The following is a 72,089-nucleotide window of genomic DNA, read 5'->3' on the forward strand; positions in this document are numbered from 1 at the left end:
CAAAATTCGGCATTTCAACACGGCAATCTGCCAGATAAATGGATTTTGGTGCTTCAAATATTCATAATTCTTAAGTATTAATTCAAAATATATATCGATTTTCTTAGTGTGGTTAACAAAACAGAGCTGCCAGGCTTATTTATATCAATAATAATTCAAGTTTAGAGATTTGCTAATGAATTGCTAGTGTCAATGTTTCTTCAAAACCCTGTTTGACTGAAGAAATTTACCAAAATTTGGCATTTCAACACGGCAATCTGCCAGATAAATGGATTTTGGTGCTTGAAATATTCATAATTCTTAAGAATTAATTCAAAATATATATCGATTTTCTTAGTGTGGTTAATAAAACAGAGCTGCCAGGCTTATTTATATCAAAAATTATTCAAGTTTAGAGATTTGTTAATGAATTGCTAGTGTCAATGTTTCTTCAAAACCCTGTTTGACTGAAGAAATTTACCAAAATTCGGCATTTCAACACGGCAATCTGCCAGATAAATGGATTTTGGAGTTGGAAATATTCATCATTCTTAAAAATTAATTCAAAATTTATATCGATTTTCTTAGTGTGGTTAATAAAACAGAGCTGCCAGGCTTATTTATATCAATAATTATTCAAGTTTATTGATTTGTTAATCAATTGCTAGTGTCAATGTTTCTTCAAAACCCTGATTGACTGCAGAAATTTACCAAAATTCGGCATTTAAACACGGCAATCTGCCAGATAAATGGATTTTGGTGCTGGAAATATTCATAATTCTTAAAAATTAATTCAAAATTTATATTTATTTTCTTAGTGTGGTTAACAAAACAGAGCTGCCAGGCTTATTTATATCAATAATTATTCAAGTTTATTGATTTGTTATTCAATTGCTAGTGTCAATGTTTCTTCAAAACTCTGATTGACTGAAGAAATTTACCAATATTCGGCATTTTAACAAGGCAATCTGCCAGATAAATGGATTTTGGAGCTGGAAATATTCATAATTCTTAAAAATTAATTCAAAATTTACATTTATTTTCTTAGTGTGGTTAACAAAACAGAGCTGCCAGGCTTTTTTATATCAATAATTATTCAAGTTTAGAGATTTGCTAATGAATTGCTAGTGTCAATGTTTCTTCAAAACCCTGTTTGACTGTAGAAATTTACCAAAATTCGGCATTTCAACACGGCAATCTGCCAGATAAATGGATTTTGGTGCTTGAAATATTCATAATTCTTAAGAATTAATTCAAAATATATATCGATTTTCTTAGTGTGGTTAATAAAACAGAGCTGCCAGGCTTATTTATATCAAAAATTATTCAAGTTTAGAGATTTGTTAATGAATTGCTAGTGTCAATGTTTCTTCAAAACCCTGTTTGACTGAAGAAATTTACCAAAATTCGGCATTTCAACACGGCAATCTGCCAGATAAATGGATTTTGGAGCTGGAAATATTCATATATCTTAAGAATTAATTCAAAATTTATATTTCTTTTCTTAGTGTGGTTAACAAAACATAGCTGCCAGGCTTATTTCTATCAATAATTATTCAAATTTATAGATTTGTTAGTGAATTGCTTGTGTCGACTTTTCTTCTAAACCCTGTTAAACTATAGCAATTTACCAAAATTTGGTATTTCAAAACGGCAATCTGCCAGATAAAGGGATTTTGGAACTGAAATTATTCTTCATTCTTAAGAATTAATTCAACATTTATATTTATTTTCTTAGTATGGTTAACAAAACAGAGCAGCCAGGCTTATTTATATCAATAATTATTCAAGTTTAAAGATTTGTTAATGAATTGCTAGTGTCAATGTTTCTTCAAAACCCTGATTGACTGAAGAAATTACCAAAATTTGGCATTTCAATACCGTAATCTGCCAGATAAATGGATTTTGGAGCTGGAAATATTCATTAATTCTTAAGAATTAATTCAGAATTTATATTTATTTTCTTAGTGTGTTTAACAAAACAGAGCTGCCAGGCTTATTTATATCAATAATTATTCAAGTTTCTTGATTTGTTAATCAATTGCTAGTGTCAATGTTTCTTCAAAACCCTGATTGACTGAAGAAATTTACCAAAATTTGGCATTTCAACACGGCAATCTGCCAGCTAAATGGATTTTGGAGCTGGAAATATTCATTAATTCTTAAGAATTAATTCAAAATTTATATATCTTTTCTTAGTGTGATTAGATTAACAGAGCTGCCAGGCTTATTTTTATCAATAATTATTCAAGCTTATTGATTTGTTAAACAATTGCTAGTGTCAATGTTTCTTCAAAACCCTGATTGACTTAAGAAATTTACCAAAATTCGGCATTTCAACACGAAAATCTGCCAGATAAATGGATTTTGGAGCTGGAAATATTCATTAATTCTTAAGAATTAATTCAAAATTTATATTTCTTTTCTTAGTGTGGTTAGCATAACAGAGCTGCCAGGCTTATTTTTATCAATAATTATTCAAGTTTATTGATTTGTCAATCAATTGCTAGTGTCAATGTTTCTTCAAAACCCTGATTGACTGAAGAAATTTACCAAAATTCGGCATTTCAACACGGCAATCTGCCAGATAAATGGATTTTGGTGCTTCAAATATTCATAATTCTTAAGTATTAATTCAAAATATATATCGATTTTCTTAGTGTGGTTAACAAAACATAGCTGCCAGGCTTATTTCTATCAATAATTATTCAAATTTATAGATTTGTTAGTGAATTGCTTGTGTCGACTTTTCTTCAAAACCCTGTTAAACTATAGCAATTTACCAAAATTTGGTATTTCAAAACGGCAATCTGCCAGATAAAGGGATTTTGGAACTGGAAATATTCATAATTCTTAAAAATTAATTCAAAATTTATATTTATTTTCTTAGTGTGGTTAACAAAACAGAGCTGCCAGGCTTATTTATATCAAAAATTATTCAAGTTTAGAGATTGGTTAATCAATTGCTAGTGTCAATGTTTCTTCAAAACCCTGATTGACTGAAGAAATTTACCAAAATTAGGCTTTTCAACACGGCAATCTGCCAGATAAATGGATTTTGGAACTGAAATGATTCTTCATTCTTAAGAATTAATTCAACATTTATATTTATTTTCTTAGTATGGTTAACAAAACAGAGCAGCCAGGCTTATTTATATCAATAATTATTCAAGTTTAAAGATTTGTTAATGAATTGCTAGTGTCAATGTTTCTTCAAAACCCTGATTGACTGAAGAAATTTACCAAAATTCGGCTTTTCAACACGGCAATCTGCCAGATAAATGGATTTTGGAGCTGGAAATATTCATAATTCTTAAAAATTAATTCAAAATTTATATTTATTTTCTTAGTGTGGTTAACAAAACAGAGCTGCCAGGCTTATTTATATCAAAAATTATTCAAGTTTAGAGATTTGTTATTCAATTGCTAGTGTCAATATTTGTCCAAAACCCTGTTTGACTGAAGAAATTTACCAAAATTCGCCATTTCAACAAGGCAATCTGCAAGATAAAGGGATTTTGGAACTGAAATTATTCTTCATTCTTAAGAATTAATTCAACATTTATATTTATTTTCTTAGTGTGGTTAACAAAACATAGCTGCCAGGCTTATTTCTATCAATAATTATTCAAATTTATAGATTTGTTAGTGAATTGCTTGTGTCGACTTTTCTTCAAAACCCTGTTAAACTATAGCAATTTACCAAAATTTGGTATTTCAAAACGGCAATCTGCCAGATAAATGGATTTTGGAACTGAAATTATTCTTCATTCTTAAGAATTAATTCAAAATTTATATTTATTTTCTTAGTGTGATTAGCATAACAGAGCTACCAGGCTTATTTTTATCAATAATTATTCAAGTTTATTGATTTGTTAATCAATTGCTAGTGTCAATGTTTCTTCAAAACCCTGATTGACTGAAGAAATTTACCAAAATTCGGCTTTTCAACACGGCAATCTGCCAGATAAATGGATTTTGGAGCTGGAAATATTCATAATTCTTAAAAATTAATTCAAAATTTATATTTATTTTCTTAGTGTGGTTAACAAAACAGAGCTGCCAGGCTTATTTATATAAAAAATTATTCAAGTTTAGAGATTTGTTAATGAATTGCTAGTGTCAATGTTACTTCAAAACCCTGTTTGACTGAAGAAATTTACCAAAATTTGGCATTTCAACACGGCAATCTGCCAGATAAATGGATTTTGGAGCTGGAAATATTAATAATTCTTAAGAATTAATTCAAAATTTATATTTCTTTTCTTAGTGTGGTTAGCATAACAGAGCTGCCAGGCTTATTTTTATCAATAATTATTCAAGTTTATTGATTTTTTAATCAATTGCTAGTGTCAATGTTTCTTCAAAACCCTGATTGACTGAAGAAATTTACCAAAATTCGGCATTTCAAAACGGCAATCTGCCAGATAAATGGATTTTGGAACTGAAATTATTCTTCATTCTTAAGAATTAATTCAAAATTTATATTTACTTTCTTAGTGTGGTTAACAAAACAGAGCTGCCAGGCTTATTTATATCAATAATTATTTAAGTTTATTGATTTGTTAGTCAATTGCTAGTGTCAATGTTTCTTCAAAACCCTGATTGACTGAAGAAATTTACCAAAATTCGGCTTTTCAACACGGCAATCTGCCAGATAAATGGATTTTGGAGCTGGAAATATTCATAATTCTTAAAAATTAATTCAAAATTTATATTTATTTTCTTAGTGTGGTTAACAAAACAGAGCTGCCAGGCTTATTTATATAAAAAATTATTCAAGTTTAGAGATTTGTTAATGAATTGCTAGTGTCAATGTTACTTCAAAACCCTGTTTGACTGAAGAAAATTACCAAAATTTGGCATTTCAACACGGCAATCTGCCAGAAAAATAGATTTTGGTGCTGGAAATATTCATAATTCTTAAGAATTAATTCAAAATATATATCGATTTTCTTAGTGTGGTTAATAAAATAGAGCTGCCAGGCTTATTTTTATCAATAATTATTCAAGTTTATTGATTTGTTAATCAATTGCTAGTGTCAATGTTTCTTCAAAACCCTGATGACTCAAAAATTTACCAAAATTCGGCATTTCAACATGGCAATCTGCCAGATAAATGGATTTTGTAGCTGGAAATATTCATTAATTCTTAAGAATTAATACAAAAATTTATATTTCTTTTATTAGTGTGGTTAACAAAACAGAGCTGCCAGGCTTATTTATATCAATAATTATTTAAGTTTATTGATTTGTTAGTCAATTGCTAGTGTCAATGTTTCTTCAAAACCCTGATTGACTGAAGAAATTTACCAAAATTCGGCATTTCATAACGGCAATCGGCCAGATAAATGGATTTTGGAGCTGGAAATATTAATAATTCTTAAGAATTAATTCAAAATTTATATTTCTTTTCTTAGTGTGGTTAACAAAACAGAGCTGCCAGGCTTATTTATATCAATAATTATTCAAGTTTATTGATTTGTTAGTCAATTGCTAGTGTCAATGTTTCTTCAAAACTCTGATTGACTGAAGAAATTTACCAATATTCGGCATTTTAACAAGGCAATCTGCCAGATAAATGGATTTTGTAGCTGGAAATATTCATTAATTCTTAAGAATTAATTCAAAATATATATTTATTTTCTTAGTGTGGTTAACAAAACAGAGCTGCCAGGCTTATTTATATCAATAATTATTTAAGTTTATTGATTTGTTAGTCAATTGCTAGTGTCAATGTTTCTTCAAAACCCTGATTGACTGAAGAAATTTACCAAAATTCGGCATTTCATAACGGCAATCGGCCAGATAAATGGATTTTGGAGCTGGAAAAATTCATTAATTCTTAAGAATTAATTCAAAATATATATTTATTTTCTTAGTGTGGTTAACAAAACAGAGCTGCCAGGCTTATTTATATCAATAATAATTCAAGTTTAGAGATTTGCTAATGAATTGCTAGTGTCAATGTTTCTTCAAAACCCTAATTGACTGAAGAAATTTACCAAAATTCGGCATTTCAACACGGCAATCTGCCAGATAAATGGTTTTTGGTGCTTGAAATATTCATAATTCTTAAGAATTAATTCAAAATATATATCGATTTTCTTAGTGTGGTTAATAAAACAGTGCTGCCAGGCTTATTTATATCAAACATTATTCAAGTTTAGAGATTTGTTAATGAATTGCTAGTGTCAATGTTTCTTCAAAACCTTGTTTGACTGAAGAAATTTACCAAAATTTGTCATTTCAACACGGCAATCTGCCAGCTAAATGGATTTTGGAGCTGGAAATATTCATTAATTCTTAAGAATTAATTCGAAATTTATATTTCTTTTCTTGGTGTGATTAGCATAATAGAGCTGCCAGGCTTATTTTTATCAATAATTATTCAAGCTTATTGATTTGTTAATCAATTGCTAGTGTCAATGTTTCTTCAAAACCCTGATTGACTTAAGAAATTTACCAAAATTCGGCATTTCAACACGGCAATCTGCCAGATAAATGGTTTTTGGTGCTTGAAATATTCATAATTCTTAAAAATTAATTCAAAATTTATATTTATTTTCTTAGTGTGGTTAACAAAACAGAGCTGCCAGGCTTATTTATATAAAAAATTATTCAAGTTTAGAGATTTGTTAATGAATTGCTAGTGTCAATGTTACTTCAAAACCCTGTTTGACTGAAGAAATTTACCAAAATTTGGCATTTCAACACGGCAATCTGCCAGATAAATGGATTTTGGAGCTGGAAATATTAATAATTCTTAAGAATTAATTCAAAATTTATATTTCTTTTCTTAGTGTGGTTAGCATAACAGAGCTGCCAGGCTTATTTTTATCAATAATTATTCAAGTTTATTGATTTTTTAATCAATTGCTAGTGTCAATGTTTCTTCAAAACCCTGATTGACTGAAGAAATTTACCAAAATTCGGCATTTCAAAACGGCAATCTGCCAGATAAATGGATTTTGGAGCTGGAAATATTAATAATTCTTAAAAATTAATTCAAAATTTATATTTACTTTCTTAGTGTGGTTAACAAAACAGAGCTGCCAGGCTTATTTATATCAATAATTATTTAAGTTTATTGATTTGTTAGTCAATTGCTAGTGTCAATGTTTCTTCAAAACCCTGATTGACTAAAGAAATTTACCAATATTCGGCATTTTAACAAGGCAATCTGCCAGATAAATGGATTTTGGAGCTGGAAATATTAATAATTCTTAAGAATTAATTCAAAATTTATATTTCTTTTCTTAGTGTGGTTAGCATAACAGAGCTGCCAGGCTTATTTTTATCAATAATTATTCAAGTTTATTGATTTTTTAATCAATTGCTAGTGTCAATGTTTCTTCAAAACCCTGATTGACTGAAGAAATTTACCAAAATTCGGCATTTCAAAACGGCAATCTGCCAGATAAATGGATTTTGGAGCTGGAAATATTAATAATTCTTAAAAATTAATTCAAAATTTATATTTACTTTCTTAGTGTGGTTAACAAAACAGAGCTGCCAGGCTTATTTATATCAATAATTATTTAAGTTTATTGATTTGTTAGTCAATTGCTAGTGTCAATGTTTCTTCAAAACCCTGATTGACTAAAGAAATTTACCAATATTCGGCATTTTAACAAGGCAATCTGCCAGATAAATGGATTTTGGTGCTGGAAATATTCATAATTCTTAAGAATTAATTCAAAATATATATCGATTTTCTTAGTGTGGTTAATAAAATAGAGCTGCCCGGCTTATTTTTATCAATAATTATTCAAGTTTATTGATTTGTTAATCAATTGCTAGTGTCAATGTTTTTTCAAAACCCTGATGACTCAAAAATTTACCAAAATTCGGCATTTCAACATGGCAATCTGCCAGATAAATGGATTTTGTAGCTGGAAATATTCATTAATTCTTAAGAATTAATTCAAAATTTATATTTCTTTTCTTATTTAAGTTTAGAGATTTGTTAATGAATTGCTAGTGTCAATGTTACTTCAAAACCCTGTTTGACTGAAGAAAATTACCAAAATTTGGCATTTCAACACGGCAATCTGCCAGAAAAATAGATTTTGGTGCTGGAAATATTCATAATTCTTAAGAATTAATTCAAAATATATATCGATTTTCTTAGTGTGGTTAATAAAATAGAGCTGCCAGGCTTATTTTTATCAATAATTATTCAAGTTTATTGATTTGTTAATCAATTGCTAGTGTCAATGTTTCTTCAAAACCCTGATGACTCAAAAATTTACCAAAATTCGGCATTTCAACATGGCAATCTGCCAGATAAATGGATTTTGTAGCTGGAAATATTCATTAATTCTTAAGAATTAATACAAAAATTTATATTTCTTTTATTAGTGTGGTTAACAAAACAGAGCTGCCAGGCTTATTTATATCAATAATTATTTAAGTTTATTGATTTGTTAGTCAATTGCTAGTGTCAATGTTTCTTCAAAACCCTGATTGACTGAAGAAATTTACCAAAATTCGGCATTTCATAACGGCAATCGGCCAGATAAATGGATTTTGGAGCTGGAAATATTAATAATTCTTAAGAATTAATTCAAAATTTATATTTCTTTTCTTAGTGTGGTTAACAAAACAGAGCTGCCAGGCTTATTTATATCAATAATTATTCAAGTTTATTGATTTGTTAGTCAATTGCTAGTGTCAATGTTTCTTCAAAACTCTGATTGACTGAAGAAATTTACCAATATTCGGCATTTTAACAAGGCAATCTGCCAGATAAATGGATTTTGTAGCTGGAAATATTCATTAATTCTTAAGAATTAATTCAAAATATATATTTATTTTCTTAGTGTGGTTAACAAAACAGAGCTGCCAGGCTTATTTATATCAATAATTATTTAAGTTTATTGATTTGTTAGTCAATTGCTAGTGTCAATGTTTCTTCAAAACCCTGATTGACTGAAGAAATTTACCAAAATTCGGCATTTCATAACGGCAATCGGCCAGATAAATGGATTTTGGAGCTGGAAAAATTCATTAATTCTTAAGAATTAATTCAAAATATATATTTATTTTCTTAGTGTGGTTAACAAAACAGAGCTGCCAGGCTTATTTATATCAATAATAATTCAAGTTTAGAGATTTGCTAATGAATTGCTAGTGTCAATGTTTCTTCAAAACCCTAATTGACTGAAGAAATTTACCAAAATTCGGCATTTCAACACGGCAATCTGCCAGATAAATGGTTTTTGGTGCTTGAAATATTCATAATTCTTAAGAATTAATTCAAAATATATATCGATTTTCTTAGTGTGGTTAATAAAACAGTGCTGCCAGGCTTATTTATATCAAACATTATTCAAGTTTAGAGATTTGTTAATGAATTAACAAAAATAAAAAGCTAAAAAATATATTTATATTACACTTAACTGATTATATCGAGTTGTTTATTTTCACCCTAACATCCATGAAAGTTGTTTACTCGAACATTCAAAGCGCAAATTGCAATCTGTTAAAACTAATATCGCACCCAAACTTAGAAAACGCGGATATATATGCCTTATCAGAAACATGGTTCCAGAATGATTACTCTTTGTATTTACCCAACTACATATTCACTGGCATAGGAAATAGAAAAGGTGGGGGTGTAGGGTTTTACGTCAACTATAAAATTAAATTTATGGTCTTACAAGAATTATGTATATTCAACAGTAACATTGAAAGCTATGTTATAAAAGTCACCCCTTCAAACGCAACTTTTGTAATATTATACAGACCTCATACAGCTATCTTTACCTCTTTCATAAATCACTTAGAATTTATCACAAGTAAATTAGGGAATTGCAATGTTACCAAAATTATAGGGGGAGATTTCAATTATGACTTTAATACATTGACGTCACACCCAGCGGCCATCGAAGACTTATTTTCAACTTTTGGTTTAAATAAAAAAGTACACGCCTCTACACGTGTGACTAGTTCCTCTACTAAGTGCATTGATAATATCTTCTCTAATATTGATCTAAATGTAAACATTTTTGAAACTCATGACGTGTCAGATCACTACCCACTCATGTTAAAATACGAATCTACTCCCTTTAGTGAATATGCTATTGAAATTCGAGACTTTAGTCTTAAAAACCTAGGAACGTTTAAAACATACATTTCGGAAATTAACTGGGATAATCTATATAAGTTAGACGATGTAAATGTGGCCTATGGATATTTTGAAAAAACGATAACAGACCTGTACAATAGAACCTTTCAGTATAAACTAATACGTAAATCAGCTGACTCGTGGGTTGATAAAAAACTTAAAATCATTATAAAAAATAAACATAATCTTTTGAAAATATCTAAAAAATGGCCTACTGAGGAAAACATAGCAAACTACCACTCATACCGAAACTATTGTAACAACCAAGTTAGAAACGCCAGAAGTGCTTACATTTCTAGAAAATTCTCATTGGCAAAGAACCCAAAAGAAAAATGGAAAGTAATTAATCAGGCAACTGCTAGAAGAGAAAGTCACGACAGCCCTACTACTATCTTGCCTAATGAATTTAATACCCATTTCACTTCTATAATATCACAAGACAAAATTCTAGATTCTCCGGTCGAATGTATTAAAAACGACCATACCTTCGCCCTTTATGATGTAACTCCATCGGAAATTGAAGAGACCATTAAATCTTTACAAGTAAACTCTGCCCCAGGTTCCGATGGGATTCACCCTAAGCCGTTACAGTTTGTCTCTCAATATTTAATATTGCCATTGATATTTCTCATAAACCTATCGTTCTCAACCGGAACATACCCGGATCGTTTGAAAAATGCACATATAACCCCAATTTACAAAAAAGGCGACCCTAATGTACCTAGTAATTATCGCCCAATTTCAGTGCTCTCTATAATCGCGAAAATTTTCGATAAGTGTTTCCTCAAGCGAATTAGCTCTTTTTGCGACAAGCACTCTCTTTTATCTAAACACCAATTTGGCTTTAGAGCCGGAATGGGTACCGACTCAGCCATCGCAAAAGTATACAAAAAAATACTTGATGCCCTGGACGGCGGAATTTATTGCATAGGTCTGTTTTTAGACTTAGAAAAGGCCTTTGATAGCGTCCCGCACGATCGTCTGCTAAAAAAACTTGAAACACTTGGTTTCAGAGGCCTAGGGTTAAAATGGATAAAAAACTACCTGTCTAATCGAAAATGTCAAACTAAAATTAACAAAAATATATCTGATTTTAACAATATTACTATTGGGCTTCCACAAGGCTCTATTTTATCACCGCTCCTTTTTAATATTTATATAAATGATTTAACCGATAAAATACGTAAAGGTCTTTACTTATATGCCGATGACGCGATTTTAATTCTCAACCATTTTAACTTAAAAACACTTATTGAAAATACAAATAACACTCTCAGTATTATTAAAACATGGTTAGAAAATAACGGTCTAAAATTAAACGTTTTAAAAACGGAATATATAATTTTTAAAAATGTTAATAAACAAATTGATGATAGCATATGTAAATTAACTATAGGCGAAAAAACTATTAAAAGAGTACTCCAATACAAGTACTTGGGCGTATGGTTCGACTACAAATTATCCTTCGATTGTCAGACTAATGAAGTAGTTAAAAAAATTAAATCAGCCTGTTATAAAATATACCAATGCAAGCTAATATTTCCGAGGAAAACACTTATTGAAATTTATAACGCTTTATTGTACCCCTATCTAATCTATGGTATTCAGGCCTGGGGCAATACGAGCTTAAATAACTTGAATAGAATTCAAGGTATACAAAAGCGTGCAATTCGTAACATATTTAATGTACCATGGTTAACCCCAACAAAGCCTTTGTTTAGTAAATGTTCTTTATTAAACGTAACACAAATAATTGAATATTACTATTTAAAATTTATACATGAAAATATTAATGGCAATAATAAAAACCAATTATTTAAATTAGTTAATAAAAATCACTCCAGACGTACTATAAATACAGTAGACGAACCTTTTTGTAGAACCACTAAAAAACTAAATTCGATATTTTATAAGGGTTGTAAGAGTTACAATAAAATTAGTCAACACCTAAATGGTTGCAAAACTAAAATTGCCTTAAAGAAAACACTCAAAGCCCTAATATTAAACTATGATACTTGCCCCTAGATATCTCACAATTTTTTTAATCAGAAAATAATTTAAATTTTAATTATTATATATTTTTTTTTTCTCTTTTTTTTGTTGTTGTATTATTGTTGTGTATAAACCTCGGCTTTGATTTTTTTGTGTTTTCTTATGTAATATACTCAAATTGTTGTTTATATCTACTTTGTATACAAATAGTTAAGTAATAATGTACCTGTTTTTATATACAGGGCCAATAAGTCGCAAGATGACTTTGGCCCTTTTCTAAAATGTTGTCTCAACCTGAAAATACTAATAAACTTGATTTGATTTGATTTGATTTGAATTGCTAGTGTCAATGTTTCTTCAAAACCTTGTTTGACTGAAGAAATTTACCAAAATTTGTCATTTCAACAAGGCAATCTGCCAGATAAATGGATTTTGGAGCTGGAAATATTCATACATCTTAAGAATTAATTCAAAATTCATATTTCTTTTCTTAGTGTGGTTAACAAAACATAGCTGCCAGGCTTATTTCTATCAATAATTATTCAAATTTATAGATTTGTTAGTGAATTGCTTGTGTCGACTTTTCTTCAAAACCCTGTTAAACTATAGCAATTTACCAAAATTTGGTATTTCAAAACGGCAATCTGCCAGATAAATGGATTTTGGAACTAAAATTATTCTTCATTCTTAAGAATTAATTCAAAATTTATATTTATTTTCTTAGTGTGATTAGCATAACAGAGCTGCCAGGCTTATTTATATCAATAATAATTCAAGTTTATTGATTTGTTAGTCAATTGCTAGTGTCAATGTTTCTTCAAAACTCTGATTGACTGAAGAAATTTACCAATATTCGGCATTTTAACAAGGCAATCTGCCAGATAAATGGATTTTGTAGCTGGAAATATTCATTAATTCTTAAGAATTAATTCAAAATTTATATTTCTTTTCTTAATGTGGTTAACAAAACATAGCTGCCAGGCTTATTTATATCAATAATTATTTAAGTTTATTGATTTGTTAGTCAATTGCTAGTGTCAATGTTTCTTCAAAACCCTGATTGACTGAAGAAATTTACCAAAATTCGGCATTTCATAACGGCAATCGGCCAGATAAATGGATTTTGGAGCTGGAAATATTCATACATCTTAAGAATTAATTCAAAATTTATATTTCTTTTCTTAGTGTGGTTAACAAAACATAGTTGCCAGGCTTATTTCTATCAATAATTATTCAAATTTATAGATTTGTTAGTGAATTGCTTGTGTCGACTTTTCTTCAAAACCTTGTTAAACTATAGCAATTTACAAAAATTTGGTATTTCAAAACGGCAATCTGCCAGATAAATGGATTTTGGAACTGAAATTATTCTTTATTCTTAAGAATTAATTCAAAATTTATATTTATTTTCTTAGTGTGATTAGCATAACAGAGCTGCCAGGCTTATTTATATCAAAAATTATTCAAGGTTAGAGATTTGTTAATGAATTGCTAGTGTCAATGTTACTTAAAAACCCTGTTTGACTGAAGAAATTTACCAAAATTTGGCATTTCAACACGGCAATCTGCCAGATAAATGGATTTTGGAGCTGGAAATATTAATAATTCTTAAAAATTAATTCAAAATTTATATTTATTTTCTTAGTGTGGTTAATAAAACAGAGCTGCCAGGCTTATTTATATCAATAATTATTCAAGTTTATTGATTTGTTAGTCAATTGCTAGTGTCAATGTTTCTTCAAAACCCTGATTGACTGAAGAAATTTACCAAAATTCGGCATTTCATAACAGCAATCGGCCAGATAAATGGATTTTTGAGCTGGAAAAATTGATTAATTCTTAAGAATTAATTCAAAATATATATTTATTTTCTTAGTGTGGTTAACAAAACAGAGCTGCCAGGCTTATTTTTATCAATACTTATTCAAGTTTATTGATTTGTTAATCAATTGCTAGTGTCAATGTTTCTCTAAAACCCTGTTTGACTGAAGAAATTTACCAAAATTTGTCGTTTCAACACGGCAATCTTCCAGATAAATGGATTTTGTTGCATGAAATATTCACAATTCTTAAGAATTAATTCAAAATATATATTTATTTTCTTAGTGTGGTTAATAAAACAGAGCTGCCAGGCTTATTTATATCAATAATTATTCAAGTTTATTGATTTGTTAATCAATTGCTAGTGTCAATGTTTCTTCAAAACCCTGATTGACTGCAGAAATTTACCAAAATTCGCCATTTCAACAAGGCAATCTGCCACATAAATGGATTTTGAAGCTGGAAATATTCATACATCTTAAGAATTAATTCAAAATTCATATTTCTTTTCTTAGTGTGGTTAACAAAACATAGCTGCCAGGCTTATTTCTATCAATAATTATTCAAATTTATAGATTTGTTAGTGAATTGCTTGTGTCGACTTTTCTTCAAAACCCTGTTAAACTATAGCAATTTACCAAAATTTGGTATTTCAAAACGGCAATCTGCCAGATAAATGGATTTTGGAACTGAAATTATTCTTCATTCTTAAGAATTAATTCAAAATATATATTTATTTTCTTAGTGTGGTTAACAAAACAGAGCTGCCAGGCTTATTTATATCAAAAATTATTCAAGTTTAGAGATTTGTTAATGAATTGCTAGTGTCAATGTTTCTTCAAAACCCTGATTGACTGAAGAAATTTACCAAAATTCGGCATTTCATAACGGCAATCGGCCAGATAAATGGATTTTGGAGCTGGAAATATTAATAATTCTTAAGAATTAATTCAAAATTTATATTTCTTTTCTTAGTGTGGTTAGCATAACAGAGCTGCCAGGCTTATTTTTATCAATAATTATTCAAGTTTTTTGATTTTTTAATCAATTGCTAGTGTCAATGTTTCTTCAAAACCCTGATTGACTGAAGAAATTTACCAAAATTCGGCATTTCAAAACGGCAATCTGCCAGATAAATGGATTTTGGAGCTGGAAATATTAATAATTCTTAAAAATTAATTCAAAATTTATATTTATTTTCTTAGTGTGGTTAATAAAACAGAGCTGCCAGGCTTATTTATATCAATAATTATTCAAGTTTATTGATTTGTTAGTCAATTGCTAGTGTCAATGTTTCTTCAAAACCCTGATTGACTGAAGAAATTTACCAAAATTCGGCATTTCATAACAGCAATCGGCCAGATAAATGGATTTTTGAGCTGGAAAAATTCATTAATTCTTAAGAATTAATTCAAAATATATATTTATTTTCTTAGTGTGGTTAACAAAACAGAGCTGCCAGGCTTATTTTTATCAATACTTATTCAAGTTTATTGATTTGTTAATCAATTGCTAGTGTCAATGTTTCTCTAAAACCCTGTTTGACTGAAGAAATTTACCAAAATTTGTCGTTTCAACACGGCAATCTTCCAGATAAATGGATTTTGTTGCATGAAATATTCACAATTCTTAAGAATTAATTCAAAATATATATTTATTTTCTTAGTGTGGTTAATAAAACAGAGCTGCCAGGCTTATTTATATCAATAATTATTCAAGTTTATTGATTTGTTAATCAATTGCTAGTGTCAATGTTTCTTCAAAACCCTGATTGACTGCAGAAATTTACCAAAATTCGCCATTTCAACAAGGCAATCTGCCACATAAATGGATTTTGGAGCTGGAAATATTCATACATCTTAAGAATTAATTCAAAATTCATATTTCTTTTCTTAGTGTGGTTAACAAAACATAGCTGCCAGGCTTATTTCTATCAATAATTATTCAAATTTATAGATTTGTTAGTGAATTGCTTGTGTCGACTTTTCTTCAAAACCCTGTTAAACTATAGCAATTTACCAAAATTTGGCATTTCAACACGGCAATCTGCCAGATAAATGGATTTTGGAGCTGGAAATATTAATAATTCTTAAGAATTAATTCAAAATTTATATTTCTTTTCTTAGTGTGGTTAGCATAACAGAGCTGCCAGGCTTATTTTTATCAATAATTATTCAAGTTTATTGATTTTTTAATCAATTGCTAGTGTCAATGTTTCTTCAAAACCCTGATTGACTGAAGAAATTTACCAAAATTCGGCATTTCAAAACGGCAATCTGCCAGATAAATGGATTTTGGAACTGAAATTATTCTTCATTCTTAAGAATTAATTCAAAATTTATATTTACTTTCTTAGTGTGGTTAACAAAACAGAGCTGCCAGGCTTATTTATATAAAAAATTATTCAAGTTTAGAGATTTGTTAATGAATTGCTAGTGTCAATGTTACTTCAAAACCCTGTTTGACTGAAGAAATTTACCAAAATTTGGCATTTCAACACGGCAATCTGCCAGATAAATGGATTTTGGAGCTGGAAATATTAATAATTCTTAAGAATTAATTCAAAATTTATATTTCTTTTCTTAGTGTGGTTAGCATAACAGAGCTGCCAGGCTTATTTTTATCAATAATTATTCAAGTTTATTGATTTTTTAATCAATTGCTAGTGTCAATGTTTCTTCAAAACCCTGATTGACTGAAGAAATTTACCAAAATTCGGCATTTCAAAACGGCAATCTGCCAGATAAATGGATTTTGGAGCTGGAAATATTAATAATTCTTAAAAATTAATTCAAAATTTATATTTACTTTCTTAGTGTGGTTAACAAAACAGAGCTGCCAGGCTTATTTATATCAATAATTATTTAAGTTTATTGATTTGTTAGTCAATTGCTAGTGTCAATGTTTCTTCAAAACCCTGATTGACTAAAGAAATTTACCAATATTCGGCATTTTAACAAGGCAATCTGCCAGATAAATGGATTTTGGTGCTGGAAATATTCATAATTCTTAAGAATTAATTCAAAATATATATCGATTTTCTTAGTGTGGTTAATAAAATAGAGCTGCCCGGCTTATTTTTATCAATAATTATTCAAGTTTATTGATTTGTTAATCAATTGCTAGTGTCAATGTTTTTTCAAAACCCTGATGACTCAAAAATTTACCAAAATTCGGCATTTCAACATGGCAATCTGCCAGATAAATGGATTTTGTAGCTGGAAATATTCATTAATTCTTAAGAATTAATTCAAAATTTATATTTCTTTTCTTATTTAAGTTTAGAGATTTGTTAATGAATTGCTAGTGTCAATGTTACTTCAAAACCCTGTTTGACTGAAGAAAATTACCAAAATTTGGCATTTCAACACGGCAATCTGCCAGAAAAATAGATTTTGGTGCTGGAAATATTCATAATTCTTAAGAATTAATTCAAAATATATATCGATTTTCTTAGTGTGGTTAATAAAATAGAGCTGCCAGGCTTATTTTTATCAATAATTATTCAAGTTTATTGATTTGTTAATCAATTGCTAGTGTCAATGTTTCTTCAAAACCCTGATGACTCAAAAATTTACCAAAATTCGGCATTTCAACATGGCAATCTGCCAGATAAATGGATTTTGTAGCTGGAAATATTCATTAATTCTTAAGAATTAATACAAAAATTTATATTTCTTTTATTAGTGTGGTTAACAAAACAGAGCTGCCAGGCTTATTTATATCAATAATTATTTAAGTTTATTGATTTGTTAGTCAATTGCTAGTGTCAATGTTTCTTCAAAACCCTGATTGACTGAAGAAATTTACCAAAATTCGGCATTTCATAACGGCAATCGGCCAGATAAATGGATTTTGGAGCTGGAAATATTAATAATTCTTAAGAATTAATTCAAAATTTATATTTCTTTTCTTAGTGTGGTTAACAAAACAGAGCTGCCAGGCTTATTTATATCAATAATTATTCAAGTTTATTGATTTGTTAGTCAATTGCTAGTGTCAATGTTTCTTCAAAACCCTGATTGACTGAAGAAATTTACCAAAATTCGGCATTTCATAACGGCAATCGGCCAGATAAATGGATTTTGGAGCTGGAAAAATTCATTAATTCTTAAGAATTAATTCAAAATATATATTTATTTTCTTAGTGTGGTTAACAAAACAGAGCTGCCAGGCTTATTTATATCAATAATAATTCAAGTTTAGAGATTTGCTAATGAATTGCTAGTGTCAATGTTTCTTCAAAACCCTAATTGACTGAAGAAATTTACCAAAATTCGGCATTTCAACACGGCAATCTGCCAGATAAATGGTTTTTGGTGCTTGAAATATTCATAATTCTTAAGAATTAATTCAAAATATATATCGATTTTCTTAGTGTGGTTAATAAAACAGTGCTGCCAGGCTTATTTATATCAAACATTATTCAAGTTTAGAGATTTGTTAATGAATTGCTAGTGTCAATGTTTCTTCAAAACCTTGTTTGACTGAAGAAATTTACCAAAATTTGTCATTTCAACACGGCAATCTGCCAGCTAAATGGATTTTGGAGCTGGAAATATTCATTAATTCTTAAGAATTAATTCGAAATTTATATTTCTTTTCTTGGTGTGATTAGCATAATAGAGCTGCCAGGCTTATTTTTATCAATAATTATTCAAGCTTATTGATTTGTTAATCAATTGCTAGTGTCAATGTTTCTTCAAAACCCTGATTGACTTAAGAAATTTACCAAAATTCGGCATTTCAACACGGCAATCTGCCAGATAAATGGTTTTTGGTGCTTGAAATATTCATAATTCTTAAAAATTAATTCAAAATTTATATTTATTTTCTTAGTGTGGTTAACAAAACAGAGCTGCCAGGCTTATTTATATAAAAAATTATTCAAGTTTAGAGATTTGTTAATGAATTGCTAGTGTCAATGTTACTTCAAAACCCTGTTTGACTGAAGAAATTTACCAAAATTTGGCATTTCAACACGGCAATCTGCCAGATAAATGGATTTTGGAGCTGGAAATATTAATAATTCTTAAGAATTAATTCAAAATTTATATTTCTTTTCTTAGTGTGGTTAGCATAACAGAGCTGCCAGGCTTATTTTTATCAATAATTATTCAAGTTTATTGATTTTTTAATCAATTGCTAGTGTCAATGTTTCTTCAAAACCCTGATTGACTGAAGAAATTTACCAAAATTCGGCATTTCAAAACGGCAATCTGCCAGATAAATGGATTTTGGAGCTGGAAATATTAATAATTCTTAAAAATTAATTCAAAATTTATATTTACTTTCTTAGTGTGGTTAACAAAACAGAGCTGCCAGGCTTATTTATATCAATAATTATTTAAGTTTATTGATTTGTTAGTCAATTGCTAGTGTCAATGTTTCTTCAAAACCCTGATTGACTAAAGAAATTTACCAATATTCGGCATTTTAACAAGGCAATCTGCCAGATAAATGGATTTTGGAGCTGGAAATATTAATAATTCTTAAGAATTAATTCAAAATTTATATTTCTTTTCTTAGTGTGGTTAGCATAACAGAGCTGCCAGGCTTATTTTTATCAATAATTATTCAAGTTTATTGATTTTTTAATCAATTGCTAGTGTCAATGTTTCTTCAAAACCCTGATTGACTGAAGAAATTTACCAAAATTCGGCATTTCAAAACGGCAATCTGCCAGATAAATGGATTTTGGAGCTGGAAATATTAATAATTCTTAAAAATTAATTCAAAATTTATATTTACTTTCTTAGTGTGGTTAACAAAACAGAGCTGCCAGGCTTATTTATATCAATAATTATTTAAGTTTATTGATTTGTTAGTCAATTGCTAGTGTCAATGTTTCTTCAAAACCCTGATTGACTAAAGAAATTTACCAATATTCGGCATTTTAACAAGGCAATCTGCCAGATAAATGGATTTTGGTGCTGGAAATATTCATAATTCTTAAGAATTAATTCAAAATATATATCGATTTTCTTAGTGTGGTTAATAAAATAGAGCTGCCCGGCTTATTTTTATCAATAATTATTCAAGTTTATTGATTTGTTAATCAATTGCTAGTGTCAATGTTTTTTCAAAACCCTGATGACTCAAAAATTTACCAAAATTCGGCATTTCAACATGGCAATCTGCCAGATAAATGGATTTTGTAGCTGGAAATATTCATTAATTCTTAAGAATTAATTCAAAATTTATATTTCTTTTCTTATTTAAGTTTAGAGATTTGTTAATGAATTGCTAGTGTCAATGTTACTTCAAAACCCTGTTTGACTGAAGAAAATTACCAAAATTTGGCATTTCAACACGGCAATCTGCCAGAAAAATAGATTTTGGTGCTGGAAATATTCATAATTCTTAAGAATTAATTCAAAATATATATCGATTTTCTTAGTGTGGTTAATAAAATAGAGCTGCCAGGCTTATTTTTATCAATAATTATTCAAGTTTATTGATTTGTTAATCAATTGCTAGTGTCAATGTTTCTTCAAAACCCTGATGACTCAAAAATTTACCAAAATTCGGCATTTCAACATGGCAATCTGCCAGATAAATGGATTTTGTAGCTGGAAATATTCATTAATTCTTAAGAATTAATACAAAAATTTATATTTCTTTTATTAGTGTGGTTAACAAAACAGAGCTGCCAGGCTTATTTATATCAATAATTATTTAAGTTTATTGATTTGTTAGTCAATTGCTAGTGTCAATGTTTCTTCAAAACCCTGATTGACTGAAGAAATTTACCAAAATTCGGCATTTCATAACGGCAATCGGCCAGATAAATGGATTTTGGAGCTGGAAATATTAATAATTCTTAAGAATTAATTCAAAATTTATATTTCTTTTCTTAGTGTGGTTAACAAAACAGAGCTGCCAGGCTTATTTATATCAATAATTATTCAAGTTTATTGATTTGTTAGTCAATTGCTAGTGTCAATGTTTCTTCAAAACTCTGATTGACTGAAGAAATTTACCAATATTCGGCATTTTAACAAGGCAATCTGCCAGATAAATGGATTTTGTAGCTGGAAATATTCATTAATTCTTAAGAATTAATTCAAAATATATATTTATTTTCTTAGTGTGGTTAACAAAACAGAGCTGCCAGGCTTATTTATATCAATAATTATTTAAGTTTATTGATTTGTTAGTCAATTGCTAGTGTCAATGTTTCTTCAAAACCCTGATTGACTGAAGAAATTTACCAAAATTCGGCATTTCATAACGGCAATCGGCCAGATAAATGGATTTTGGAGCTGGAAAAATTCATTAATTCTTAAGAATTAATTCAAAATATATATTTATTTTCTTAGTGTGGTTAACAAAACAGAGCTGCCAGGCTTATTTATATCAATAATAATTCAAGTTTAGAGATTTGCTAATGAATTGCTAGTGTCAATGTTTCTTCAAAACCCTAATTGACTGAAGAAATTTACCAAAATTCGGCATTTCAACACGGCAATCTGCCAGATAAATGGTTTTTGGTGCTTGAAATATTCATAATTCTTAAGAATTAATTCAAAATATATATCGATTTTCTTAGTGTGGTTAATAAAACAGTGCTGCCAGGCTTATTTATATCAAACATTATTCAAGTTTAGAGATTTGTTAATGAATTGCTAGTGTCAATGTTTCTTCAAAACCTTGTTTGACTGAAGAAATTTACCAAAATTTGTCATTTCAACACGGCAATCTGCCAGCTAAATGGATTTTGGAGCTGGAAATATTCATTAATTCTTAAGAATTAATTCGAAATTTATATTTCTTTTCTTGGTGTGATTAGCATAATAGAGCTGCCAGGCTTATTTTTATCAATAATTATTCAAGCTTATTGATTTGTTAATCAATTGCTAGTGTCAATGTTTCTTCAAAACCCTGATTGACTTAAGAAATTTACCAAAATTCGGCATTTCAACACGGCAATCTGCCAGATAAATGGTTTTTGGTGCTTGAAATATTCATAATTCTTAAGAATTAATTCAAAATATATATCGATTTTCTTAGTGTGGTTAATAAAACAGTGCTGCCAGGCTTATTTATATCAAACATTATTCAAGTTTAGAGATTTGTTAATGAATTGCTAGTGTCAATGTTTCTTCAAAACCTTGTTTGACTGAAGAAATTTACCAAAATTTGTCATTTCAACACGGCAATCTGCCAGCTAAATGGATTTTGGAGCTGGAAATATTCATTAATTCTTAAGAATTAATTCAAAATTTATATTTCTTTTCTTAGTGTGATTAGCATAACAGAGCTACCAGGCTTATTTTTATCAATAATTATTCAAGTTTATTGATTTGTTAATCAATTGCTAGTGTCAATGTTTCTTCAAAACCCTGTTTGACTGAAGAAATTTACCAAAATTCGGCATTTCAACACGGCAATCTGCCAGATAAATGGATTTTGAAGCTGGAAATATTCATCATTCTTAAAAATTAATTCAAAATTTATATCGATTTTCTTAGTGTGGTTAATAAAACAGAGCTGCCAGGCTTATTTATATCAATAATTATTCAAGTTTATTGATTTGTTAATCAATTGCTAGTGTCAATGTTTCTTCAAAACCCTGATTGACTGCAGAAATTTACCAAAATTCGCCATTTCAACAAGGCAATCTGCCAGATAAATGGATTTTGGAGCTGGAAATATTCATACATCTTAAGAATTAATTCAAAATTCATATTTCTTTTCTTAGTGTGGTTAACAAAACATAGCTGCCAGGCTTATTTCTATCAATAATTATTCAAATTTATAGATTTGTTAGTGAATTGCTTGTGTCGACTTTTCTTCAAAACCCTGTTAAACTATAGCAATTTACCAAAATTTGGTATTTCAAAACGGCAATCTGCCAGATAAATGGATTTTGGAACTGAAATTATTCTTCATTCTTAAGAATTAATTCAAAATATATATTTATTTTCTTAGTGTGGTTAACAAAACAGAGCTGCCAGGCTTATTTATATCAAAAATTATTCAAGTTTAGAGATTTGTTAATGAATTGCTAGTGTCAATGTTTCTTCAAAACCCTGATTGACTGAAGAAATTTACCAAAATTCGGCATTTCATAACGGCAATCGGCCAGATAAATGGATTTTGGAGCTGGAAATATTAATAATTCTTAAGAATTAATTCAAAATTTATATTTCTTTTCTTAGTGTGGTTAGCATAACAGAGCTGCCAGGCTTATTTTTATCAATAATTATTCAAGTTTTTTGATTTTTTAATCAATTGCTAGTGTCAATGTTTCTTCAAAACCCTGATTGACTGAAGAAATTTACCAAAATTCGGCATTTCAAAACGGCAATCTGCCAGATAAATGGATTTTGGAGCTGGAAATATTAATAATTCTTAAAAATTAATTCAAAATTTATATTTATTTTCTTAGTGTGGTTAATAAAACAGAGCTGCCAGGCTTATTTATATCAATAATTATTCAAGTTTATTGATTTGTTAGTCAATTGCTAGTGTCAATGTTTCTTCAAAACTCTGATTGACTGAAGAAATTTACCAAAATTCGGCATTTCATAACGGCAATCGGCCAGATAAATGGATTTTGGAGCTGGAAAAATTCATTAATTCTTAAGAATTAATTCAAAATATATATTTATTTTCTTAGTGTGGTTAACAAAACAGAGCTGCCAGGCTTATTTATATCAATAATTATTTAAGTTTATTGATTTGTTAGTCAATTGCTAGTGTCAATGTTTCTTCAAAACCCTGATTGACTGAAGAAATTTACCAAAATTCGGCATTTCATAACGGCAATCGGCCAGATAAATGGATTTTGGAGCTGGAAAATGTCATTAATTCTTAAGAATTAATTCAAAATATATATTTATTTTCTTAGTGTGGTTAACAAAACAGAGCTGCCAGGCTTATTTATATCAATAATAATTCAAGTTTAGAGATTTGCTAATGAATTGCTAGTGTCAATGTTTCTTCAAAACCCTGTTTGACTGAAGAAATTTACCAAAATTTGTCGTTTCAACACGGCAATCTGCCAGATAAATGGATTTTGGTGCATGAAATATTCACAATTCTTAAGAATTAATTCAAAATATATATTTATTTTCTTAGTGTGGTTAACAAAACAGAGCTGCCAGGCTTATTTTTATCAATAATTATTCAAGTTAAGAGATTTGTTAAAGAATTGCTAGTGTCAATGTTTCTGCAAAACAATGTTTGACTGAAGAAATTTACCAAAATTTGTCGTTTCAACACGGCAATCTGCCAGATAAATGGATTTTGGTGCATGAAATATTCACAATTCTTAAGAATTAATTCAAAATATATATTTATTTTCTTAGTGTGGTTAACAAAACAGAGCTGCCAGGCTTATTTATATCAAACATTATTCAAGTTTAGAGATTTGTTAATAAATTGCTAGTGTCAATGTTTCTTCAAAACCTTGTTTGACTGAAGAAATTTACCAAAATTTGTCATTTCAACACGGCAATCTGCCAGCTAAATGGATTTTGGAGCTAGAAATATTCATTAATTCTTAAGAATTAATTCAAAATTTATATTTCTTTTCTTAGTGTGATTAGCATAACAGAGCTACCAGGCTTATTTTTATCAATAATTATTCAAGTTTCTTGATTTGTTAATCAATTGCTAGTGTCAATGTTTCTTCAAAACCCTGATTGACTGCAGAAATTTACCAAAATTCGCCATTTCAACAAGGCAATCTGCCAGATAAATGGATTTTGGAGCTGGAAATATTCATACATCTTAAGAATTAATTCAAAATTTATATTTCTTTTCTTAGTGTGGTTAACAAAACATAGCTGCCAGGCTTATTTCTATCAATAATTATTCAAATTTATAGATTTGTTAGTGAATTGCTTGTGTCGACTTTTCTTCAAAACCCTGTTAAACTATAGCAATTTACCAAAATTTGGTATTTCAAAACGGCAATCTGCCAGATAAATGGATTTTGGAACTAAAATTATTCTTCATTCTTAAGAATTAATTCAAAATTTATATTTATTTTCTTAGTGTGATTAGCATAACAGAGCTGCCAGGCTTATTTATATCAATAATAATTCAAGTTTATTGATTTGTTAGTCAATTGCTAGTGTCAATGTTTCTTCAAAACTCTGATTGACTGAAGAAATTTACCAATATTCGGCATTTTAACAAGGCAATCTGCCAGATAAATGGATTTTGTAGCTGGAAATATTCATTAATTCTTAAGAATTAATTCAAAATTTATATTTCTTTTCTTAATGTGGTTAACAAAACATAGCTGCCAGGCTTATTTATATCAATAATTATTTAAGTTTATTGATTTGTTAGTCAATTGCTAGTGTCAATGTTTCTTCAAAACCCTGATTGACTGAAGAAATTTACCAAAATTCGGCATTTCATAACGGCAATCGGCCAGATAAATGGATTTTGGAGCTGGAAATATTCATACATCTTAAGAATTAATTCAAAATTTATATTTCTTTTCTTAGTGTGGTTAACAAAACATAGCTGCCAGGCTTATTTCTATCAATAATTATTCAAATTTATAGATTTGTTAGTGAATTGCTTGTGTCGACTTTTCTTCAAAACCTTGTTAAACTATAGCAATTTACAAAAATTTGGTATTTCAAAACGGCAATCTGCCAGATAAATGGATTTTGGAACTGAAATTATTCTTTATTCTTAAGAATTAATTCAAAATTTATATTTATTTTCTTAGTGTGATTAGCATAACAGAGCTGCCAGGCTTATTTATATCAAAAATTATTCAAGGTTAGAGATTTGTTAATGAATTGCTAGTGTCAATGTTACTTAAAAACCCTGTTTGACTGAAGAAATTTACCAAAATTTGGCATTTCAACACGGCAATCTGCCAGATAAATGGATTTTGGAGCTGGAAATATTAATAATTCTTAAAAATTAATTCAAAATTTATATTTATTTTCTTAGTGTGGTTAATAAAACAGAGCTGCCAGGCTTATTTATATCAATAATTATTCAAGTTTATTGATTTGTTAGTCAATTGCTAGTGTCAATGTTTCTTCAAAACCCTGATTGACTGAAGAAATTTACCAAAATTCGGCATTTCATAACAGCAATCGGCCAGATAAATGGATTTTTGAGCTGGAAAAATTGATTAATTCTTAAGAATTAATTCAAAATATATATTTATTTTCTTAGTGTGGTTAACAAAACAGAGCTGCCAGGCTTATTTTTATCAATACTTATTCAAGTTTATTGATTTGTTAATCAATTGCTAGTGTCAATGTTTCTCTAAAACCCTGTTTGACTGAAGAAATTTACCAAAATTTGTCGTTTCAACACGGCAATCTTCCAGATAAATGGATTTTGTTGCATGAAATATTCACAATTCTTAAGAATTAATTCAAAATATATATTTATTTTCTTAGTGTGGTTAATAAAACAGAGCTGCCAGGCTTATTTATATCAATAATTATTCAAGTTTATTGATTTGTTAATCAATTGCTAGTGTCAATGTTTCTTCAAAACCCTGATTGACTGCAGAAATTTACCAAAATTCGCCATTTCAACAAGGCAATCTGCCACATAAATGGATTTTGAAGCTGGAAATATTCATACATCTTAAGAATTAATTCAAAATTCATATTTCTTTTCTTAGTGTGGTTAACAAAACATAGCTGCCAGGCTTATTTCTATCAATAATTATTCAAATTTATAGATTTGTTAGTGAATTGCTTGTGTCGACTTTTCTTCAAAACCCTGTTAAACTATAGCAATTTACCAAAATTTGGTATTTCAAAACGGCAATCTGCCAGATAAATGGATTTTGGAACTGAAATTATTCTTCATTCTTAAGAATTAATTCAAAATATATATTTATTTTCTTAGTGTGGTTAACAAAACAGAGCTGCCAGGCTTATTTATATCAAAAATTATTCAAGTTTAGAGATTTGTTAATGAATTGCTAGTGTCAATGTTTCTTCAAAACCCTGATTGACTGAAGAAATTTACCAAAATTCGGCATTTCATAACGGCAATCGGCCAGATAAATGGATTTTGGAGCTGGAAATATTAATAATTCTTAAGAATTAATTCAAAATTTATATTTCTTTTCTTAGTGTGGTTAGCATAACAGAGCTGCCAGGCTTATTTTTATCAATAATTATTCAAGTTTTTTGATTTTTTAATCAATTGCTAGTGTCAATGTTTCTTCAAAACCCTGATTGACTGAAGAAATTTACCAAAATTCGGCATTTCATAACAGCAATCGGCCAGATAAATGGATTTTTGAGCTGGAAAAATTCATTAATTCTTAAGAATTAATTCAAAATATATATTTATTTTCTTAGTGTGGTTAACAAAACAGAGCTGCCAGGCTTATTTTTATCAATACTTATTCAAGTTTATTGATTTGTTAATCAATTGCTAGTGTCAATGTTTCTCTAAAACCCTGTTTGACTGAAGAAATTTACCAAAATTTGTCGTTTCAACACGGCAATCTTCCAGATAAATGGATTTTGTTGCATGAAATATTCACAATTCTTAAGAATTAATTCAAAATATATATTTATTTTCTTAGTGTGGTTAATAAAACAGAGCTGCCAGGCTTATTTATATCAATAATTATTCAAGTTTATTGATTTGTTAATCAATTGCTAGTGTCAATGTTTCTTCAAAACCCTGATTGACTGCAGAAATTTACCAAAATTCGCCATTTCAACAAGGCAATCTGCCACATAAATGGATTTTGGAGCTGGAAATATTCATACATCTTAAGAATTAATTCAAAATTCATATTTCTTTTCTTAGTGTGGTTAACAAAACATAGCTGCCAGGCTTATTTCTATCAATAATTATTCAAATTTATAGATTTGTTAGTGAATTGCTTGTGTCGACTTTTCTTCAAAACCCTGTTAAACTATAGCAATTTACCAAAATTTGGTATTTCAAAACGGCAATCTGCCAGATAAATGGATTTTGGAACTGAAATTATTCTTCATTCTTAAGAATTAATTCAAAATATATATTTATTTTCTTAGTGTGGTTAACAAAACAGAGCTGCCAGGCTTATTTATATCAAAAATTATTCAAGTTTAGAGATTTGTTAATGAATTGCTAGTGTCAATGTTTCTTCAAAACCCTGATTGACTGAAGAAATTTACCAAAATTCGGCATTTCATAACGGCAATCGGCCAGATAAATGGATTTTGGAGCTGGAAATATTAATAATTCTTAAGAATTAATTCAAAATTTATATTTCTTTTCTTAGTGTGGTTAGCATAACAGAGCTGCCAGGCTTATTTATATCAATAATTATTCAAGTTTTTTGATTTTTTAATCAATTGCTAGTGTCAATGTTTCTTCAAAACCCTGATTGACTGAAGAAATTTACCAAAATTCGGCATTTCAAAACGGCAATCTGCCAGATAAATGGATTTTGGAGCTGGAAATATTAATAATTCTTAAAAATTAATTCAAAATTTATATTTATTTTCTTAGTGTGGTTAATAAAACAGAGCTGCCAGGCTTATTTATATCAATAATTATTCAAGTTTATTGATTTGTTAGTCAATTGCTAGTGTCAATGTTTCTTCAAAACTCTGATTGACTGAAGAAATTTACCAAAATTCGGCATTTCATAACGGCAATCGGCCAGATAAATGGATTTTGGAGCTGGAAAAATTCATTAATTCTTAAGAATTAATTCAAAATATATATTTATTTTCTTAGTGTGGTTAACAAAACAGAGCTGCCAGGCTTATTTATATCAATAATTATTTAAGTTTATTGATTTGTTAGTCAATTGCTAGTGTCAATGTTTCTTCAAAACCCTGATTGACTGAAGAAATTTACCAAAATTCGGCATTTCATAACGGCAATCGGCCAGATAAATGGATTTTGGAGCTGGAAAAATTCATTAATTCTTAAGAATTAATTCAAAATATATATTTATTTTCTTAGTGTGGTTAACAAAACAGAGCTGCCAGGCTTATTTATATCAATAATAATTCAAGTTTAGAGATTTGCTAATGAATTGCTAGTGTCAATGTTTCTTCAAAACCCTGTTTGACTGAAGAAATTTACCAAAATTTGTCGTTTCAACACGGCAATCTGCCAGATAAATGGATTTTGGTGCATGAAATATTCACAATTCTTAAGAATTAATTCAAAATATATATTTATTTTCTTAGTGTGGTTAACAAAACAGAGCTGCCAGGCTTATTTTAATCAATAATTATTCAAGTTAAGAGATTTGTTAAAGAATTGCTAGTGTCAATGTTTCTGCAAAACAATGTTTGACTGAAGAAATTTACCAAAATTTGTCGTTTCAACACGGCAATCTGCCAGATAAATGGATTTTGGTGCATGAAATATTCACAATTCTTAAGAATTAATTCAAAATATATATTTATTTTCTTAGTGTGGTTAACAAAACAGAGCTGCCAGGCTTATTTATATCAAACATTATTCAAGTTTAGAGATTTGTTAATGAATTGCTAGTGTCAATGTTTCTTCAAAACCTTGTTTGACTGAAGAAATTTACCAAAATTTGTCATTTCAACACGGCAATCTGCCAGCTAAATGGATTTTGGAGCTGGAAATATTCATTAATTCTTAAGAATTAATTCAAAATTTATATTTCTTTTCTTAGTGTGATTAGCATAACAGAGCTACCAGGCTTATTTTTATCAATAATTATTCAAGTTTCTTGATTTGTTAATCAATTGCTAGTGTCAATGTTTCTTCAAAACCCTGATTGACTGCAGAAATTTACCAAAATTCGCCATTTCAACAAGGCAATCTGCCAGATAAATGGATTTTGGAGCTGGAAATATTCATACATCTTAAGAATTAATTCAAAATTTATATTTCTTTTCTTAGTGTGGTTAACAAAACATAGCTGCCAGGCTTATTTCTATCAATAATTATTCAAATTTATAGATTTGTTAGTGAATTGCTTGTGTCGACTTTTCTTCAAAACCCTGTTAAACTATAGCAATTTACCAAAATTTGGTATTTCAAAACGGCAATCTGCCAGATAAATGGATTTTGGAACTAAAATTATTCTTCATTCTTAAGAATTAATTCAAAATTTATATTTATTTTCTTAGTGTGATTAGCATAACAGAGCTGCCAGGCTTATTTATATCAATAATTATTCAAGTTTATTGATTTGTTAGTCAATTGCTAGTGTCAATGTTTCTTCAAAACTCTGATTGACTGAAGAAATTTACCAATATTCGGCATTTTAACAAGGCAATCTGCCAGATAAATGGATTTTGTAGCTGGAAATATTCATTAATTCTTAAGAATTAATTCAAAATTTATATTTCTTTTCTTAATGTGGTTAACAAAACATAGCTGCCAGGCTTATTTATATCAATAATTATTTAAGTTTATTGATTTGTTAGTCAATTGCTAGTGTCAATGTTTCTTCAAAACCCTGATTGACTGAAGAAATTTACCAAAATTCGGCATTTCATAACGGCAATCGGCCAGATAAATGGATTTTGGAGCTGGAAATATTCATACATCTTAAGAATTAATTCAAAATTTATATTTCTTTTCTTAGTGTGGTTAACAAAACATAGCTGCCAGGCTTATTTCTATCAATAATTATTCAAATTTATAGATTTGTTAGTGAATTGCTTGTGTCGACTTTTCTTCAAAACCTTGTTAAACTATAGCAATTTACCAAAATTTGGTATTTCAAAACGGCAATCTGCCAGATAAATGGATTTTGGAACTGAAATTATTCTTTATTCTTAAGAATTAATTCAAAATTTATATTTATTTTCTTAGTGTGATTAGCATAACAGAGCTGCCAGGCTTATTTATATCAAAAATTATTCAAGGTTAGAGATTTGTTAATGAATTGCTAGTGTCAATGTTACTTAAAAACCCTGTTTGACTGAAGAAATTTACCAAAATTTGGCATTTCAACACGGCAATCTGCCAGATAAATGGATTTTGGAGCTGGAAATATTAATAATTCTTAAAAATTAATTCAAAATTTATATTTATTTTCTTAGTGTGGTTAATAAAACAGAGCTGCCAGGCTTATTTATATCAATAATTATTCAAGTTTATTGATTTGTTAGTCAATTGCTAGTGTCAATGTTTCTTCAAAACCCTGATTGACTGAAGAAATTTACCAAAATTCGGCATTTCATAACGGCAATCGGCGAGATAAATGGATTTTTGAGCTGGAAAAATTCATTAATTCTTAAGAATTAATTCAAAATATATATTTATTTTCTTAGTGTGGTTAACAAAACAGAGCTGCCAGGCTTATTTTTATCAATACTTATTCAAGTTTATTGATTTGTTAATCAATTGCTAGTGTCAATGTTTCTCTAAAACCCTGTTTGACTGAAGAAATTTACCAAAATTTGTCGTTTCAACACGGCAATCTTCCAGATAAATGGATTTTGTTGCATGAAATATTCACAATTCTTAAGAATTAATTCAAAATATATATTTATTTTCTTAGTGTGGTTAACAAAACAGAGCTGCCAGGCTTATTTATATCAAACATTATTCAAGTTTAGAGATTTGTTAATGAATTGCTAGTGTCAATGTTTCTTCAAAACCTTGTTTGACTGAAGAAATTTACCAAAATTTGTCATTTCAACACGGCAATCTGCCAGCTAAATGGATTTTGGAGCTGGAAAAATTCATTAATTCTTAAGAATTAATTCAAAATATATATTTATTTTCTTAGTGTGGTTAACAAAACAGAGCTGCCAGGCTTATTTATATCAATAATAATTCAAGTTTAGAGATTTGCTAATGAATTGCTAGTGTCAATGTTTCTTCAAAACCCTGTTTGACTGAAGAAATTTACCAAAATTTGTCGTTTCAACACGGCAATCTGCCAGATAAATGGATTTTGGTGCATGAAATATTCACAATTCTTAAGAATTAATTCAAAATATATATTTATTTTCTTAGTGTGGTTAACAAAACAGAGCTGCCAGGCTTATTTTAATCAATAATTATTCAAGTTAAGAGATTTGTTAAAGAATTGCTAGTGTCAATGTTTCTGCAAAACAATGTTTGACTGAAGAAATTTACCAAAATTTGTCGTTTCAACACGGCAATCTGCCAGATAAATGGATTTTGGTGCATGAAATATTCACAATTCTTAAGAATTAATTCAAAATATATATTTATTTTCTTAGTGTGGTTAACAAAACAGAGCTGCCAGGCTTATTTATATCAAACATTATTCAAGTTTAGAGATTTGTTAATGAATTGCTAGTGTCAATGTTTCTTCAAAACCTTGTTTGACTGAAGAAATTTACCAAAATTTGTCATTTCAACACGGCAATCTGCCAGCTAAATGGATTTTGGAGCTGGAAATATTCATTAATTCTTAAGAATTAATTCAAAATTTATATTTCTTTTCTTAGTGTGATTAGCATAACAGAGCTACCAGGCTTATTTTTATCAATAATTATTCAAGTTTCTTGATTTGTTAATCAATTGCTAGTGTCAATGTTTCTTCAAAACCCTGATTGACTGCAGAAATTTACCAAAATTCGCCATTTCAACAAGGCAATCTGCCAGATAAATGGATTTTGGAGCTGGAAATATTCATACATCTTAAGAATTAATTCAAAATTTATATTTCTTTTCTTAGTGTGGTTAACAAAACATAGCTGCCAGGCTTATTTCTATCAATAATTATTCAAATTTATAGATTTGTTAGTGAATTGCTTGTGTCGACTTTTCTTCAAAACCCTGTTAAACTATAGCAATTTACCAAAATTTGGTATTTCAAAACGGCAATCTGCCAGATAAATGGATTTTGGAACTAAAATTATTCTTCATTCTTAAGAATTAATTCAAAATTTATATTTATTTTCTTAGTGTGATTAGCATAACAGAGCTGCCAGGCTTATTTATATCAATAATTATTCAAGTTTATTGATTTGTTAGTCAATTGCTAGTGTCAATGTTTCTTCAAAACTCTGATTGACTGAAGAAATTTACCAATATTCGGCATTTTAACAAGGCAATCTGCCAGATAAATGGATTTTGTAGCTGGAAATATTCATTAATTCTTAAGAATTAATTCAAAATTTATATTTCTTTTCTTAATGTGGTTAACAAAACATAGCTGCCAGGCTTATTTATATCAATAATTATTTAAGTTTATTGATTTGTTAGTCAATTGCTAGTGTCAATGTTTCTTCAAAACCCTGATTGACTGAAGAAATATACCAAAATTCGGCATTTCATAACGGCAATCGGCCAGATAAATGGATTTTGGAGCTGGAAATATTCATACATCTTAAGAATTAATTCAAAATTTATATTTCTTTTCTTAGTGTGGTTAACAAAACATAGCTGCCAGGCTTATTTCTATCAATAATTATTCAAATTTATAGATTTGTTAGTGAATTGCTTGTGTCGACTTTTCTTCAAAATCTTGTTAAACTATAGCAATTTACCAAAATTTGGTATTTCAAAACGGCAATCTGCCAGATAAATGGATTTTGGAACTGAAATTATTCTTTATTCTTAAGAATTAATTCAAAATTTATATTTATTTTCTTAGTGTGATTAGCATAACAGAGCTGCCAGGCTTATTTATATCAAAAATTATTCAAGGTTAGAGATTTGTTAATGAATTGCTAGTGTCAATGTTACTTAAAAACCCTGTTTGACTGAAGAAATTTACCAAAATTTGGCATTTCAACACGGCAATCTGCCAGATAAATGGATTTTGGAGCTGGAAATATTAATAATTCTTAAAAATTAATTCAAAATTTATATTTATTTTCTTAGTGTGGTTAATAAAACAGAGCTGCCAGGCTTATTTATATCAATAATTATTCAAGTTTATTGATTTGTTAGTCAATTGCTAGTGTCAATGTTTCTTCAAAACCCTGATTGACTGAAGAAATTTACCAAAATTCGGCATTTCATAACGGCAATCGGCCAGATAAATGGATTTTTGAGCTGGAAAAATTCATTAATTCTTAAGAATTAATTCAAAATATATATTTATTTTCTTAGTGTGGTTAACAAAACAGAGCTGCCAGGCTTATTTTTATCAATACTTATTCAAGTTTATTGATTTGTTAATCAATTGCTAGTGTCAATGTTTCTCTAAAACCCTGTTTGACTGAAGAAATTTACCAAAATTTGTCGTTTCAACACGGCAATCTTCCAGATAAATGGATTTTGTTGCATGAAATATTCACAATTCTTAAGAATTAATTCAAAATATATATTTATTTTCTTAGTGTGGTTAACAAAACAGAGCTGCCAGGCTTATTTATATCAAACATTATTCAAGTTTAGAGATTTGTTAATGAATTGCTAGTGTCAATGTTTCTTCAAAACCTTGTTTGACTGAAGAAATTTACCAAAATTTGTCATTTCAACACGGCAATCTGCCAGCTAAATGGATTTTGGAGCTGGAAATATTCATTAATTCTTAAGAATTAATTCAAAATTTATATTTCTTTTCTTAGTGTGATTAGCATAACAGAGCTGTCAGGCTTATTTTTATCAATAATTATTCAAGTTTCTTGATTTGTTAAACAATTGCTAGTGTCAATGTTTCTTCAAAACCCTGTTTGACTAAAGAAATTTACCAAAATTCGGCATTTCAACACGGCAATCTGCCAGATAAATGGATTTTAGAGCTGGAAATATTAATAATTCTTAAAAATTAATTCAAAATTTATATTTATTTTCTTAGTGTGGTTAATAAAACAGAGCTGCCAGGCTTATTTATATCAACAATTATTCAAGTTTATTGATTTGTTAGTCAATTGCTAGTGTCAATGTTTCTTCAAAACTCTGATTGACTGAAGAAATTTACCAAAATTCGGCATTTCATAACGGCAATCGGCCAGATAAATGGATTTTGGAGCTGGAAATATTCATTAATTCTTAAGAATTAATTCAAAATATATATTTATTTTCTTAGTGTGGTTAACAAAACAGAGCTGCCAGGCTTATTTTTATCAATAATTATTCAAGTTTATTGATTTGTTAGTCAATTGCTAGTGTCAATGTTTCTTCAAAACTCTGATTGACTGAAGAAATTTACCAATATTCGGCATTTTAACAAGGCAATCTGCCAGATAAATGGATTTTGTAGCTGGAAATATTCATTAATTCTTAAGAATTAATTCAAGATTTATATTTCTTTTCTTAATGTGGTTAACAAAACAGAGCTGCCAGGCTTATTTATATCAATAATTATTTAAGTTTATTGATTTGTTAGTCAATTGCTAGTGTCAATGTTTCTTCAAAACCCTGATTGACTGAAGAAATTTACCAAAATTCGGCATTTCATAACGGCAATCGGCCAGATAAATGGATTTTTGAGCTGGAAAAATTCATTAATTCTTAAGAATTAATTCAAAATATATATTTATTTTCTTAGTGTGGTTAACAAAACAGAGCTGCCAGGCTTATTTTTATCAATACTTATTCAAGTTTATTGATTTGTTAATCAATTGCTAGTGTCAATGTTTCTCTAAAACCCTGTTTGACTGAAGAAATTTACCAAAATTCGGCATTTCAACACGGCAATCTGCCAGATAAATGGATTTTGGAGCTGGAAATATTAATAATTCTTAAAAATTAATTCAAAATTTATATTTATTTTCTTAGTGTGGTTAATAAAACAGAGCTGCCAGGTTTATTTATATCAACAATTATTCAAGTTTATTGATTTGTTAGTCAATTGCTAGTGTCAATGTTTCTTCAAAACTCTGATTGACTGAAGAAATTTACCAAAATTCGGCATTTCATAACGGCAATCGGCCAGATAAATGGATTTTGGAGCTGGAAATATTCATTAATTCTTAAGAATTAATTCAAAATATATATTTATTTTCTTAGTGTGGTTAACAAAACAGAGCTGCCAGGCTTATTTTTATCAATAATTATTCAAGTTTATTGATTTGTTAATCAATTGCTAGTGTCAATGTTTTTTCAAAACCCTGTTTGACTGAAGAAATTTACCAAAAATTGGCATTTCAACACGGCAATCTGCCAGCTAAATGGATTTTGGAGCTGGAAATATTCATTAATTCTTAAGAATTTATTCAAAATTTATATTTCTTTTCATGGTGTGATTAGCATAACAGAGCTGCCAGGCTTATTTTTTATCAATAATTATTCAAGCTTATTGATTTGTTAATCAATTGCTAGTGTCAATGTTTCTTCAAAACCCTGATTGACTTAAGAAATTTACCAAAATTCGGCATTTCAACACGGCAATCTGCCAGATAAATGGATTTTGGAGCTGGAAATATTCATAATTCTTAAGAATTAATTCAAAATATATATCGATTTTCTTAGTGTGGTTAATAAAACAGAGCTGCCAGGCTTATTTATATCAAAAATTATTCAAGTTTAGAGATTTGTTAATGAATTGCTAGTGTCAATGTTTCTTCAAAACCCTGATTGACTGACGAAATTTACCAAAATTCGGCATTTCATAACGGCAATCGGCCAGATAAATGGATTTTGGAGCTGGAAATATTAATAATTCTTAAGAATTAATTCAAAATTTATATTTCTTTTCTTAGTGTGGTTAGCATAACAGAGCTGCCAGGCTTATTTTTATCAATAATTATTCAAGTTTATTGATTTTTTAATCAATTGCTAGTGTCAATGTTTCTTCAAAACCCTGATTGACTGAAAAAATTTACCAAAATTCGGCATTTCAACACGGCAATCTGCCAGATAAATGGATTTTGGAGCTGGAAATATTAATAATTCTTAAAAATTAATTCAAAATTTATATTTATTTTCTTAGTGTGGTTAATAAAACAGAGCTGCCAGGCTTATTTATATCAATAATTATTCAAGTTTATTGATTTGTTAGTCAATTGCTAGTGTCAATGTTTCTTCAAAACTCTGATTGACTGAAGAAATTTACCAATATTCGGCATTTTAACAAGGCAATCTGCCAGATAAATGGATTTTGTAGCTGGAAATATTCATTAATTCTTAAGAATTAATTCAAGATTTATATTTCTTTTCTTAATGTGGTTAACAAAACAGAGCTGCCAGGCTTATTTATATCAATAATTATTTAAGTTTATTGATTTGTTAGTCAATTGCTAGTGTCAATGTTTCTTCAAAACCCTGATTGACTGAAGAAATTTACCAAAATTCGGCATTTCATAACGGCAATCGGCCAGATAAATGGATTTTTGAGCTGGAAAAATTCATTAATTCTTAAGAATTAATTCAAAATATATATTTATTTTCTTAGTGTGGTTAACAAAACAGAGCTGCCAGGCTTATTTTTATCAATACTTATTTAAGTTTATTGATTTGTTAATCAATTGCTAGTGTCAATGTTTCTCTAAAACCCTGTTTGACTGAAGAAATTTACCAAAATTTGTCGTTTCAACACGGCAATCTGCCAGATAAATGGATTTTGGTGCATGAAATATTCACAATTCTTAAGAATTAATTCAAAATATATATTTATTTTCTTAGTGTGGTTAACAAAACAGAGCTGCCAGGCTTATTTATATCAAACATTATTCAAGTTTAGAGATTTGTTAATGAATTGCTAGTGTCAATGTTTCTTCAAAACCTTGTTTGACTGAAGAAATTTACCAAAATTTGTCATTTCAACACGGCAATCTGCCAGCTAAATGGATTTTGGAGCTGGAAATATTCATTAATTCTTAAGAATTAATTCAAAATTTATATTTCTTTTCTTAGTGTGATTAGCATAACAGAGCTGCCAGGCTTATTTATATCAATAATTATTCAAGTTTATTGATTTGTTAATCAATTGCTAGTGTCAATGTTACTTCAAAACCCTGTTTGACTGAAGAAATTTACCAAAATTTGGCATTTCAACACGGCAATCTGCCAGAGAAATGGATTTTGGTGCTGGAAATATTCATAATTCTTAAGAATTAATTCAAAATATATATCGATTTTCTTAGTGTGGTTAATAAAATAGAGCTGCCAGGCTTATTTATATCATAAATTATTCAAGGTTAGAGATTTTTTAATGAATTGCTAGTGTCAATGTTTCTTCAAAACCCTGTTTGACATAAGAAATTTACCAAAATTCGGAATTTCAACACAGCAATCTGCCAGATAAATGGATTTTGGAGCTGGAAATATTCATAATTCTTAAAAATTAATTCAAAATTTATATTTCTTTTCTTAGTGTGGTTAACAAAACAGAGCTGCCAGGCTTATTTATATCAATAATTATTTAAGTTTATTGATTTGTTAGTCAATTGCTAGTGTCAATGTTTCTTCAAAACCCTGATTGACTGCAGAAATTTACCAAAATTCGCCATTTCAACAAGGCAATCTGCCAGATAAATGGATTTTGGAGCTGGAAATATTCATACATCTTAAGAATTAATTCAAAATTTATATTTCTTTTCTTAGTGTGGTTAACAAAACATAGCTGCCAGGCTTATTTCTATCAATAATTATTCAAATTTATAGATTTGTTAGTGAATGGCTTGTGTCGACTTTTCTTCAAAACCCTGTTAAACTATAGCAATTTACCAAAATTTGGTATTTCAAAACGGCAATCTGCCAGATGAATGGATTTTGGAGCTGGAAATATTCATTAATTCTTAAGAATTTATTCAAAATTTATATTTCTTTTCTTGGTGTGATTAGCATAACAGAGCTGCCAGGCTTATTTTTTATCAATAATTATTCAAGCTTATTGATTTGTTAATCAATTGCTAGTGTCAATGTTTCTTCAAAACCCTGATTGACTTAAGAAATTTACCAAAATTCGGCATTTCAACACGGCAATCTGCCAGATAAATGGATTTTGGAGCTGGAAATATTCATAATTCTTAAGAATTAATTCAAAATATATATCGATTTTCTTAGTGTGGTTAATAAAACAGAGCTGCCAGGCTTATTTATATCAAAAATTATTCAAGTTTAGAGATTTGTTAATGAATTGCTAGTGTCAATGTTTCTTCAAAACCCTGATTGACTGACGAAATTTACCAAAATTCGGCATTTCATAACGGCAATCGGCCAGATAAATGGATTTTGGAGCTGGAAATATTAATAATTCTTAAGAATTAATTCAAAATTTATATTTCTTTTCTTAGTGTGGTTAGCATAACAGAGCTGCCAGGCTTATTTTTATCAATAATTATTCAAGTTTATTGATTTTTTAATCAATTGCTAGTGTCAATGTTTCTTCAAAACCCTGATTGACTGAAAAAATTTACCAAATTCGGCATTTCAACACGGCAATCTGCCAGATAAATGGATTTTGGAGCTGGAAATATTAATAATTCTTAAAAATTAATTCAAAATTTTTATTTATTTTCTTAGTGTGGTTAATAAAACAGAGCTGCCAGGCTTATTTATATCAATAATTATTCAAGTTTATTGATTTGTTAGTCAATTGCTAGTGTCAATGTTTCTTCAAAACTCTGATTGACTGAAGAAATTTACCAATATTCGGCATTTTAACAAGGCAATCTGCCAGATAAATGGATTTTGTAGCTGGAAATATTCATTAATTCTTAACAATTAATTCAAGATTTATATTTCTTTTCTTAATGTGGTTAACAAAACAGAGCTGCCAGGCTTATTTATATCAATAATTATTTAAGTTTATTGATTTGTTAGTCAATTGCTAGTGTCAATGTTTCTTCAAAACCCTGATTGACTGAAGAAATTTACCAAAATTCGGCATTTCATAACGGCAATCGGCCAGATAAATGGATTTTGTTGCATGAAATATTCACAATTCTTAAGAATTAATTCAAAATATATATTTATTTTCTTAGTGTGGTTAACAAAACAGAGCTGCCAGGCTTATTTATATCAAACATTATTCAAGTTTAGAGATTTGTTAATGAATTGCTAGTGTCAATGTTTCTTCAAAACCTTGTTTGACTGAAGAAATTTACCAAAATTTGTCATTTCAACACGGCAATCTGCCAGCTAAATGGATTTTTGAGCTGGAAATATTCATTAATTCTTAAGAATTAATTCAAAATTTATATTTCTTTTCTTAGTGTGATTAGCATAACAGAGCTGTCAGGCTTATTTTTATCAATAATTATTCAAGTTTCTTGATTTGTTAATCAATTGCTAGTGTCAATGTTTCTTCAAAACCCTGTTTGACTGAAGAAATTTACCAAAATTCGGCATTTCAACACGGCAATCTGCCAGATAAATGGATTTTGGAGCTGGAAATATTCATCATTCTTAAAAATTAATTCAAAATTTATATCGATTTTCTTAGTGTGGTTAATAAAACAGAGCTGCCAGGCTTATTTATATCAATAATTATTCAAGTTTATTGATTTGTTAATCAATTGCTAGTGTCAATGTTTCTTCAAAACCCTGATTGACTGCAGAAATTTACCAAAATTCGCCATTTCAACAAGGCAATCTGCCAGATAAATGGATTTTGGAGCTGGAAATATTCATACATCTTAAGAATTAATTCAAAATTTATATTTCTTTTCTTAGTGTGGTTAACAAAACATAGCAGCGAGGCTTATTTCTATCAATAATTATTCAAACTTATAGATTTGTTAGTGAATTGCTTGTGTCGACTTTTCTTCAAAACCCTGTTAAACTATAGCAATTTACCAAAATTTGGTATTTCAAAACGGCAATCTGCCAGATAAATGGATTTTGGAACCGAAATTATTCTTCATTCTTAAGAATTAATTCAAAATTTATATTTATTTTCTTAGTGTGATTAGCATAACAGAGCTGCCAGGCTTATTTATATCAATAATTATTCAAGTTTATTGATTTGTTAGTCAATTGCTAGTGTCAATGTTTCTTCAAAACTCTGATTGACTGAAGAAATTTACCAATATTCGGCATTTTAACAAGGCAATCTGCCAGATAAATGGATTTTGGAGCTGGAAAAATTCAATAATTCTTAAGAATTAATTCAAAATATATATTTATTTTCTTAGTGTGGTTAACAAAACAGAGCTGCCAGGCTTATTTTTATCAATACTTATTCAAGTTTATTGATTTGTATATCAATTGCTAGTGTCAATGTTTCTCTAAAACCCTGTTTGATTGTAGAAATTTACCAAAATTTGTCGTTTCAACACGGCAATCTGCCAGATAAATGGATTTTGGTGCATGAAATATTCACAATTCTTAAGAATTAATTCAAAATATATATTTATTTTCTTAGTGTGGTTAACAAAACAGAGCTGCCAGGCTTATTTATATCAAACATTATTCAAGTTTAAAGATTTGTTAATGAATTGCTAGTGTCAATGTTTCTTCAAAACCTTGTTTGACTGAAGAAATTTACCAAAATTTGTCATTTCAACACGGCAATCTGCCAGCTAAATGGATTTTGGAGCTGGAAATATTCATTAATTCTTAAGAATTAATTCAAAATTTATATTTCTTTTCTTAGTGTGATTAGCATAACAGAGCTGCCAGGCTTATTTATATCAATAATTATTCAAGTTTATTGATTTGTTAATCAATTGCTAGTGTCAATGTTTCTTCAAAACCCTGATTGACTGCAGAAATTTACCAAAATTCGCCATTTCAACAAGGCAATCTGCCAGATAAATGGATTTTGGAGCTGGAAATATTCATACATCTTAAGAATTAATTCAAAATTTATATTTCTTTTCTTAGTGTGGTTAACAAAACATAGCTGCCAGGCTTATTTCTATCAATAATTATTCAAATTTATAGATTTGTTAGTGAATTGCTTGTGTCGACTTTTCTTTAAAACCCTGTTAAACTACAGCAATTTACCAAAATTTGGTATTTCAAAACGGCAATCTGCCAGATAAATGGATTTTGGAACTGAAATTATTCTTCATTCTTAAGAATTAATTCAAAATTTATATTTATTTTCTTAGTGTGATTAGCATAACAGAGCTGCCAGGCTTATTTATATCAAAAATTATTCAAGTTTAGAGATTTGTTAATGAATTGCTAGTGTCAATGTAACTTCAAAACCCTGTTTGACTGAAGAAATTTACCAAAATTTGGCATTTCAACACGGCAATCTGCCAGAGAAATGGATTTTGGTGCTGGAAATATTCATAATTCTTAAGAATTAATTCAAAATATATATCGATTTTCTTAGTGTGGTTAATAAAATAGAGCTGCCAGGCTTATTTATATCATAAATTATTCAAGGTTAGAGATTTTTTAATGAATTGCTAGTGTCAATGTTTCTTCAAAACCCTGTTTGACATAAGAAATTTACCAAAATTCGGAATTTCAACACAGCAATCTGCCAGATAAATGGATTTTGGAGCTGGAAATATTCATAATTCTTAAAAATTAATTCAAAATTTATATTTCTTTTCTTATAGTGGTTAACAAAACAGAGCTGCCAGGCTTATTTATATCAATAATTATTTAAGTTTATTGATTTGTTAGTCAATTGCTAGTGTCAATGTTTCTTCAAAACCCTGATTGACTGCAGAAATTTACCAAAATTCGCCATTTCAACAAGGCAATCTGCCAGATAAATGGATTTTGGAGCTGGAAATATTCATACATCTTAAGAATTAATTCAAAATTTATATTTCTTTTCTTAGTGTGGTTAACAAAACATAGCAGCGAGGCTTATTTCTATCAATAATTATTCAAATTTATAGATTTGTTAGTGAATTGCTTGTGTCGACTTTTCTTCAAAACCCTGTTAAACTATAGCAATTTACCAAAATTTGGTATTTCAAAACGGCAATCTGCCAGATAAATGGATTTTGGAACTGAAATTATTCTTCATTCTTAAGAATTAATTCAAAATATATATTTATTTTCTTAGTGTGGTTAACAAAACAGAGCTGCCAGGCTTATTTTTATCAATACTTATTCAAGTTTATTGATTTGTTAATCAATTGCTAGTGTCAATGTTTCTCTAAAACCCTGTTTGATTGTAGAAATTTACCAAAATTTGTCGTTTCAACACGGCAATCTGCCAGATAAATGGATTTTGGTGCATGAAATATTCACAATTCTTAAGAATTAATTCAAAATATATATTTATTTTTTTAGTGTGGTTAACAAAACAGAGCTGCCAGGCTTATTTTTATCAATAATTTTTCAAGTTTAGAGATTTGTTAAAGAATTGCTAGTGTCAATGTTTCTGCAAAACCCTGTTTGACTGAAGAAATTTACCAAAATTTGTCGTTTCAACACGGCAATCTGCCAGATAAATGGATTTTGGTGCATGAAATATTCACAATTCTTAAGAATTAATTCAAAATATATATTTATTTTCTTAGTGTGGTTAACAAAACAGAGCTGCCAGGCTTATTTATATCAAACATTATTCAAGTTTAGAGATTTGTTAATGAATTGCTAGTGTCAATGTTTCTTCAAAACCTTGTTTGACTGAAGAAATTTACCAAAATTTGTCATTTCAACACGGCAATCTGCCAGCTAAATGGATTTTGGAGCTGGAAATATTCATTAATTCTTAAGAATTAATTCAAAATTTATATTTCTTTTCTTAGTGTGATTAGCATAACAGAGCTGCCAGGCTTATTTATATCAATAATTATTCAAGTTTATTGATTTGTTAATCAATTGCTAGTGTCAATGTTTCTTCAAAACCCTGATTGACTGCAGAAATTTACCAAAATTCGCCATTTCAACAAGGCAATCTGCCAGATAAATGGATTTTGGAGCTGGAAATATTCATACATCTTAAGAATTAATTCAAAATTTATATTTCTTTTCTTAGTGTGGTTAACAAAACATAGCTGCCAGGCTTATTTCTATCAATAATTATTCAAATTTATAGATTTGTTAGTGAATTGCTTGTGTCGACTTTTCTTTAAAACCCTGTTAAACTACAGCAATTTACCAAAATTTGGTATTTCAAAACGGCAATCTGCCAGATAAATGGATTTTGGAACTGAAATTATTCTTCATTCTTAAGAATTAATTCAAAATTTATATTTATTTTCTTAGTGTGATTAGCATAACAGAGCTGCCAGGCTTATTTATATCAAAAATTATTCAAGTTTAGAGATTTGTTAATGAATTGCTAGTGTCAATGTTACTTCAAAACCCTGTTTGACTGAAGAAATTTACCAAAATTTGGCATTTCAACACGGCAATCTGCCAGAGAAATGGATTTTGGTGCTGGAAATATTCATAATTCTTAAGAATTAATTCAAAATATATATCGATTTTCTTAGTGTGGTTAATAAAATAGAGCTGCCAGGCTTATTTATATCATAAATTATTCAAGGTTAGAGATTTTTTAATGAATTGCTAGTGTCAATGTTTCTTCAAAACCCTGTTTGACATAAGAAATTTACCAAAATTCGGAATTTCAACACAGCAATCTGCCAGATAAATGGATTTTGGAGCTGGAAATATTCATAATTCTTAAAAATTAATTCAAAATTTATATTTCTTTTCTTAGTGTGGTTAACAAAACAGAGCTGCCAGGCTTATTTATATCAATAATTATTTAAGTTTATTGATTTGTTAGTCAATTGCTAGTGTCAATGTTTCTTCAAAACCCTGATTGACTGCAGAAATTTACCAAAATTCGCCATTTCATTAAGGCAATCTGCCAGATAAATGGATTATGGAGCTGGAAATATTCATACATCTTAATAATTAATTCAAAATTTATATTTATTTTCTTAGTGTGGTTAACAAAACATAGCTGCCAGGCTTATTTCTATCAATTATTATTCAAATTTATAGATTTGTTAGTGAATTGCTTGTGTCGACTTTTCTTCAAAACCCTGTTAAACTATAGCAATTTACCAAAATTTGGTATTTCAAAACGGCAATCTGCCAGATAAATGGATTTTGGAACTGAAATTATTCTTCATTCTTAAGAATTAATTCAAAATTTATATTTCTTTTCTTAATGTGGTTAACAAAACAGAGCTGCCAGGCTTATTTATATCAATAATTATTTAAGTTTATTGATTTGTTAGTCAATTGCTAGTGTCAATGTTTCTTCAAAACCCTGATTGACTGAAGAAATTTACCAAAATTCGGCATTTCATAACGGCAATCGGCCAGATAAATGGATTTTGGAGCTGGAAAAATTCATTAATTCTTAAGAATTTATTCAAAATATATATTTATTTTCTTAGTGTGGTTAACAAAACCGAGCTGCCAGGCTTATTTTTATCAATACTTATTCAAGTTTATTGATTTGTTAATCAATTGCTACTGTCAATGTTTCTCTAAAACCCTGTTTGACTGAAGAAATTTACCAAAATTTGTCGTTTCAACACGGCAATCTGCCAGATAAATGGATTTTGGTGCATGAAATATTCACAATTCTTAAGAATTAATTCAAAATATATATTTATTTTCTTAGTGTGGTTAACAAAACAGAGCTGCCAGGCTTATTTATATCAAACATTATTTAAGTTTAGAGATTTGTTAATGAATTGCTAGTGTCAATGTTTCTTCAAAACCTTGTTAGACTGAAGAAATTTACCAAAATTTGTCATTTCAACACGGCAATCTGCCAGATAAATGGATTTTGGAGCTGGAAATATTCATACATCTTAAGAATTAATTCAAAATTTATATTTCTTTTCTTAGTGTGGTTAACAAAACATAGCTGCCAGGCTTATTTCTATCAATAATTATTCAAATTTATAGATTTGTTAGTGAATTGCTTGTGTCGACTTTTCTTCAAAACCCTGTTAAACTATAGCAATTTACCAAAATTTGGTATTTCAAAACGGCAATCTGCCAGATAAATGGATTTTGGAACTGAAATTATTCTTCATTCTTAAGAATTAATTCAAAATTTATATTTATTTTCTTAGTGTGATTAGCATAACAGAGCTGCCAGGCTTATTTATATCAATAATTATTTAAGTTTATTGATTTGTTAGTCAATTGCTAGTGTCAATGTTTCTTCAAAACTCTGATTGACTGAAGAAATTTACCAATATTCTGCATTTTAACAAGGCAATCTGCCAGATAAATGGATTTTGGAGCTGGAAAAATTCATTAATTCTTAAGAATTAATTCAAAATATATATTTATTTTCTTAGTGTGGTTAACGAAACAGAGCTGCCAGGCTTATTTTTATCAATACTTATTCAAGTTTATTGATTTGTTAATCAATTGCTAGTGTCAATGTTTCTCTAAAACCCTGTTTGACTGAAGAAATTTACCAAAATTTGTCGTTTCAACACGGCAATCTGCCAGATAAATGGATTTTGGTGCATGAAATATTCACAATTCTTAAGAATTAATTCAAAATATATATTTATTTTCTTAGTGTGGTTAACAAAACAGAGCTGCCAGGCTTATTTATATCAAACATTATTCAAGTTTAGAGATTTGTTAATGAATTGCTAGTGTCAATGTTTCTTCAAAACCTTGTTAGACTGAAGAAATTTACCAAAATTTGTCATTTCAACACGGCAATCTGCCAGCTAAATGGATTTTGGAGCTGGAAATATTCATTAATTCTTAAGAATTAATTCAAAATTTATATTTCTTTTCTTGTTGTGATTAGCATAACAGAGCTGCCAGGCTTATTTTTATCAATAATTATTCAAGTTTATTGATTTGTTAATCAATTGCTAGTGTCAATGTTTCTTCAAAACCCTGATGACTCAAAAATTTACCAAAATTCGGCATTTCAACATGGCAATATGCCAGATAAATGGATTTTGTAGCTGGATATATTCATTAATTCTTAAGAATTAATTCAAAATTTATATTTCTTTTCTTAGTGTGGTTAACAAAACAGAGCTGCCAGGCTTATTTATATCAATAATTATTTAAGTTTATTGATTTGTTAGTCAATTGCTAGTGTCAATGTTTCTTCAAAACCCTGATTGACTGAAGAAATTTACCAAAATTCGGCATTTCATAACGGCAATCGGCCAGATAAATGGATTTTGGAGCTGGAAATATTCATTAATTCTTAAGAATTAATACAAAATTTATATTTATTTTCTTAGTGTGGTTAATAAAACAGAGCTGCCAGGCTTATTTATATTAATAATTATTCAAGTTTATTGATTTGTTAGTCAATTGCTAGTGTCAATGTTTCTTCAAAACTCTGATTGACTGAAGAAATTTACCAATATTCGGCATTTTAACAAGGCAATTGCAAGATTTAATGGATTTTGTAGCTGGAAAAATTCATTAATTCTTAAGAATTAATTCAAAATATATATTTCTTTTCTTAGTGTGGTTAACAAAACAGAGCTGCCAGGCTTATTTTTATCAATAATTATTCAAGCTTATTGATTTGTTAATCAATTGCTAGTGTCAATGTTTCTTCAAAACCCTGATTGACTTAAGAAATTTACCAAAATTCGGCATTTCAACACGGCAATCTGCCAGATAAATGGATTTTGGAGCTGGAAATATTCATTAATTCTTAAGAATTAATTCAAAATTTATATTTCTTTTCTTGTTGTGATTAGCATAACAGAGCGGCCAGGCTTATTTTTATCAATAATTATTCAAGTTTATTGATTTGTTAATCAATTGCTAGTGTCAATGTTTCTTCAAAACCCTTATGACTCAAAAATTTACCAAAATTCGGCATTTCAACATGGCAATCTGCCAGATAAATGGATTTTGTAGCTGGATATATTCATTAATTCTTAAGAATTAATTCAAAATTTATATTTCTTTTCTTAGTGTGGTTAACAAAACAGAGCTGCCAGGCTTATTTATATCAATAATTATTTAAGTTTATTGATTTGTTAGTCAATTGCTAGTGTCAATGTTTCTTCAAAACCCTGATTGACTGAAGAAATTTACCAAAATTCGGCATTTCATAACGGCAATCGGCCAGATAAATGGATTTTGGAGCTGGAAATATTCATTAATTCTTAAGAATTAATACAAAATTTATATTTATTTTCTTAGTGTGGTTAATAAAACAGAGCTGCCAGGCTTATTTATATTAATAATTATTCAAGTTTATTGATTTGTTAGTCAATTGCTAGTGTCAATGTTTCTTCAAAACTCTGATTGACTGAAGAAATTTACCAATATTCGGCATTTTAACAAGGCAATCTGCCAGATAAATGGATTTTGTAGCTGGAAAAATTCATTAATTCTTAAGAATTAATTCAAAATATATATTTCTTTTCTTAGTGTGGTTAACAAAACAGAGCTGCCAGGCTTATTTTTATCAATAATTATTCAAGCTTATTGATTTGTTAGTCAATTGCTAGTGTCAATGTTTCTTCAAAACCCTGATTGACTTAAGAAATTTACCAAAATTCGGCATTTCAACACGGCAATCTGCCAGATAAATGGATTTTGGAGCTGGAAATATTCATTAATTCTTAAGAATTAATTCAAAATTTATATTTCTTTTCTTGTTGTGATTAGCATAACAGAGCTGCCAGGCTTATTTTTATCAATAATTATTCAAGTTTATTGATTTGTTAATCAATTGCTAGTGTCAATGTTTCTTCAAAACCCTGATGACTCAAAAATTTACCAAAATTCGGCATTTCAACATTGCAATCTGCCAGATAAATGGATTTTGTAGCTGGATATATTCATTAATTCTTAAGAATTAATTCAAAATTTATATTTCTTTTCTTAGTGTGGTTAACAAAACAGAGCTACCAGGCTTATTTATATCAATAATTATTTAAGTTTATTGATTTGTTAGTCAATTGCTAGTGTCAATGTTTCTTCAAAACCCTGATTGACTGAAGAAATTTACCAAAATTCGGCATTTCATAACGGCAATCGGCCAGATAAATGGATTTTGGAGCTGGAAATATTCATTAATTCTTAAGAATTAATACAAAATTTATATTTATTTTCTTAGTGTGGTTAATAAAACAGAGCTGCCAGGCTTATTTATATCAAAAATTATTCAAGTTTAGAGATTTGTTAATGAATTGCTAGTGTCAATGTTTTTTCAAAACCCTGTTTGACTGAAGAAATTTACCAAAATTTGGCATTTCAACACGGCAATCTGCCAGCTAAATGGATTTTGGAGCTGGAAATATTCATTAATTCTTAAGAATTAATTCAAAATTTATATTTCTTTTCTTAGTGTGGTTAACAAAACAGAGCTGCCAGGCTTATTTATATCAATAATTATTTAAGTTTATTGATTTGTTAGTCAATTGCTAGTGTCAATGTTTCTTCAAAACCCTGATTGACTTAAGAAATTTACCAAAATTCGGCATTTCAACACGGCAATCTGCCAGCTAAATGAATTTTGGAGCTGGAAATATTCATTAATTCTTAAGAATTAATTCAAAATTTATATTTCTTTTCTTAGTGTGATTAGCATAACAGAGCTGCCAGTTTATTTATATCAATAATTATTCAAGTTAAGAGATTTGTTAATCAATTGCTAGTGTCAATGTTTCTTCAAAACCCTGATTGACTGCAGAAATTTACCAAAATTCGGCATTTTAACACGGCAATCTGCCAGATAAATGGATTTTGGAGCTGGAAATATTCATAATTCTTAAAAATTAATTCAAAATTTATATTTATTTTCTTAGTGTGGTTAACAAAACAGAGCTGCCAGGCTTATTTATATCAATAATTATTTAAGTTTATTGATTTGTTAGTCAATTGCTAGTGTCCATGTTTCTTCAAAACCCTGATTGACTGAAGAAATTTACCAAAATTCGCCATTTCAACAAGGCAATCTGCCAGATAAATGGATTTTGGAGCTGGAAATATTCATATATCTTAAGAATTAATTCAAAATTTATATTTCTTTTCTTAGTGTGGTTAACAAAACATAGCTGCCAGGCTTATTTCTATCAATAATTATTCAAATTTATATATTTGTTAGTGAATTGCTTGTGTCGACTTTTCTTCAAAACCCTGTTAAACTAGCAATTTACCAAAATTTGGTATTTCAAAACGGCAATCTGCCAGATAAAGGGATTTTGGAACTGAAATTATTCTTCATTCTTAAGAATTAATTCAACATTTATATTTATTTTCTTAGTATGGTTAACAAAACAGAGCAGCCAGGCTTTTTTATATCAATAATTATTCAAGTTTAGAGATTTGTTAATGAATTGCTAGTGTCAATGTTTTTTCAAAACCCTGTTTGACTGAAGAAATTTACCAAAATTTGGCATTTCAACACGGCAATCTGCCAGCTAAATGGATTTTGGAGCTGGAAATATTCATTAATTCTTAAGAATTAATTCAAAATTTATATTTCTTTTCTTAGTGTGGTTAACAAAACAGAGCTGCCAGGCTTATTTATATCAATAATTATTTAAGTTTATTGATTTGTTAGTCAATTGCTAGTGTCAATGTTTCTTCAAAACCCTGATTGACTTAAGAAATTTACCAAAATTCGGCATTTCAACACGGCAATCTGCCAGCTAAATGAATTTTGGAGCTGGAAATATTCATTAATTCTTAAGAATTAATTCAACATTTATATTTATTTTCTTAGTATGGTTAACAAAACAGAGCAGCCAGGCTTTTTTATATCAATAATTATTCAAGTTTAGAGATTTGTTAATGAATTGCTTGTGTCAATGTTTCTTCAAAACCCTGATTGACTGAAGAAATTACCAAACTTTGGCATTTCAATACGGTAATCTGCCAGATAAATAGATTTTGGAGCTGGAAATATTCATTAATTCTTAAGAATTAATTCAGAATTTATATTTATTTTCTTAGTGTGGTTAACAAAACAGAGCTGCCAGGCTTATTTATATCAATAATTATTCAAGTTTCTTGATTTGTTAATCAATTGCTAGGGTCAATGTTTCTTCAAAACCCTGTTTGACTGAAGAAATTCACCAAAATTCGGCATTTCAACACAGCAATCTGTCAGATAAATGGATTTTGGAGCTGGAAATATTCATTAATTCTTAAGAAATAATTCAAAATTTATATTTCTTTTCTTAGTGTGGTTAACAAAACAGAGCTGCCAGGCTTATTTATATCAAAAATTTTTCAAGTTTAGAGATTTGTTAATGAATTGCTAGTGTCAATGTTACTTCAAAACCCTGTTTGACTGAAGAAATTTACCAAAATTTGGCATTTCAACACGGCAATCTGCCAGATAAATGGAATTTGGTGCTGGAAATATTCATAATTCTTAAGAATTAATTCAAAATATATATCGATTTTCTTAGTGTGGTTAATAAAATAGAGCTGCCAGGCTTATTTTTATCAATAATTATTCAAGTTTATTGATTTGTTAATCAATTACTAGTGTCAATGTTTCTTCAAAACCCTGATGACTGAAGAAATTTACCAAAATTCGGCATTTCAACACGGCAATCTGCCAGATAAATGGATTTTGTAGCTGGAAATATTCATTAATTCTTAAGAATTAATTCAAAATTTATATTTATTTTCTTAGTGTGGTTAACAAAACAGAGCTGCCAGGCTTATTTATATCAGTAATTATTCAAGTTTCTTGATTTGTTAATCAATTGCTAGTGTCAATGTTTCTTCAAAACCCTGTTTGACCGAAGAAATTTACCAAAATTCGGCATTTCAACACAGCAATCTGCCAGATAAATGGATTTTGGAGCTGGAAATATTCATAATTCTTAAAATTAATTCAAAATTTATATTTATTTTCTTAGTGTGGTTAACAAAACAGAGCTGCCAGGCTTATTTATATCATAAATTATTCAAGTTTAGAGATTTTTTAATGAATTGCTAGTGTCAATGTTTCTTCAAAACCCTGTTTGACAGAAGAAATTTACCAAAATTTGGCATTTCAACACGGCAATCTGCCAGATAAATGGATTTTCGTGCTGGAAATATTCATAATTCTTAAGAATTAATTCAAAATTTATATTAATTTTCTTAGTGTGGTTAACAAAAACGAGCTGCCAGGCTTATTTATATCAATAATTATTCAAGTTTATTGATTTGTTAATCAATTGCTAGTGTCAATGTTTCTTCAAAACCCTCTTTGATTGAAGAAATTTACCAAAATTCGGCATTTCAACACAGCAATCTGCCAGATAAATGGATTTTGGAGCTGGAAATATTCATAATTCTTAAAAATTAATTCAAAATTTATATTTATTTTCTTAGTGTGGTTAACAAAACAGAGCTGCCAGGCTTATTTATATCATAAATTATTCAAGTTTAGAGATTTTTTAATGAATTGCTAGTGTCAATGTTTCTTCAAAACCCTGTTTGACAGAAGCAATTTACCAAAATTTGGCATTTCAACACGGCAATCTGCCAGATAAATGGATTTTCGTGCTGGAAATATTCATAATTCTTAAGAATTACTTCAAAATATATATCGATTTTCTTAGTGTGGTTAATAAAACAGAGCTGCCAGGCTTATTTATATCAATAATTATTCAAGTTTCTTGATTTGTTAATCAATTGCTAGTGTCAATGTTTCTTCGAAACCCTGATTGACTGAAGTAATTTACCAAAATTTGGCATTTCAACACGGCAACCTACCAAATAAATGGATTTTGGTGCTGGAAATATTCATAATTCTTAAGAATTAATTCAAAATATATATCGATTTTCTTAGTGTGGTTAATAAAACAGAGCTGCCAGGCTTATTTATATCAATAATTATTCAAGTTTCTTAATTTGTTAATCAATTGCTAGTGTCAATGTTTCTTCAAAACCCTGTTTGACTGAAGAAATTTGCCAAAATTCGGCATTTCAACACAGCAATCTGCCAGATAAATGGATTTTGGAGCTGGAAATATTCATAATTCTTAAAAATTAATTCAAAATTTATATTTATTTTCTTAGTGTGGTTAACAAAACAGAGCTGCCAGGCTTATTTATATCATAAATTATTCAAGTTTAGAGATTTTTTAATGAATTGCTAGTGTCAATGTTTCTTCAAAACCCTGATTGACTGAAGTAATTTACCAAAATTTGGCATTTCAACACGGCAACCTGCCAAATAAATGGATTTTGGAGCTGGAAATATTCATTAATTCTTAAGAATTAATTCAAAATTTATATTTCTTTTATTAGTGTGGTTAGCATAATAGAGCTGCCAGGCTTATTTTTATCAATAATTATTCAAGTTTATTGATTTGTTAATCAATTGCTAGTGTCAATGTTTCTTCAAAACCCTGATTGACTGAAGTAATTTACCAAAATTTGGCATTTCAACACGGCAATCTGCCAGATAAATGGATTTTGGAGCTGGAAATATTATAAATTCTTAAAAATTAATTCAAAATTTATATTTATTTTCTTAGTGTGGTTAATAAAACAGAGCTGCCAGGCTTATTTATATCAATAATTATTCAAGTTTATTGATTTGTTAGTCAATTGCTAGTGTCAATGTTTCTTCAAAACCCTGATTGAGTGAAGAAATTTACCAATATTCGGCATTTCAACACAGCAATCTGCCAGATAAATGGATTTTGGAGCTGGAAATATTCATAATTCTTAAAAATTAATTAAATTTATATTTATTTTCTTAGTGTGGTTAACAAAACAGAGCTGCCAGGCTTATTTATATCATAAATTATTCAAGTTTAGAGATTTTTTAATAAATTGCTAGTGTCAATGTTTCTTCAAAACCCTGATTGACTGAAGTAATTTACCAAAATTTGGCATTTCAACACGGCAACCTGCCAAATAAATGGATTTTGGTGCTGGAAATTTTCATAATTCTTAAGAATTAATTCAAAATATATATCGATTTTCTTAGTGTGGTTAATAAAACAGAGCTGCCAGGCTTATTTATATCAATAATTATTCAAGTTAATTGATTTGTTAATCAATTGCTAGTGTCAATGTTACTTCAAAACCCTGTTTGACTGAAGAAATTTACCAAAATTTGGCATTTCAACACGGCAATCTGCCAGATAAATGGATTTTGGAGCTGGAAATATTCATTAATTCTTAAGAATTAATTCAAAATTTATATTTCTTTTATTAGTGTGGTTAGCATAATAGATCTGCCACGCTTATTTTTATCAATAATTATTCAAGTTTATTGATTTGTTAATCAATTGCTAGTGTCAATGTTTCTTCAAAACCCTGATTGACTGAAGTAATTTACCAAAATTTGGCATTTCAACACGGCAACCTGCCAAAAAAATGGATTTTGGTGCTGGAAATATTCATAATTCTTAAGAATTAATTCAAAATATATATCGATTTTCTTAGTGTGGTTAATAAAACAGAGCTGCCTGGCTTATTTATATCAATAATTATTCAAGTCAATTGATTTGTTAGTGAATTGCTTGTGTCGACTTTTCTTTAAAACCCTGTTAAACTATAGCAATTTACCAAAATTTGGTATTTCAAAACGGCAATCTGCCAGATAAATGGATTTTGGAACTGAAATTATTTTTCATTCTTAAGAATTAATTCAAAATTTATATTTATTTTCTTAGTGTGATTAGCATAACAGAGCTGCCAGGCTTATTAATATGAATAATTATTCAAGATTTTTGATTGGTTAATTAATTGCTAGTGTCAATGTTTCTTCAAAACCCTGATTGACTGAAGTAATTTACCAAAATTTGGCATTTCAACACGGCAACCTGCCAAATAAATGGATTTTGGTGCTGGAAATATTCATAATTCTTAAGAATTAATTCAAAATATATATCGATTTTCTTAGTGTGGTTAATAAAACAGAGCTGCCAGGCTTATTTATATCAATAATTATTCAAGTTAATTGATTTGTTAATCAATTGCTAGTGTCAATGTTTCTTTAAAACCCTGATTGACTGAAGAAATTTACCAAAATTCGGTATTTCAACACGGCAATCTGACAGATAAATGGATTTTGGAGCTGGAAATATTAATAATTCTTAAAAATTAATTCAAAATTTATATTTCTTTTCTTAGTGTGGTTAACAAAACAGAGCTGCCAGGCTTATTTATATCAAAAATTATTCAAGTTTAGAGATTTGTTAATGAATTGCTAGTGTCAATGTTACTTCAAAACCCTGTTTGACTGAAGAAATTTACCAAAATTTGGCATTTCAACACGGCAATCTGCCAGATAAATGGATTTTGGCGCTGGAAATATTCATAATTCTTAAGAATTAATTCAAAATATATATCGATTTTCTTAGTGTGGTTAATAAAATAGAGCTGCCAGATTTATTTATATCATAAATTATTCAAGTTTAGAGATTTTTTAATGAATTGCTAGTGTCAATGTTTCTTCAAAACCCTGTTTGACAGAAGAAATTTACCAAAATTCGGAATTTCAACACAGCAATCTGCCAGATAAATGGATTTTGGAGCTGGAAATATTCATAATTCTTAAAAATTAATTCAAAATTTATATTTCTTTTCTTAGTGTGGTTAACAAAACAGAGCTGCCAGGCTTATTTATATCAATAATTATTCAAGTTAATTGATTTGTTAATCAATTGCTAGTGTCAATGTTTCTTCAAAACCCTGATTGACTGAAGAAATTTACCAAAATTCGGCATTTCAACACGGCAATCTGCCAGATAAATGGATTTTGGAGCTGGAAATATTCATTAATTCTTAAGAATTAATTCAAAATTTATATTTCTTTTATTAGTGTGGTTAGCATAATAGAGCTGCCAGGCTTATTTTTATCAATAATTATTCAAGTTTATTGATTTGTTAATCAATTGCTAGTGTCAATGTTTCTTCAAAACCCTGATTGACTGAAGTAATTTACCAAAATTTGGCATTTCAACACGGCAACCTGCCAAATAAATGGATTTTGGTGCTGGAAATATTCATAATTCTTAAGAATTAATTCAAAATTTATATTTATTTTCTTAGTGTGGTTAACAAAACATAGCTGCCAGGCTTATTTCTATCAATAATTATTCAAATTTATAGATTTGTTAGTGAATTGCTTGTGTCGACTTTTCTTCAAAACCCTGTTAAACTATAGCAATTTACCAAAATTTGGTATTTCAAAACGGCAATCTGCCAGATAAATGGATTTTGGAACTGAAATTATTCTTCATTCTTAAGAATTAATTAAAAATTTATATTTATTTTCTTAGTGTGATTAGCATAACAGAGCTGCCAGGCTTATTAATATCAATAATTATTCAAGATTATTGATTGGTTAATCAATTGCTAGTGTCAATGTTTCTTCAAAACCCTGATTGACTGAAGAAATTTACCAAAATTAGGCTTTTCAACACGGCAATCTGCCAGATAAATGGATTTTGGAACTGAAATGATTCTTCATTCTTAAGAATTAATTCAAAATTTATATTTATTTTCTTAGTGTGATTAGCATAACAGAGCTGCCAGGCTTATTAATATCAATAATTATTCAAGATTATTGATTGGTTAATGAATTGCTAGTGTCAATGTTTCTTCAAAACCCTGTTTGACAGAAGAAATTTACCAAAATTTGGCATTTCAACACGGAAATCTGCCAGATAAATGGATTTTCGTGCTGGATATATTCATAATTCTTAAGAATTAATTCAAAATATATATCGATTTTCTTAGTGTGGTTAATAAAACAGAGCTGCCAGGCTTATTTATATCAATAATTATTCAAGTTTCTTGATTTGTTAATCAATTACTAGTGTCAATGTTTCTTCAAAACTCTGATTGACTGAAGTAATTTTCCAAAATTTGGCATTTCAACACGGCAACCTGCCAAATAAATGGATTTTGGTGCTGGAAATATTCATAATTCTTAAGAATTAATTCAAAATATATATCGATTTTCTTAGTGTGGTTAATAAAACAGAGCTGCCAGGCTTATTTATATCAATAATTATTCAAGTTTCTTGATTTGTTAATCAATTACTAGTGTCAATGTTTCTTCAAAACTCTGATGACTGAAGAAATTTACCAAAATTCAGCATTTCAACACGGCAATCTGCCAGATAAATGGATTTTGTAGCTGGAAATATTCATTAATTCTTAAGAATTAATTCAAAATTTATATTTATTTTCTTAGTGTGGTTAACAAAACAGAGCTGCCAGGCTTATTTATATCAATAATTATTCAAGTTTCTTGATTTGTTAATCAATTGCTAGTGTCAATGTTTCTTCAAAACCCTGTTTGACTGAAGAAATTTACCAAAATTCGGCATTTCAACACAGCAATCTGCCAGATAAATGGATTTTGGAGCTGGAAATATTCATAATTCTTAAAAATTAATTCAAAATTTATATTTATTTTCTTAGTGTGGTTAACAAAACAGAGCTGCCAGGCTTATTTATATCATAAATTATTCAAGTTTAGAGATTTTTTAATGAATTGCTAGTGTCAATGTTTCTTCAAAACCCTGTTTGACAGAAGAAATTTACCAAAATTTGGCATTTCAACACGGCAATCTGCCAGATAAATGGATTTTCGTGCTAGAAATATTCATAATTCTTAAGAATTAATTCAAAATTTATATTTCTTTTATTAGTGTGGTTAGCATAATAGAGCTGCCAGGCTTATTTTTAACAATAATTATTCAAGTTTATTGATTTGTTAATCAATTGCTAGTGTCAATGTTTCTTCAAAACCCTGATTGACTGAAGTAATTTACCAAAATTTGGCATTTCAACACGGCAACCTGCCAAATAAATGGATTTTGGTGCTGGAAATATTCATAATTCTTAAGAATTAATTCAAAATATATATCGATTTTCTTAGTGTGGTTAATAAAACAGAGCTGCCAGGCTTATTTATATCATAAATTATTCAAGTTTAGAGAATTTTAATGAATTGCTAGTGTCAATGTTTCTTCAAAACCCTGTTTGACAGAAGAAATTTAGCAAAATTTGGCATTTCAACACGGCAATCTGCCAGATAAATGGATTTTCGTGCTGGAAATATTCATAATTCTTAAGAATTAATTCAAAATTTATATTTCTTTTATTAGTGTGGTTAGCATAATAGAGCTGCCAGGCTTATTTTTAACAATAATTATTCAAGTTTATTGATTTGTTAATCAATTGCTAGTGTCAATGTTTCTTCAAAACCTTGATTGACTGAAGTAATTTACCAAAATTTGGCATTTCAACACGGCAATCTGCCAAATAAATGGATTTTGGTGCTGGAAATATTCATAATTCTTAAGAATTAATTCAAAATATATATCGATTTTCTTAGTGTGGTTAATAAAACAGAGCTGCCAGGCTTATTTATATCAATAATTATTCAAGTTTCTTGATTTGTTAATCAATTGCTAGTGTCAATGTTTCTTCAAAACCCTGATTGACTGAAGTAATTTACCAAAATTTGGCATTTCAACACGGCAACCTGCCAAATAAATGGATTTTGGTGCTGGAAATATTCATAATTCTTAAGAATTAATTCAAAATATATATCGACTTTCTTAGTGTGGTTAATAAAACAGAGCTGCCAGGCTTATTTATATCAATAATTATTCAAGTTTCTTGATTTGTTAATCAATTGCTAGTGTCAATGTTTCTTCAAAACCCTGATTGACTGAAGAAATTTACCAAAATTCGGCATTTCAACACGGCAATCTGCCAGATAAATGGATTTTGGAGCTGGAAATATTCATTAATTCTTAAGAATTAATTCAAAATTTATATTTCTTTTATTAGTGTGGTTAGCATAATAGAGCTGCCAGGCTTATTTTTATCAATAATTATTCAAGTTTATTGATTTGTTAATCAATTGCTAGTGTCAATGTTTCTTCAAAACCCTGATTGACTGAAGTAATTTACCAAAATTTGGCATTTCAACACGGCAACCTGCCAAATAAATGGATTTTGGTGCTGGAAATATTCATAATTCTTAAGAATTAATTCAAAATTTATATTTATTTTCTTAGTGTGGTTAACAAAACATAGCTGCCAGGCTTATTTCTATCAATAATTATTCAAATTTATAGATTTGTTAGTGAATTGCTTGTGTCGACTTTTCTTCAAAACCCTGTTAAACTATAGCAATTTACCAAAATTTGGTATTTCAAAACGGCAATCTGCCAGATAAATGGATTTTGGAACTGAAATTATTCTTCATTCTTAAGAATTAATTAAAAATTTATATTTATTTTCTTAGTGTGATTAGCATAACAGAGCTGCCAGGCTTATTAATATCAATAATTATTCAAGATTATTGATTGGTTAATCAATTGCTAGTGTCAATGTTTCTTCAAAACCCTGATTGACTGAAGAAATTTACCAAAATTAGGCTTTTCAACACGGCAATCTGCCAGATAAAGGGATTTTGGAACTGAAATTATTCTTCATTCTTAAGAATTAATTCAACATTTATATTTATTTTCTTAGTATGGTTAACAAAACAGAGCAGCCAGGCTTTTTTATATCAATAATTATTCAAGTTTAGAGATTTGTTAATGAATTGCTAGTGTCAATGTTTTTTCAAAACCCTGTTTGACTGAAGAAATTTACCAAAATTTGGCATTTCAACACGGCAATCTGCCAGCTAAATGGATTTTGGAGCTGGAAATATTCATTAATTCTTAAGAATTAATTCAAAATTTATATTTCTTTTCTTAGTGTGGTTAACAAAACAGAGCTGCCAGGCTTATTTATATCAATAATTATTTAAGTTTATTGATTTGTTAGTCAATTGCTAGTGTCAATGTTTCTTCAAAACCCTGATTGACTTAAGAAATTTACCAAAATTCGGCATTTCAACACGGCAATCTGCCAGCTAAATGAATTTTGGAGCTGGAAATATTCATTAATTCTTAAGAATTAATTCAAAATTTATATTTCTTTTCTTAGTGTGATTAGCATAACAGAGCTGCCAGTTTATTTATATCAATAATTATTCAAGTTAAGAGATTTGTTAATCAATTGCTAGTGTCAATGTTTCTTCAAAACCCTGATTGACTGCAGAAATTTACCAAAATTCGGCATTTTAACACGGCAATCTGCCAGATAAATGGATTTTGGAGCTGGAAATATTCATAATTCTTAAAAATTAATTCAAAATTTATATTTATTTTCTTAGTGTGGTTAACAAAACAGAGCTGCCAGGCTTATTTATATCAATAATTATTTAAGTTTATTGATTTGTTAGTCAATTGCTAGTGTCCATGTTTCTTCAAAACCCTGATTGACTGAAGAAATTTACCAAAATTCGCCATTTCAACAAGGCAATCTGCCAGATAAATGGATTTTGGAGCTGGAAATATTCATATATCTTAAGAATTAATTCAAAATTTATATTTCTTTTCTTAGTGTGGTTAACAAAACATAGCTGCCAGGCTTATTTCTATCAATAATTATTCAAATTTATATATTTGTTAGTGAATTGCTTGTGTCGACTTTTCTTCAAAACCCTGTTAAACTAGCAATTTACCAAAATTTGGTATTTCAAAACGGCAATCTGCCAGATAAAGGGATTTTGGAACTGAAATTATTCTTCATTCTTAAGAATTAATTCAACATTTATATTTATTTTCTTAGTATGGTTAACAAAACAGAGCAGCCAGGCTTTTTTATATCAATAATTATTCAAGTTTAGAGATTTGTTAATGAATTGCTTGTGTCAATGTTTCTTCAAAACCCTGATTGACTGAAGAAATTACCAAACTTTGGCATTTCAATACGGTAATCTGCCAGATAAATAGATTTTGGAGCTGGAAATATTCATTAATTCTTAAGAATTAATTCAGAATTTATATTTATTTTCTTAGTGTGGTTAACAAAACAGAGCTGCCAGGCTTATTTATATCAATAATTATTCAAGTTTCTTGATTTGTTAATCAATTGCTAGGGTCAATGTTTCTTCAAAACCCTGTTTGACTGAAGAAATTTACCAAAATTCGGCATTTCAACACAGCAATCTGTCAGATAAATGGATTTTGGAGCTGGAAATATTCATTAATTCTTAAGAAATAATTCAAAATTTATATTTCTTTTCTTAGTGTGGTTAACAAAACAGAGCTGCCAGGCTTATTTATATCAAAAATTTTTCAAGTTTAGAGATTTGTTAATGAATTGCTAGTGTCAATGTTACTTCAAAACCCTGTTTGACTGAAGAAATTTACCAAAATTGGGCATTTCAACACGGCAATCTGCCAGATAAATGGAATTTGGTGCTGGAAATATTCATAATTCTTAAGAATTAATTCAAAATATATATCGATTTTCTTAGTGTGGTTAATAAAATAGAGCTGCCAGGCTTATTTTTATCAATAATTATTCAAGTTTATTGATTTGTTAATCAATTACTAGTGTCAATGTTTCTTCAAAACCCTGATGACTGAAGAAATTTACCAAAATTCGGCATTTCAACACGGCAATCTGCCAGATAAATGGATTTTGTAGCTGGAAATATTCATTAATTCTTAAGAATTAATTCAAAATTTATATTTATTTTCTTAGTGTGGTTAACAAAACAGAGCTGCCAGGCTTATTTATATCAGTAATTATTCAAGTTTCTTGATTTGTTAATCAATTGCTAGTGTCAATGTTTCTTCAAAACCCTGTTTGACCGAAGAAATTTACCAAAATTCGGCATTTCAACACAGCAATCTGCCAGATAAATGGATTTTGGAGCTGGAAATATTCATAATTCTTAAAATTAATTCAAAATTTATATTTATTTTCTTAGTGTGGTTAACAAAACAGAGCTGCCAGGCTTATTTATATCATAAATTATTCAAGTTTAGAGATTTTTTAATGAATTGCTAGTGTCAATGTTTCTTCAAAACCCTGTTTGACAGAAGAAATTTACCAAAATTTGGCATTTCAACACGGCAATCTGCCAGATAAATGGATTTTCGTGCTGGAAATATTCATAATTCTTAAGAATTAATTCAAAATTTATATTAATTTTCTTAGTGTGGTTAACAAAAACGAGCTGCCAGGCTTATTTATATCAATAATTATTCAAGTTTATTGATTTGTTAATCAATTGCTAGTGTCAATGTTTCTTCAAAACCCTCTTTGATTGACAGAAGAAATTTACCAAAATTTGGCATTTCAACACGGCAATCTGCCAGATAAATGGATTTTCGTGCTGGAAATATTCATAATTCTTAAGAATTAATTCAAAATTTATATTAATTTTCTTAGTGTGGTTAACAAAAACGAGCTGCCAGGCTTATTTATATCAATAATTATTCAAGTTTATTGATTTGTTAATCAATTGCTAGTGTCAATGTTTCTTCAAAACCCTCTTTGATTGAAGAAATTTACCAAAATTCGGCATTTCAACACAGCAATCTGCCAGATAAATGGATTTTGGAGCTGGAAATATTCATAATTCTTAAAAATTAATTCAAAATTTATATTTATTTTCTTAGTGTGGTTAACAAAACAGAGCTGCCAGGCTTATTTATATCATAAATTATTCAAGTTTAGAGATTTTTTAATGAATTGCTAGTGTCAATGTTTCTTCAAAACCCTGTTTGACAGAAGCAATTTACCAAAATTTGGCATTTCAACACGGCAATCTGCCAGATAAATGGATTTTCGTGCTGGAAATATTCATAATTCTTAAGAATTACTTCAAAATATATATCGATTTTCTTAGTGTGGTTAATAAAACAGAGCTGCCAGGCTTATTTATATCAATAATTATTCAAGTTTCTTGATTTGTTAATCAATTGCTAGTGTCAATGTTTCTTCGAAACCCTGATTGACTGAAGTAATTTACCAAAATTTGGCATTTCAACACGGCAACCTACCAAATAAATGGATTTTGGTGCTGGAAATATTCATAATTCTTAAGAATTAATTCAAAATATATATCGATTTTCTTAGTGTGGTTAATAAAACAGAGCTGCCAGGCTTATTTATATCAATAATTATTCAAGTTTCTTAATTTGTTAATCAATTGCTAGTGTCAATGTTTCTTCAAAACCCTGTTTGACTGAAGAAATTTGCCAAAAATCGGCATTTCAACACAGCAATCTGCCAGATAAATGGATTTTGGAGCTGGAAATATTCATAATTCTTAAAAATTAATTCAAAATTTATATTTATTTTCTTAGTGTGGTTAACAAAACAGAGCTGCCAGGCTTATTTATATCATAAATTATTCAAGTTTAGAGATTTTTTAATGAATTGCTAGTGTCAATGTTTCTTCAAAACCCTGATTGACTGAAGTAATTTACCAAAATTTGGCATTTCAACACGGCAACCTGCCAAATAAATGGATTTTGGAGCTGGAAATATTCATTAATTCTTAAGAATTAATTCAAAATTTATATTTCTTTTATTAGTGTGGTTAGCATAATAGAGCTGCCAGGCTTATTTTTATCAATAATTATTCAAGTTTATTGATTTGTTAATCAATTGCTAGTGTCAATGTTTCTTCAAAACCCTGATTGACTGAAGTAATTTACCAAAATTTGGCATTTCAACACGGCAATCTGCCAGATAAATGGATTTTGGAGCTGGAAATATTATAAATTCTTAAAAATTAATTCAAAATTTATATTTATTTTCTTAGTGTGGTTAATAAAACAGAGCTGCCAGGCTTATTTATATCAATAATTATTCAAGTTTATTGATTTGTTAGTCAATTGCTAGTGTCAATGTTTCTTCAAAACCCTGATTGAGTGAAGAAATTTACCAATATTCGGCATTTTAACAAGGCAATCTGCCAGATAAATGGATTTTGGAGCTGGAAATATTCATAATTCTTAAGAATTAATTCAAAATATATATCGATTTTCTTAGTGAGGTTAATAAAATAGAGCTGCCAGGCTTATTTATATCATAAATTATTCAAGGTTAGAGATTTTTTAATGAATTGCTAGTGTCAATGTTTCTTCAAAACCCTGTTTGACAGAAGAAATTTACCAAAAATCGGAATTTCAACACAGCAATCTGCCAGATAAATGGATTTTGGAGCTGGAAATATTCATAATTCTTAAAAATTAATTAAATTTATATTTATTTTCTTAGTGTGGTTAACAAAACAGAGCTGCCAGGCTTATTTATATCATAAATTATTCAAGTTTAGAGATTTTTTAATAAATTGCTAGTGTCAATGTTTCTTCAAAACCCTGATTGACTGAAGTAATTTACCAAAATTTGGCATTTCAACACGGCAACCTGCCAAATAAATGGATTTTGGTGCTGGAAATTTTCATAATTCTTAAGAATTAATTCAAAATATATATCGATTTTCTTAGTGTGGTTAATAAAACAGAGCTGCCAGGCTTATTTATATCAATAATTATTCAAGTTAATTGATTTGTTAATCAATTGCTAGTGTCAATGTTACTTCAAAACCCTGTTTGACTGAAGAAATTTACCAAAATTTGGCATTTCAACACGGCAATCTGCCAGATAAATGGATTTTGGAGCTGGAAATATTCATTAATTCTTAAGAATTAATTCAAAATTTATATTTCTTTTATTAGTGTGGTTAGCATAATAGATCTGCCACGCTTATTTTTATCAATAATTATTCAAGTTTATTGATTTGTTAATCAATTGCTAGTGTCAATGTTTCTTCAAAACCCTGATTGACTGAAGTAATTTACCAAAATTTGGCATTTCAACACGGCAACCTGCCAAAAAAATGGATTTTGGTGCTGGAAATATTCATAATTCTTAAGAATTAATTCAAAATATATATCGATTTTCTTAGTGTGGTTAATAAAACAGAGCTGCCTGGCTTATTTATATCAATAATTATTCAAGTCAATTGATTTGTTAGTGAATTGCTTGTGTCGACTTTTCTTTAAAACCCTGTTAAACTATAGCAATTTACCAAAATTTGGTATTTCAAAACGGCAATCTGCCAGATAAATGGATTTTGGAACTGAAATTATTTTTCATTCTTAAGAATTAATTCAAAATTTATATTTATTTTCTTAGTGTGATTAGCATAACAGAGCTGCCAGGCTTATTAATATGAATAATTATTCAAGATTTTTGATTGGTTAATCAATTGCTAGTGTCAATGTTTCTTCAAAACCCTGATTGACTGAAGTAATTTACCAAAATTTGGCATTTCAACACGGCAACCTGCCAAATAAATGGATTTTGGTGCTGGAAATATTCATAATTCTTAAGAATTAATTCAAAATATATATCGATTTTCTTAGTGTGGTTAATAAAACAGAGCTGCCAGGCTTATTTATATCAATAATTATTCAAGTTAATTGATTTGTTAATCAATTGCTAGTGTCAATGTTTCTTTAAAACCCTGATTGACTGAAGAAATTTACCAAAATTCGGTATTTCAACACGGCAATCTGACAGATAAATGGATTTTGGAGCTGGAAATATTAATAATTCTTAAAAATTAATTCAAAATTTATATTTCTTTTCTTAGTGTGGTTAACAAAACAGAGCTGCCAGGCTTATTTATATCAAAAATTATTCAAGTTTAGAGATTTGTTAATGAATTGCTAGTGTCAATGTTACTTCAAAACCCTGTTTGAATGAAGAAATTTACCAAAATTTGGCATTTCAACACGGCAATCTGCCAGATAAATGGATTTTGGCGCTGGAAATATTCATAATTCTTAAGAATTAATTCAAAATATATATCGATTTTCTTAGTGTGGTTAATAAAATAGAGCTGCCAGATTTATTTATATCATAAATTATTCAAGTTTAGAGATTTTTTAATGAATTGCTAGTGTCAATGTTTCTTCAAAACCCTGTTTGACAGAAGAAATTTACCAAAATTCGGAATTTCAACACAGCAATCTGCCAGATAAATGGATTTTGGAGCTGGAAATATTCATAATTCTTAAAAATTAATTCAAAATTTATATTTATTTTCTTAGTGTGGTTAACAAAACAGAGCTGCCAGGCTTATTTATATCATAAATTATTCAAGTTTAGAGATTTTTTAATGAATTGCTAGTGTCAATGTTTCTTCAAAACCCTGATTGACTGAAGTAATTTACCAAAATTTGGCATTTCAACACGGCAACCTGCCAAATAAATGGATTTTGGAGCTGGAAATATTCATTAATTCTTAAGAATTAATTCAAAATTTATATTTCTTTTATTAGTGTGGTTAGCATAATAGAGCTGCCAGGCTTATTTTTATCAATAATTATTCAAGTTTATTGATTTGTTAATCAATTGCTAGTGTCAATGTTTCTTCAAAACCCTGATTGACTGAAGTAATTTACCAAAATTTGGCATTTCAACACGGCAATCTGCCAGATAAATGGATTTTGGAGCTGGAAATATTATAAATTCTTAAAAATTAATTCAAAATTTATATTTATTTTCTTAGTGTGGTTAATAAAACAGAGCTGCCAGGCTTATTTATATCAATAATTATTCAAGTTTATTGATTTGTTAGTCAATTGCTAGTGTCAATGTTTCTTCAAAACCCTGATTGAGTGAAGAAATTTACCAATATTCGGCATTTTAACAAGGCAATCTGCCAGATAAATGGATTTTGGAGCTGGAAATATTCATAATTCTTAAGAATTAATTCAAAATATATATCGATTTTCTTAGTGAGGTTAATAAAATAGAGCTGCCAGGCTTATTTATATCATAAATTATTCAAGGTTAGAGATTTTTTAATGAATTGCTAGTGTCAATGTTTCTTCAAAACCCTGTTTGACAGAAGTAATTTACCAAAATTTGGCATTTCAACACAGCAATCTGCCAGATAAATGGATTTTGGAGCTGGAAATATTCATAATTCTTAAAAATTAATTAAATTTATATTTATTTTCTTAGTGTGGTTAACAAAACAGAGCTGCCAGGCTTATTTATATCATAAATTATTCAAGTTTAGAGATTTTTTAATAAATTGCTAGTGTCAATGTTTCTTCAAAACCCTGATTGACTGAAGTAATTTACCAAAATTTGGCATTTCAACACGGCAACCTGCCAAATAAATGGATTTTGGTGCTGGAAATTTTCATAATTCTTAAGAATTAATTCAAAATATATATCGATTTTCTTAGTGTGGTTAATAAAACAGAGCTGCCAGGCTTATTTATATCAATAATTATTCAAGTTAATTGATTTGTTAATCAATTGCTAGTGTCAATGTTACTTCAAAACCCTGTTTGACTGAAGAAATTTACCAAAATTTGGCATTTCAACACGGCAATCTGCCAGATAAATGGATTTTGGAGCTGGAAATATTCATTAATTCTTAAGAATTAATTCAAAATTTATATTTCTTTTATTAGTGTGGTTAGCATAATAGATCTGCCACGCTTATTTTTATCAATAATTATTCAAGTTTATTGATTTGTTAATCAATTGCTAGTGTCAATGTTTCTTCAAAACCCTGATTGACTGAAGTAATTTACCAAAATTTGGCATTTCAACACGGCAACCTGCCAAAAAAATGGATTTTGGTGCTGGAAATATTCATAATTCTTAAGAATTAATTCAAAATATATATCGATTTTCTTAGTGTGGTTAATAAAACAGAGCTGCCTGGCTTATTTATATCAATAATTATTCAAGTCAATTGATTTGTTAGTGAATTGCTTGTGTCGACTTTTCTTTAAAACCCTGTTAAACTATAGCAATTTACCAAAATTTGGTATTTCAAAACGGCAATCTGCCAGATAAATGGATTTTGGAACTGAAATTATTTTTCATTCTTAAGAATTAATTCAAAATTTATATTTATTTTCTTAGTGTGATTAGCATAACAGAGCTGCCAGGCTTATTAATATGAATAATTATTCAAGATTTTTGATTGGTTAATCAATTGCTAGTGTCAATGTTTCTTCAAAACCCTGATTGACTGAAGTAATTTACCAAAATTTGGCATTTCAACACGGCAACCTGCCAAATAAATGGATTTTGGTGCTGGAAATATTCATAATTCTTAAGAATTAATTCAAAATATATATCGATTTTCTTAGTGTGGTTAATAAAACAGAGCTGCCAGGCTTATTTATATCAATAATTATTCAAGTTAATTGATTTGTTAATCAATTGCTAGTGTCAATGTTTCTTTAAAACCCTGATTGACTGAAGAAATTTACCAAAATTCGGTATTTCAACACGGCAATCTGACAGATAAATGGATTTTGGAGCTGGAAATATTAATAATTCTTAAAAATTAATTCAAAATTTATATTTCTTTTCTTAGTGTGGTTAACAAAACAGAGCTGCCAGGCTTATTTATATCAAAAATTATTCAAGTTTAGAGATTTGTTAATGAATTGCTAGTGTCAATGTTACTTCAAAACCCTGTTTGAATGAAGAAATTTACCAAAATTTGGCATTTCAACACGGCAATCTGCCAGATAAATGGATTTTGGCGCTGGAAATATTCATAATTCTTAAGAATTAATTCAAAATATATATCGATTTTCTTAGTGTGGTTAATAAAATAGAGCTGCCAGATTTATTTATATCATAAATTATTCAAGTTTAGAGATTTTTTAATGAATTGCTAGTGTCAATGTTTCTTCAAAACCCTGTTTGACAGAAGAAATTTACCAAAATTCGGAATTTCAACACAGCAATCTGCCAGATAAATGGATTTTGGAGCTGGAAATATTCATAATTCTTAAAAATTAATTCAAAATTTATATTTCTTTTCTTAGTGTGGTTAACAAAACAGAGCTGCCAGGCTTATTTATATCAATAATTATTCAAGTTAATTGATTTGTTAATCAATTGCTAGTGTCAATGTTTCTTCAAAACCCTGATTGACTGAAGAAATTTACCAAAATTCGGCATTTCAACACGGCAATCTGCCAGATAAATGGATTTTGGAGCTGGAAATATTCATTAATTCTTAAGAATTAATTCAAAATTTATATTTCTTTTATTAGTGTGGTTAGCATAATAGAGCTGCCAGGCTTATTTTTATCAATAATTATTCAAGTTTATTGATTTGTTAATCAATTGCTAGTGTCAATGTTTCTTCAAAACCCTGATTGACTGAAGTAATTTACCAAAATTTGGCATTTCAACACGGCAACCTGCCAAATAAATGGATTTTGGTGCTGGAAATATTCATAATTCTTAAGAATTAATTCAAAATTTATATTTATTTTCTTAGTGTGGTTAACAAAACATAGCTGCCAGGCTTATTTCTATCAATAATTATTCAAATTTATAGATTTGTTAGTGAATTGCTTGTGTCGACTTTTCTTCAAAACCCTGTTAAACTATAGCAATTTACCAAAATTTGGTATTTCAAAACGGCAATCTGCCAGATAAATGGATTTTGGAACTGAAATTATTCTTCATTCTTAAGAATTAATTAAAAATTTATATTTATTTTCTTAGTGTGATTAGCATAACAGAGCTGCCAGGCTTATTAATATCAATAATTATTCAAGATTATTGATTGGTTAATCAATTGCTAGTGTCAATGTTTCTTCAAAACCCTGATTGACTGAAGAAATTTACCAAAATTAGGCTTTTCAACACGGCAATCTGCCAGATAAATGGATTTTGGAACTGAAATGATTCTTCATTCTTAAGAATTAATTCAAAATTTATATTTATTTTCTTAGTGTGATTAGCATAACAGAGCTGCCAGGCTTATTAATATCAATAATTATTCAAGATTATTGATTGGTTAATGAATTGCTAGTGTCAATGTTTCTTCAAAACCCTGTTTGACAGAAGAAATTTACCAAAATTTGGCATTTCAACACGGAAATCTGCCAGATAAATGGATTTTCGTGCTGGATATATTCATAATTCTTAAGAATTAATTCAAAATATATATCGATTTTCTTAGTGTGGTTAATAAAACAGAGCTGCCAGGCTTATTTATATCAATAATTATTCAAGTTTCTTGATTTGTTAATCAATTACTAGTGTCAATGTTTCTTCAAAACTCTGATTGACTGAAGTAATTTTCCAAAATTTGGCATTTCAACACGGCAACCTGCCAAATAAATGGATTTTGGTGCTGGAAATATTCATAATTCTTAAGAATTAATTCAAAATATATATCGATTTTCTTAGTGTGGTTAATAAAACAGAGCTGCCAGGCTTATTTATATCAATAATTATTCAAGTTTCTTGATTTGTTAATCAATTACTAGTGTCAATGTTTCTTCAAAACTCTGATGACTGAAGAAATTTACCAAAATTCGGCATTTCAACACGGCAATCTGCCAGATAAATGGATTTTGTAGCTGGAAATATTCATTAATTCTTAAGAATTAATTCAAAATTTATATTTATTTTCTTAGTGTGGTTAACAAAACAGAGCTGCCAGGCTTATTTATATCAATAATTATTCAAGTTTCTTGATTTGTTAATCAATTGCTAGTGTCAATGTTTCTTCAAAACCCTGTTTGACTGAAGAAATTTACCAAAATTCGGCATTTCAACACAGCAATCTGCCAGATAAATGGATTTTGGAGCTGGAAATATTCATAATTCTTAAAAATTAATTCAAAATTTATATTTATTTTCTTAGTGTGGTTAACAAAACAGAGCTGCCAGGCTTATTTATATCATAAATTATTCAAGTTTAGAGATTTTTTAATGAATTGCTAGTGTCAATGTTTCTTCAAAACCCTGTTTGACAGAAGAAATTTACCAAAATTTGGCATTTCAACACGGCAATCTGCCAGATAAATGGATTTTCGTGCTGGAAATATTCATAATTCTTAAGAATTAATTCAAAATTTATATTTCTTTTATTAGTGTGGTTAGCATAATAGAGCTGCCAGGCTTATTTTTAACAATAATTATTCAAGTTTATTGATTTGTTAATCAATTGCTAGTGTCAATGTTTCTTCAAAACCCTGATTGACTGAAGTAATTTACCAAAATTTGGCATTTCAACACGGCAACCTGCCAAATAAATGGATTTTGGTGCTGGAAATATTCATAATTCTTAAGAATTAATTCAAAATATATATCGATTTTCTTAGTGTGGTTAATAAAACAGAGCTGCCAGGCTTATTTATATCATAAATTATTCAAGTTTAGAGAATTTTAATGAATTGCTAGTGTCAATGTTTCTTCAAAACCCTGTTTGACAGAAGAAATTTAGCAAAATTTGGCATTTCAACACGGCAATCTGCCAGATAAATGGATTTTCGTGCTGGAAATATTCATAATTCTTAAGAATTAATTCAAAATTTATATTTCTTTTATTAGTGTGGTTAGCATAATAGAGCTGCCAGGCTTATTTTTAACAATAATTATTCAAGTTTATTGATTTGTTAATCAATTGCTAGTGTCAATGTTTCTTCAAAACCCTGATTGACTGAAGAAATTTACCAAAATTCGGCATTTCAACACGGCAATCTGCCAGATAAATGGATTTTGGAGCTGGAAATATTCATTAATTCTTAAGAATTAATTCAAAATTTATATTTCTTTTATTAGTGTGGTTAGCATAATAGAGCTGCCAGGCTTATTTTTATCAATAATTATTCAAGTTTATTGATTTGTTAATCAATTGCTAGTGTCAATGTTTCTTCAAAACCCTGATTGACTGAAGTAATTTACCAAAATTTGGCATTTCAACACGGCAACCTGCCAAATAAATGGATTTTGGTGCTGGAAATATTCATAATTCTTAAGAATTAATTCAAAATTTATATTTATTTTCTTAGTGTGGTTAACAAAACATAGCTGCCAGGCTTATTTCTATCAATAATTATTCAAATTTATAGATTTGTTAGTGAATTGCTTGTGTCGACTTTTCTTCAAAACCCTGTTAAACTATAGCAATTTACCAAAATTTGGTATTTCAAAACGGCAATCTGCCAGATAAATGGATTTTGGAACTGAAATTATTCTTCATTCTTAAGAATTAATTAAAAATTTATATTTATTTTCTTAGTGTGATTAGCATAACAGAGCTGCCAGGCTTATTAATATCAATAATTATTCAAGATTATTGATTGGTTAATCAATTGCTAGTGTCAATGTTTCTTCAAAACCCTGATTGACTGAAGAAATTTACCAAAATTAGGCTTTTCAACACGGCAATCTGCCAGATAAATGGATTTTGGAACTGAAATGATTCTTCATTCTTAAGAATTAATTCAAAATTTATATTTATTTTCTTAGTGTGATTAGCATAACAGAGCTGCCAGGCTTATTAATATCAATAATTATTCAAGATTATTGATTGGTTAATGAATTGCTAGTGTCAATGTTTCTTCAAAACCCTGTTTGACAGAAGAAATTTACCAAAATTTGGCATTTCAACACGGAAATCTGCCAGATAAATGGATTTTCGTGCTGGATATATTCATAATTCTTAAGAATTAATTCAAAATATATATCGATTTTCTTAGTGTGGTTAATAAAACAGAGCTGCCAGGCTTATTTATATCAATAATTATTCAAGTTTCTTGATTTGTTAATCAATTACTAGTGTCAATGTTTCTTCAAAACTCTGATTGACTGAAGTAATTTTCCAAAATTTGGCATTTCAACACGGCAACCTGCCAAATAAATGGATTTTGGTGCTGGAAATATTCATAATTCTTAA

The sequence above is a fragment of the Leiobunum rupestre genome, chromosome 9 (assembly GCF_980474605.1).
Source record: "Leiobunum rupestre chromosome 9, qqLeiRupe1.1.hap1, whole genome shotgun sequence".
Lineage (NCBI taxonomy): Eukaryota > Metazoa > Arthropoda > Arachnida > Opiliones > Sclerosomatidae > Leiobunum > Leiobunum rupestre.